This window comes from Squalius cephalus (genome assembly GCF_949319135.1).
Source record: "Squalius cephalus genome assembly, chromosome: 24".
Lineage (NCBI taxonomy): Eukaryota > Metazoa > Chordata > Actinopteri > Cypriniformes > Leuciscidae > Squalius > Squalius cephalus.
Window position 1 is genome coordinate 19,498,783 of NC_137145.1, and position 72,089 is coordinate 19,570,871.

Sequence of the window (72,089 nt, forward strand, 5' to 3'; positions counted from 1 at the left end):
TGCATTTACATTTACCAATGTTCAGCAAATTTCCACAGGTGAAATCCAATCATTTCAATAGTGAATGATAGTGAATTTCGCGTGAGGGCGAACGATTTCCCCACGCGTTTCACACGACGATTTCGCTGCAGATTTTTGCTGAACTTCGAACCCGTGAATTCACTGCATTGGCCAATGCAATTCTATAATTAAACTATGAAAGCTTGTTTCTGCCACTGAATAAAAAATAAAAAAAGGCAATTGCAACTTTTTATCTCGCAGTTCTGAGAAACATAATACACAATTCCGACTTTATATCACACAATACTGAGAAATAAAGTTTGAATTGTGAGATAAAAAGTCGCAATTACCCTTTTTATTTTTTATTCAGTGGCGGAAACAAGCTTCCATAATTATTAAACCATAGATGAAGTTGTGTAAATAAATATTTTCTTTTGGAAAAACAAACAAACAAACAAACATGCACGCATTTTGGCACATGACTTGATAAATGAAGTGAGGGAAATATTATGTATGTGTGATACAATGTTATGTATGAAGTCAAAAAAAAAAAAAAAAAAAAAAAAAAAAATTCACAAAACAAAACAATACACAACACAAAACCAGTCACCGAAATTCAGATTATTCTTTAAATTTTAATTTTAAAACTTTGTCATTATCCAACAGGGAAGAAAAAAGGGTCTATTAAACCAATAAACTTCATTTTATCATCACATCGCAGTCTGAAAAAAGCATCTCCACAAAGGAGAGTAACTCACTTCTTTCCAACCACAATTTGAATGCAAATATAAACAAAAGAACTAAAAACCCTTTAACTATCCTGTACCTTCTCTTCTACTTTGCCTTTGTAGGTAAAGACTTACAAAAAAAAAAATCCAAACAAACAAAGCATATGAGAAACCTTCCAAAAGTCACGTTCACAAATAAGATGGTGCAAAACAACAAAAAGGAAAAGCTTGTGGCACAGAACACGCACATGATAACAGGAAATGATGACAGGATTCTGTATCAAACATGATTAAGGAGACGAGGCACAAAGTTCATAAGAGTTGAGCTCTCAGTTGGTTTTGGCAGCTGTGTTCGAGGAGAAGTAATTCCTTAGACAGATATTGAAGACAAAAAGAATTCGCACATCCAAAATACACTTAAAAAGAGACAAAAACACAACTAGACTTGAGAATAATTTCACTTCAGGATTGAAAACATAAATGATGAGGACTGGGGTTTTCATGTCCAGGATAACACAGTCACCTGTGGCGCTGGAGTGTTAGTGTTCACTAAATGTGTGCGACTATGACTCTGTAAGTGTGCGAGGTCAATAACTCATGTGAGAATTAAAATTCCGTCATCATTATTCAACCTTATGTAAGTCCAAGTACATAGATATTTTAAAGAAATCAAAGCTGCTCTCTTCCAGTTTATCTCCATTAACTTTCATTGTACGGAAAAGAGCAGCACGAACATTGCTCAAAGCTGCTTCTTTTGTGCTCTACAGAAAAAAAAAAAGAAAATCATGCAGGTTTGGGTTGAGTAAGTAATGACAGAATATTGTTTTTTGGATGAACCATCCCTATAATTGAAGAAAGGTTTCTCTTGCACTGTTGCCTTTAAGTTAAGTGTATGAAAGTGTATGAAAATTCTAGAAAGTTTGACACAGCTATGACAACATGGCAAAATACCAAAGCCGTTGTCCTTGTTAGCAAGATCCTCTTAGCTTTGAATGCAAATTCAGCTCAATGCTAATGGTAGATTGTGAGGTATTGAAAAATAGGCTGTGTTGTAGAAGCCTAGTTATGAATCACTAGGTCATGATATGTACTTTATGTGAAGAAACTACAGGCAAACAAATGACAGAACAAACATAGAGAAACAATAAAATAACAATAGCGTTTTTGTTTCCATACAGGGATCCGTTAGCCCCATCCGACCGGTTTTTATCTATGTTTATGAGATGAAATATTAAAAAATATATGTATCAGACATTTCAATGTAACAGGTGCTGTCTCTATCAGGGTTGTGTAAAAGATTATGCAAAACTTGGTATAAAATGTCATGCCATACAGTCATAAACATGTATTGCGTCTGAGCTATTAATTTTCAGTCTTCACCAGACGAGTTTGGGGTCTACGGAGAGCCCTATCCTTCCCAAAACACTTCCAAGTCCATCATCCTGGCATTCCGCCCATGAATTAAATAAAAAGAACTAAATGGATAGCATTTCTAGTAAGAAATCATATCTTAGCTATCACTCAGGCATGCTTCAATAAGTCACTATATTTTGGTTGATCCCATTTGAGGATCCTTTATGACTCGTGAGTGGCTCACTCTTGAAAAGGGGTGCTAAACAGACACATCGCTGCCTCCTAGCCGAGCTAGTGCAGAGCTAGCGTGTGCGCGTTTGGGTTCACGCGATGCCCCAAATACTTCCAAAATGAACTAAGATGCTTTTACTAATGGGGGTGTTAAAAAGGGATACAGAAAGTGATAAACAAGAAAGGGCCTGAAATGAAGAATTTATCACTAATACTTCTAGGCATGGCCAGGCTGAATTAAAGGAAATACTGAAAAAAGGGAAAGAAAGGTGGCTGAGGGAGTAAAAGTGGAAGAAAGGGACAGCAGGGGGCTTCTTCGTACAAACTGCTACCTTCTCCCTAATCCACCTGGGCCATGCCTGAGGCACTTGATCGGATTTGTGTTCAAATGGAGCTTGCGGTGGGAGTTGTCAGTCTTTTCCCGATATAGACCCTGTATTAGAGATAGAGTGTGAGATACAAGACAAAAGAAAGAGAAATTGAAAAAGTCAGACACTTTACATGTAGAATCTTACACTGTTGTCAAGCTACATACTCATCAGGGGTGTGTGAATTAAACACTAGGTGTGGTCTCATTTACAGGTTTTTCTGCAAGGTCAAAATTGAGCAATTTCAATAGGAATCCGTGTTAGTCACATAAAATTGCCACGTTAACCTACAGAAAGCTTGAAAGTGACTTCAAGCAACAGTCTTCAAACAGGTGGTTGCCAGACCGCTCAAGGACCGTCTGATTCTTATCGCAAACGAAACTGCGAAAGTTTTCCAAAATCGGCAAGCCTCAATCTGATAGGCTGGTTATGTGCAACTTCCAGAAGTCAGGGTGCTTAGGTTTATTATTGGTTCACTGGGAAACAGAGTTGTATTTTCAAGCTACTGGGCTATTTGAAAAAAAAAAAAAAAAAAAAAAAGTTGCGAGATGAGATGACAAAATTTCATGGTATAATGCATTTCTGAGTTCCGAGAACATAAATGACTGAGCCAAGTCGCATTTACGAAGTTGAAATTCAAGGTGATAAATTGGAAGGGGTGTGTTGATTTGAAACACTGTGGAAAAACACTGATCTATATCATATAATATATTTGTAATCTATAGAGATGAGTGAGCGAAAAGCAAAAGGATTTTGCAAGTTATTTTAATTTTACAAGCCATATTTCAGTAATTTTAAAGGACAAGTTCGGTATTTTACACTTAAAGCCCTGTTTACAGATCGTTTCTGATGAAATAGAACGGTTAAGATTAAAATTTGGTCCCGAGAATTTTAGGTTTCTTTCGCTTCTCCCCCCCCCCTACAGAATGGCTGCATATGGGCACTGGAACAATCCTTCCAAAAAAAGCATTACACTTTCGTTTACAAAGACGTGAAACTCACCGAGTGGTCAGGGGTGTTCACTGATATGCTCACACAAAAACCGCTACAAAAGATGCTTTCCAACAGGAGAATCTTAATCTTAACCGTTCTATTTCATCAGAAACGATCTGTAAACAGGGCTTTAAGTCTAAAATACCGAACTTGTCCTTTAAATATGTGATGTAGGGAACAGCTAAAAGACAACAAGTGTTACGTTAATTACCTTCACGGTTTGCTTTATGTTTTGGAAAGATGTGTAATCTTTATAATTTAGTTTTTTCAAATGTAGTTATTTGGGTTTGTTGTTGTTTGTTGGAATAATTGTTATAAACTTCCATGTTATGAATGCGTAACATGTTGTAGTAACAAATGCCGTACATGTTTTCTAGGTGCACTTGAAGGCAGCTTATACTTGGCGTGAAGTGTGATTGCGTTTTAAGGTTTATCTACCCGAGACCCAGGACCAGGATGTGGGACAGAAGCAGCGAGGGGATAAACACTTTGAGGAACTCAGCAGAGAAGATGCCTCCTTTCTTCATGGCTCCTGTCTTCCTCATGCTGAGAGTCACTGAACGCCGCGGGTGCCGGAAATGAAACTCCCTGTCAGAAAGATAAACCCAACACATCATGAACAAAACAGCATCACACTGCTTCACCTCAGGATTACAACAGCGCACGACGTAATTGGCAATGGCCATAACTGAAATGACTATATTTGGGTCTTTGAGGGTTAAGAAGTTTTGTTTGGACCAGAATGATGTCTATTTGAGCATAAAAATGTGACTAGCTCACTAGGTTTTGACTGAAACCTTTGATTGTGACCTGTGAAAATATCTGTATGCCACCAGGATTATTATAGTGAACTAAAACTAAAGCTAAAACCATTAAAAAAAGAGTTTATTTTCATTACTTGAATTAAAATAATCATTAACTGAAATAAAAGGATAAAAAAAACTTGCCAAGCAAACATTTCTCAATTTAATTTAGTTTAAGATGCTGCACAACTAAAACTTGATGTGAAGCTAAAACTGAGATAAAAATTAATAAAACTATACTATAAAATATTAATAAAAACTAGTATATCAATGACACTAAAATAATACTAGTCTTACTTGGGCGGAACATTCTCTGGTCTACTTGACCAGTCTGCCACCCGATCTGAATCCTTCATTAAGATGTCATCATCTCTGATCTTCTCCATGACGAATTCCTGAGGGACACGAACACACACACACACACACACACAAATAAAAAGACAAGACAGGTAATAAATGTAAGCCAGAATACGTTCCATAAATTAGATGATCCACAATGTTCTCGAGAGGAAGTACCTGACTGTCTCTCCTCATGTCCACGTCGAAAATGATCTGCCCTTCATCCTGAGGACTGGGGGGTCGAGGAGGGCTGTGGGAGCGAGTATGTTAACACAGAATTTCATTCTGTTCCTTAAACAAAGTTTTAGTATGACTTCAGAAGACGACTTTTATGATAATTTGTTGCAATTTCTGTCCTTTTATGGCAATATGAATCGGTTTCATTGTACGGAAAAGAGCAGCTTGGACATTTTGCTAAACATCTTTTGTGTTTCACAGAACAAAGATGGTCATACAGGTTTGGGAATGACAATTAATGTTGTTGTTTTGTGTGTGTGTGTGTATGTGTGTGTGAGAGAGAACCATTACTGTAGTGTGTAAGAGGAGTTAAGCCTTTGTACATATGAGAAAGAAACACTGTAGTCCTAGAGTAAACATCCTGGATCATATGATTCACAGAGTCTGAATGAGATAAGGGTTATTATGACCGTATCCTATCAGTGTCAGGTCAGTGTGACCAAGTGTAATTTCGTATGGATGTTTATAGCACTACTTTTTATCTATGAGGTCATTAAACTCAAGCTGTGAACTTTTGACATTTGCAGATGATATATGTGCACGTGGACTGTGTAAACAACATCTTAAAGGGATAGTTCACCCCAAAAAGGACATTTTATAAAAAAAATGGCTATAAATGACATCAGTATGTTGTCTACCTGCCGCATGAGGAGTTACTGCGGCTGGATTCGTGCTGGGCATCCAGCAGGATTTTTTCCATGTCTCCATTGTGGATGGAAGACGATGAGGGAACGTGTTCCAGCCCCCCGACCATCCCATCATCCTCCTCGACTACCTGGTCTAGAGGGGGCGGCACTGAGGCGCTGGAGGAAGAGAGAGATGCAGCGTTTCTGTTCATCTCCAGCTCTACCCATGACCCTAAAAAAAGACAAAACAAAAATTATCACAACAATAAATATTTTTAATAAAATGTTTTCAGCTATGAGAATATATGTATGCACCAAATATCACAAAGCTTCATATTTTGGTTCATAATTAATTCCCCAAAATCATTCTTTGCTCAAAGAAAATGAAACCTGTTTTAGGACCAATGTTTTTTTTTTGTTTTTTTTCATTGAAATATTGTGGAAATTTTTCATTGGTATAGTGTTCATGCATTAGTAGTACATTAGTAGTTTTTCAAAGTTGAAATGTCTTTAACATGATCTTAAAAATGTGGCGCTCAAGGCAAAAGATACAGAATAAACAGAATAAAGTCGTGACGTAACAACCAAATGACGAAATATGTATAGATAAACTATTTTTTTAAAAAGTGCTGTAGAAATACAAGGAAATGTCCTGAGGGATAGGGCTTTAATTTTTTTGATCAGTAAAAGTTATTTTTTCCTCAGCTATAGGAAAGATTTCACTGTGTTTACAGCACTGATTATTTGAATATTTGCAACTAAAATTATAATCAAACTCTGAAAAATCATGTAGTTGATCCCATTAAAAATGTTTTATTACTTCTAGTAATTTTCCTTAGATGTAAATTCTAAAGGCATAAACATAGTAAGACTTTCATTCAGCAAGGACCCATTAAACTGACCAAAAGAGAGTACATACATATATAATGTTAGAAAATATTAAAATTTTAAGTTTTTTTTTTGAGCATCAAATCAGCATATTAGATATTAGATTTCTAAAGGATCATGTGACACTGAAGACTGGAGTAATGATGCTGAAAGTTCAGCTTTGGAACTAATTGAATTTTAAAATATATTCAAATAGAAAACAGTTTTTTTTTTTTTAAGTTTAAAAACATTATACTGTATTTTTAGTAAAATAAATGCAGAATTGTTAAGCATTAGAGACTTCAAAAAAAATCTTACCAACCCAAACAATAGTACATCTGCTTAAAGGCACAGTATGCAAGTTTCACCGCTAGAGGTCGCTTATTCAAAACAATAACAAAGGCGTAGCTTGATGATGCCATGAATGAGCGTGGAATCATGTGTTGCAAAATGGCATGCAATTTATTTTAAAACATTGCATGTGGAGAAAATGCTGTTTTACTGTTACAACAAATAAAGCGCTTTCTGATTACGCTGTCAGCCACTTGACAAAATAGTGTTGTCCGATTTACTTTTTGTGTACAAACATGTTACTCGTGGTAAATCAAGTAAACAAAGGATTCAAACAATAAGACTAACTGTGTTGAGCTATATAACAATGACAGTTGCTCACCTGTCTAATAAAACATACCGGTAATATATTCAAGAGTCTTTGGAAATCAAGGGTAACGTGGATATGACATCATTGACAGGCGAAGCAATGACACGGGGTGTTACACTGGTTAAAATAGCTGATTTCTCTGGATTTAAACATTATTGGAAACATTTAGGACAAGTCACCAAAATATATAACATTGTTCTAGTGATATTTGGATATTTGAATCCACAAATATTACATATTGTGCCTTTAAAAACAATTTTGTTAGTATGTAGATGTCCTCAAAGCTTGGACTACCAGATAAAAACTCAAAATTATTGACCTACATTGATTTCATCAACTACAAAAGCAAAACGTCTGGTAAAGACAATTTGATAGGCAAATGTACTTAATTAAATAAAGTAATGTTGCAATGCAAAAAACAAATAAATAGATTTAAAAAAAATAGTTTTTACTCCTTAATTTTGGGGAGAAGTGACCTAGAAATGACACTATCCACCATTCAATGAGGCACTGAGACAGTGGGATCTCACTGTAAGTCGATGGTGGTATGACTTAACTTCTATTTACTGTGTGGTGAAAGGGCAGTAAATGCCTCCCTCTCCGGCTCATTACGAGCCCACTGATATATATTTCACACCTGACCTCACCGCCACATACTGTACATGAGTCTGAGCAGGAACTCACTTCTCAGAAGACCTGATAAACACAAACACACAGACTCCTTTCATGCATGAGACAGGGATGAGGACGGGAAGTTTTCCATGTTCCCCTTTCCCCCACATCTGCTGTGCTGTCTCATCAGAAACCTCTGTGTTACCGCACAGTGAATCCTCTGTTTACCACTGGCTTAACACACCACTCCTGTTCACTGCTGACCAACCAGGATGAGCTAAGTATAAACTGAATGCCTAGCAAGCCAAAGCCATACTTCCAGGGAAACAAAAAGAGGAAGACAAAGAAGGTCTACATGATTTCCCTGGGTTGAGCAAACATGGATCATGTGACATGGTTCCTGCATTGACTTAACTCAACTCCATCTTCCCATCGATGGTGAAACTCGACCGACCTTTGTCTCAATCCACTGACACAAACAGTGTTGCTATGGCAGCAGGCGAGCTGAACATTCTGGCCAGTGGTGGAACATGTTGCTTTGGCTGTCATCGGGAAACAGACATAGATCAAAAGATCAGATCTATGATAGTATTACAGAGGCTTATGCTCGCTCATTATATGAAATGCTAAAGCATCAGGGCTGCAAAGTGATAGATGTGTGGCCATGTTACACAAAAATCTGTGGTAAGATGACTAAATCTTACAAAACATACAAAATAAATTATAGCTATTTTGCAAAAAGAAAAGTAATTTTTGTATTATGTGATTAGAATTAAGCACATTTTACCCCAAATACTCATTGTTATAATTTATATTTTTTTGCATTATTGTAATAATGTTGTTGTTGTTAATTCTTGTTATTCTTAATGATGATTCATATTAGATTTTCATTAAAATATTACATTATTATTGTATATGTTTATGCTTACCAAAGCTGCATTTATTTAAAGGAGAACTCCGGTCAATTTTAACATTGAGCTCATTTTTTTGTACATTTGGAGTGCTGTCAGTACAGAGATCAACGACAAAAATCGGTGTTGCCCACACCGTGTTATCCTCTTTTTAAAATTTGCACCCTGTTGACTTCAATGGGGCAAGTTTTAAACCTGCTTTTAGCCTCTTAACATCCTTGATGTGTCATTACAAGTGCCCAGCCAAGTGAGTGATTCCTTCGGAGTGAACACGGTGAATCTGACTGCAGTAGATGTGAAAGATATTAATAAAAATGATGTTATTTCAGCCAGCGCACATACCTGTATTTACATCCTGTTTTCGGTTGAAGTCCACAGTAGTTGATTGTCGAGTTCGCGCGCATAGGTTTAGTACGTACGATCATTTTTACACCAAAATCAAAAATCAGTGTCACATGATCCTTCAGAAATTATTCTAATATGCTGATTTGCTGCTTAAGTAATATTTCTTATTATTATCAATGTTGAAAACAGTTGTGCTGCTTAATATTTTTTTTGGGCAAACCATGATACATGTTTTTCAGAATTATTTTCTGAATAGAAAGTTTGAAAGAACAGCATTCATTTGAAATAGAAATCTTTTGATATTATAAATGTCTTTACTGTCACTTTTGATCAATCCAATGCATCCTTGCTGAATAAAAGTATTAATTTCTTTAAAAAAATCGTACTGACTCGAACTTATACATGAACTTTATGTATAAAATGTATTCATTAATCACAGTTACATTGTCACCAGTGTTGGGGAAATTTACTTTTAAAAGTAATGCGTTACAATATTGCGTTACTCCCTAAAAAGGTGACTAATTGTGTTACTTCCTTACTTTTTATGGAAAGTAATGCGTTACTTTTGCATTACTCTTTCTCACCTGGGCAGGGCCTGCTTGTTTGTTTTTTAATAAGAAAATAGTTATATTTTTGGTAGATGTAAAGGCCCTCTCACCAAAAGTGAAATGCAAGGAAATGCAAATTCACGCCTGTACAGTAGAGGACGCAGCTGTGCGGACGCAGGAGAAATTCAACACGCTTACTTTAGCAATAATAATAATAATAATAATAATAATAATTATCTAAAGTCATTTTTGCTTATTCATAAGGATGAATTGGATCATCGAAGGTCAGCAAGAAAGACATTGGTTAATAATAAAGTGAGATTAAATACAAAGTATATTTGCATTATTTGAAATATTTAATCATTGCAGGTTTGCGCAATATTTTGAGTTTGCTTTCCACTGTTTTTATTCATTTTTATGAATAATGAATATGTTTTTGTGCCAGTGAGATGAGTAAATGACTGCTCACATTTAGTCTAGAACTCTTACTTCCAATTTCTCTCAACATGCAGACAGGAGAGCTGTCAGTCAATAAATGGGGAAAAAAAGTAACTTGCATTGCTTATTTGAAAAAATAACAGATTTTTTGTTGTAAATTTAAAAGTAATGCATTACTTTACTCATTACTTGAAAAAGTAATCTGATTACATAACTTGTTACTTCTGCATTACCACCAACACTGATTGTCCTCAATAATATCAATACCTCTATTAAATAGATTTTTTTCCAACTTATGAGGAGAAAATAAATTTTCCCCATTTAATATTTGACTAAACTGCAAATTACCAGACTACTTTTGTTTATTCAGAACAAACACAGAACATTATCAACAACTTATAATTTAAACAAGGTTAAAACACAATTTATACATAAAAAGATGTAATATTATTATTGTCTCCGTTCTTTTGACTTTATGGAAGAAATATGACCCGTACATGTTCTTGACAGGGTTTAAGAGATTAATTTATTACTCTTTACACCTCCTCCAGCTAGCAGTCATCAAGTCTAGTACACAGCCAGACTGATCCAAATTATCAAACCAACACTGTTTGCAAAACGCTGAGCCATCTGTTACACACCAAAAGAATCTGGCCAACACTAAGATGTCACTTCACTTTCCCAGAAGTATCTGCCCGATTCACCAGTTTTCAGCACTAGTGCATTTGAAAGCTGCGGTCATCACACAGAAGTAAGTCTGCCTCATTTGTGGAAAACCAAGCGTTTTATGATAATGGGACTGTGATGATGATAGTTTCAAAATGTAGTGAATGAAAAACTAAAAGGCCACAGAATGCATTGAGAGAATTGACCTTAACGCATGCAGGGTTTGAAAAGGAAGTGTGAAAAGCCTCTGTATGTATAAAAAAATTGCAAAATAAATATTTTTAAAATTCAATATGTGATGCTAGTGGATGTTGTTTTAGGCCAAAACAGCCACAATGTTAATTTCATTTCATTTCCACTATTTTCCACATTATCTTTTACATTAAGAAATAACTAAAATGTTAAATGATGATTATTTGTAGCCAACAGATCTCCATGCAGTAATGACACGATTACCTAGCCTACTTTACGTGCACTACTTCACGATCTCAAAATATCATGACTCATTCTCCTAAACTAACCCTCCCAATTCTATTTCTTGACTTTCTTTCTGCCACTTTCCACACATTGACACAGTCTGGACCACATTCTCTGCTGCTAGGAATAGAATTACGAATACTACTATGGTGAAAGCTTAGCTCATGAATATGAATTAAGTCCTGCTCACACTGCTTTGAAGCTTCCCTACACAGTTCGGTCACGTAGCTTAATCAATATTCATTTCCAGTAGTTTATTGGCCGGTTTACTAACGGTCACATTCTAATGTCTGACTCTAAGCCAATCAGTAAGGCTTACTGGACCGGTGCGTGGTTAATATTCATGACGCAAGCCTTCTCCATAGTAGAGTGTATTGTCGTCCTGAACTAGGGTCACACACAGCTGTGAGGAGGACTAGTGATTTGGTCATGACAGCGCGCACGTAGCCCACTCAACATTACATTTAGTATCAGTTGCCTACATTATTTGGCAGTTGAAGCATACTTACCAATATCCCAAAATGAATATTTAGACAGCGAGATTTAGCAGTCTGCTCTTTGCATTTCAGAAAGCATACCAGGAATTTCAACAAGATTGATTAGTCTCTTAGGAGTCTCTCTAATCTTTTAGGAATTTCCACTAATGTTGCGACCAAATTTTTATATATATATTTTGTCTCTCCATACGAATGAACTGATAGGGTCTTTAAATAGTAGCATGACAAATGTTTTTGGGGCAAATCCATACAGAGTGTATGATAATGAACTCTTTGTTTGTCTGGATCTAGAGACGTTAATGGCTATTTTATCGGCTTCAAGTTCTTTTTAACCCCATTTCACTTGTTTTTTTCGTCTACTAAGTGAATTAAATACTAGTTAAGTTAAATCAAAGTGGTCAGAGGCCAATTACTAGACCAGTGTTTGTTTGCAACCTCACATATTTCAAACAAAGACCTTATTCGCTGCCACATGTCAAGCGTTAGTTGTCAAACAAATATGAATAAAATACTAGAGCACTGTCTCATTATCACGCCAGAGAAACGCATATGTTACATATTGAATTAAACGAATAAAATGAGGTTTCAAGCATCCACAATCTCCATTTTCGAGTTGATCTAGTTCGCCTTGTTGACATCGGCTTTGGCCAGCCTACTGAAAACGTAATAGTCAAACTACTGGTTTAGACTAAAGTCAATCACGTTTTAAGGCCCGCCTCAACACACAAACTCAACGGCCATTGGACAGAACGCTTGTCAATTAACGTGACGCACTAGTTGCACAAATGGCACAAGAAATGTTGACTGGAACTAAAAAAAAGCAGGTTTTCCATTAAGCAAAATAAGTAAAAGTATAAAAAGAAACCAATACAGACACGCCAAAGGCTTCTTTAACAAAGTTTATAGATGTCAGAACAATACAGCGAGGTGCTCCGGCAGTACATACCGTTTAATCCAGGCTCCCCGTTGTTGTCTGCTGGAGCAGCAGCGTCGGACATCATCGTGCTGTGTGTGTGTAGGGCGGCTTGCATAAGACTGACAGCAGCACAGCACGAACACACTCTGCGCGCACACGCGTGACGGAGCCTGACAGCAGATCGGAAGATCTGCGGAGCGGATCCTTTTAGATTCGTTAATAACAGTTTTCTGTGGCTGATCCCAGAACAGTGCTGGGAGTGCAGATTTCCTGTAGCGCTAAAGTGACGCAAACGGGTGCATATCTAATAACAAAGACACTAACATTACGTAATGGAGTCAGGGGACTGCTTATTTATAAAACGCACGTGAATTATGGACACAGCTTGTCAATAAACTGAAATGCCTTATGGCAAGCCCATTTAACATTTTCTTAAAACCAGTAGGCCTATCTATTGTTGTTACTGGTAGTTTTTAATTAGCAAGTCACCCAATAGTATTCAATATCACTAGGCTACTAACTTTTTTTATTTAATTGTGATTTATTTTGGTCCATAGTGCATTTTCATTAGATACTCCCCACCCCTACCAATACAGTAACAAATTGCAACTTTTAGCCACTGAAATCTGATATCTGTGTATCAGATATGCCTGTGTATTCCAATTGTTGCTAATAAATATTTACTAGCTACCAGTATTAGTTAATAACTATTCAACTCTTCAAATTGCTATCTATTCCAGATTCACACTACCCATTTATAGACACTATATAGCAGCATTTAAGTGGACTAAATTCGTCACCAGAGAGAAGTCTGTCGTTTCACCAGAAGTTTGAGAACATTTTGAAGATAAAATTATGCCTATAAAAACCTACCTAGATCAAGTAACCTGCATTTACAAAATAGATGAGGGGATTTTTTCATCTCATCTCACACAATTTTTGTAAATTTTTAATTGAACTTTAAAGTTGCCGTTCTGACCATTCATTACTTATGACAATTACCAACAGTTTTAGTTTATCTAGAGATTTTAGAGAAATACTAGAGATAATTCTTATGTAGAGATACTAATACTTGTACCATAGCCTATGTAGTCGGTTCTACTCGACCCGCTCCGAGCAGGATTCAAACCCGGGATCTCCGGCGTAAGAGGTGGGCGCACTAACAAGGACCCTAAAGACCGCAGCCGCTAGAGTCAGCCTTGAGGCCAGGGGAGTAAGGTTTACACGCACAGGTCTTACTAGCTTACGTCCGTTACACTCACCCCCTAAACCTCACTCCCATCCGGTTCATGGCACCAAATGTAAACAGTCTTACTTGACCAGCTTCAAACGGGATTCAAACCAGGGTCTCTGGCATGGGAGGCTGGCATGCTAACAAGGACTCTAAAGGCCGCAGTCGTTAGCGCATATCAGGTGGTTTACACACACAGCTCTTACTGGCCTACATCCGTTACACTCACCCCCTAAACCTAACTCCCATCTGGGTCACAGTACCCAATGTAACTGGCTCTATTCAACCCGCTTCGAGCAGAATTCGAACCAGGGTTTCTGGCGTGGGAGGCGGGCATGAACAAGAATGCTAAAGGCTGCAGTTGCTTGCACATCTCTTGAGACCAGGTGAGTGAGGTTTACACACAGCTCTTACTGGCCTACGTCTGTTACATATACTTGTATTAAATAAAATGTAAATAGTAATAAGTAAAATACAAGCTACTAAATTAGTAAAACTGAAATTGGTAACAGCAACAATTGGAACTAGTCACAAGGAATAAATGATATAATAGTTTGCCATAAGTCTGACATGTGGATGAAAGGTCTCATTTTGGGGGCATATTTCTGCCTTCACTATGCCGTTTCCTTTTTTTTTTAAATGACGTATTTAAAAAGATCCGATCAATGTTGTTGATCTATAATCTTAATCATCTGAGAGGATATTTGCCTCCAAAGTGCTTAGAGCAATCATCATACATGCACATTTTCAAATGTAGAACTCCCTTATTGTTCTCAATAGCATTTAATATTCTATATTGGTTTGATGACACTCAAATACTTCTCAGTTTTGCACTAAACAAGCTTTGCATGTTTCAAAGAAGGACACAACTCTAGTTTAATTGTTTGTTCAGTTTATAAATACCATTTCATTATCATAATCTCTATAATCTTTCTCAACGTGTAACTCGAGATAGAGAGAGTGTAGACAGAAACCGGGCATGAGTCACAAAGGAAAATAAACCCTGTAAGGCTGAATGAGTGAGCAGTCCAACTGGAGTGTATGTGCTTAAACAAGTGTAGATGTAAGACCACTACAGCAAACACGGCAATGCCGTCAGTGCCACAGAAAAGAACAGGAAAAGCTCTTTGGGCCAATGTGATGAGATGGGTATGAGTGCGTGGATTTCTGAAAAGAAACAGGGCCAAAACCATTCGTAGCTGTATGGAGTGTAACGGGACATTATGAAATGTAAAAAGTAGTAAACTAAAAAAAAAAAATCCCTAAAAGAAAAAAGAAAAAAAAAATCAGAAAAACGTATTCTTGAAACAGAATTAAAACAAACTAAACAACTTGGCAGTTTCTCTGAGAAGATTAAAAAACGGTTACAATGGCACGAACAACATATCGAGGATTAAAGGACACAGGGACACATCCACATGAGTTCAAATTAGTTTTTATACAGACACCTTGAATAAACCAAAACCAAAACAAAAAAAAAAACCTATGGTTGAAATCTGATAGATTGCCGCCCATTTTGTCCCTGGGCTCGGACTTGTGGGTAAGGGGAAAAGGGATGGAGGGTACAGACACAGGTTGGCACATCACCAGAGCAGGGCGCGTGTCATGGTGCCACAGAGGCCAAAGCCAGGTTGCGCTCTTCTCCAGACCAGTCTGAACCAGTTAAAGTATTGGTAGCCGCAAGTTGGCTCGACTAGTTCATCCTGTCCTGGAGTAGGCCAAGGTTGGTAATGTGATGATGGTGGTTGTCACAGAAATGATTTTTGCTAGTTCATCTTTTTTGTTTCCACATAGAGAGAGGTTCGGAGGTTTTCTTTCCCCATGACGACAGTATTAGTTCACTTTTTCCTGGAAGATGTAGAGGTTGTTGGTGGTTGCCACGGCAATGATATTTTCCTGCGGGTGCCAGGCGGTGTGTAGGATCTTCTTGTTGAAGTCCAGGCTGTCCACGCTGATCTCGTCCTTCTTTCGCTTGCCGCCGGCGCAAACCCTGCGCGGCTTCAGGACCTGCCGGGGCTTGCAGCTCTCGCGCGAAGCCTCCAGGGTGACGTCCCGCCGCTGGGAGCGATCCAACATTCGGAAGAAGTTGTTGTAGGATCCAGTCATCACCACACTAAGACAAAAGAAGACAACCAGAAAGACAATGCTGTTAATAAACCTGAGGGTGAGTAAATGACAGAATTTGTGTCGTTCCAAACCCATAATGGTGCGTTCACACCGGACGCGAATAACGCGTCAGGCGCGAGTGATTTCAATGTTAAGTCAATGCTAGGGATGGCGAAAACTAAAAATGTTCTTGACCGACCACCGAGCCTCATTAGCCGGTTGAAACCGGTTAACCGATTAGTTTAAAATATAGGGCTGTGCGCATGAGCAATAGTCACATCGCCGGAACATGCGATGTGAAGGGTAGTAGCAGCACCCATGGTGTATTAAGAGAACGATATTTCGTACTAAAAAGAGAGTCAAAATCAGCTATTTGGGACTATTTCGTCTACAAAAAGGAGGATGTTGACTGGAGTGTTATAAAGTTGTGGATGGTTGTCTTTTTTAAAAAGTCTTTTGTCTTTTATTTTTCGTGTTCGCATTTATGAGGAAAAAACAATTTTACGTGACAGTTCTCCATTACGGACGAGACCGCTCAAAGCGGCACTAAAAGACTGCTTTAAAACTTTCACAGAGACCTCAAACAGAAAGCACAAAGCCTTTCTTTAAAACGAATTTCGTTTTGTATTAATTGTATCTTAATTTTAATCAGCGTTTCATTATCCAATTTTCTCGATTTAATAAAAAAAAGTAAATATAGCAGATAGATATCACGACACGGAGGCGCCAGCGCCTGAACTGGAGCTAACATTAAGCTATCATCCATAAACCGAAACTCAACGTATAAGGTAGCTTACTCGTCTCACACACCTAAAAAAAATAGAAATATATCTATTATCTACAGAAATCTCTACTTTTAAACAGAACCATTCAAAACAAAATAAAACGATTTAATCCGTGAAATGTGTATTTCTCTCCGGCGCGTTCACTACTGCGAAGATCGCGAGTCAGATTTAATCTTTGCAGCCGACACAGAAAACACTTGTTTATTAATAGATAATTAAAATGTCTCATCGCAATATTTTACATATTCATAATCATTACTTTTGCTGGTTCTTTGTGACAGCTTTTAGGTGCCGTTTACATGAACGCGTCACTGCACCAGCACCGAAAACAGAGAGAGAGAGAGAGAGAGAGAGAGAGAGAGAGAGAGAGAGAGAGAGAGAGAGAGAGAGAGAGAGAGAGAGAGAGAGAGAGAGAGAGAGAGAGAGAGAGAGAGAGAGAGAGAGAGAGAGAGAGAGAGAGAGAGAGATGAGAGAGAGAGAGAGAGAGAGAATAAGATTTTTTTGTACTTATTTTGAGGAATGAACAAACAAACATCTGTTAAGAGCGCCGCCACGTTGGACTGCGTAGAACGTTCACCGAATTCTGACAGAAATGTGTTCTAATTTTGGAATAAAATATTAAGTGACCTTTTTGTCACTTGTAATGAAGCTTGCTTATTAGTGAAATTATTAATATCATGGAATGGTAATTATTGACTTTAGCCTGGATTGATCATGACTCGCAATATATATCGTTGGGAAAAAACTAATCGAAATGTAGGCTAATTTTTTCCCAATATCTAATATTTTCCCAATATTGTACAATATCGTGCCTGCAATTTCGCAACTCTGTCGCATCTCTCTGCCGCTCTGCCTCCCGCTACCTTTCTCACCCGAAGAGGCTTGCGGGTGTCGCGTTTTAAGGTGATCATAGTTGATGTGTTACTACTGTATTTAAGCACTGTATCACACAAGTTGCAACTTACATCTGTGTCATTCTTTTTGGTGAAATGGTCCCACACACTTCTTTACACGCTTCATCCTGTCGCCTGCCCTGGCTCTAACCTCGAGTGTTTTAGCCTGTAGCCTTTACTTTTCGCAAACCCTGTGAGCGCGCGAACCCAAACGCTGTGACCTCGCGCCAAATGTTTTTATTGGTTTATTAAATACAAACAGGTGAGTTATGAAAAATTGAGTGTGAGGGATTTGTTCACTTCACACAAAAAACATCTTGGAATGAGATGGCTAACTGTAGTAGAGTAAAGTCCACTGTCTATAATAGCCTAATTTAGAGATCACTTTTTTTTTTTTTTTAACCGACTACCGACAACTTTGACCGGTCAACGTTGATACGGTCAACCATCGGTCAAACGGTCATCGCTTAACATCCCTAGTCAATGCAAAGACGCGTTACGCGCGTAAAAAATTCCTGCGGCGCGGGTAGACGCGAATACGCCTCGTTCGCGCGTCAAGTTCACGCGAATTGAGCGTCTGTGGCGCGTTAAGCGCGAATGATTTTATTAGTGCTTTTTGTGCATTCACGCGTTTGACGCGAATTCGCGTCTGCCGCCCGAGTTGAAAAATCTGAACTTCTGCGTCAATTCGCGCCGCGTTAACCAATCAGGAGCCTGCCTGCTTGCTGCTGTCACGTGGTGAAGTGACAGTTTATAATGTTATTTTATGTTTTGGCCTCAATAAATTATTTTGTAATATGACTAAAATGCACAACAAAGCAAATCTTTCACATAAAAGCTCGATTTCAATGCATGAGAGATACTCATTTTGTATTGAAAGCTATTTATTCCATATCTATTCTAGATTATATGAAACATTATTAATCTAATGTAAAGACAACAAACACAATTTAGTGTATAAAAACTAAAAATCACAGGACAGGTTTCACTTTTGGAGGTTGGCTCAATTTATTATCAAAACAAAATAAATGACAGATTAGGTGGGTGCGGGCGAGGGTGAACCTCGCGCCGGGCTGTACAGCGCGGGCTCGTCAGGCAGCGACCACTCGGGGCCGAGGCCTTATACGGCCTACGCTGTCCTCGTCAGCGTTCTCACCGTTAGGTCCACCAAACCTAACTCCTGGAGCAAATTGTGAAACTCCTGAAACCCTCCGGAGGGTCTGGTGGACCCGAGTACAGCGACGATGTCCCCTTCGCAGCTGTTTCTGCTTTCCAGAGCATATACGAGCGGTGACTCTCTCGATTAATGCTAATGCTAGATAAACATCTAAAAAAGATGGCCGCCAACGGGTTTCGAAACTTTCGCCTCCGGATTTCGCCTCTGACGCACGTGACGCGCGTAAATTTCGCTTCAAAATTTTGTTTTTACGCACGTCAATTTCACTCTTGACGCGCAAATTAACACAAAGTGGTCAAGCGTATAACTAGACGCGGCAGGCGCGAATTTGACGCGCTATTCGCGTCCGGTGTGAACGCACAGTAAGAATTGTTAATTCTGAGGTTTCTGTCCCTCCATTGAAAGTCCAGATAACCAAAAATTAAAAGTAAGGCGTAGTAAAATTATGTAAGCTTGTTTCCACCATTGACTTTTTTTTCTTCTCAGAATTGCGAGTTTATATCTAAATTGTGAGATAAAAAGTCACAACTACTTTAATTATTCAGTGGAAACAAGCAACAAATCTACATGAATACACGTAAAACAGATTTGATTTAGGCTTTTATTTACAAATAAACAATGATCGACACCTACATAAACATGCACACAAGAACTAGTGAGGTTTGTTTTCGCTTCTGTGTGATTCAGTTTACTTATGCGTGTTTATATCTGAATAAATAGAAACTAAAATCACAAAGCGATCAAATCACTTTAAAAGACATTGATTAAACCACTTGATTCATATGGATTTGTTTTTCAATGCATTTATGACCTTTTTTGTAAATTTTGAGTTTTGGTCACCTGAACTTTCAAATGGAGGGACAGAAACTTCTCAGGTTTCATTAAAAATATCTTAATTTGTGTTTCGAAGATGAACCAAAGTCATAAAGGTTTGGTACAACATGAGGGTGAGTAAATGGCCCATTTTTTTCATGAACTCTCTCTTTAAAGGTCTAGGTTGGAATTAATTTCAAGACTGTAGGTTTTAGGGATGCTTGATGCTAGACGGGAACCCTTTTCCAATGACGCAATTCGCGTTCCTGTCCGAAACCCAGTGTAGTGCCGAATTCTGTGACCCTACTAGCACTGACGTGTCTTCATGACATGCTAACCCAATCTTCCACTGACCTTGACCACCGTTGTTCAGTCTGTCTAAGAGTGATTAGAGGTTCCCCTGAGATAAGAGCCAGTCTGGGCCCCAACGGAGAGTCATGCAAGATCAGTGGTTGGACTATATGTTGACTGCTACCTTACTGACCTTCTTGGGTCCATGTTTTAAATCTCAAGAAAGCGTTTTAAATAGGAAATTAGGCTTATTACAGTCGTATATACAATAAGTCACAATTCATCTTGTAACTACATACTGCTGTTTAATGCTTGTTTCTACATTTTACCTTGCTGTATTCGCTCTGAACATGCTTATATAGTACTTTCCTAATCTCCATGTAATGCATAGTTTACTAGCTAAAAATACATTCCTATATTTTAATGTTAGTTTTATTAGTTTAATCAAGCTCTAACACTTTTTAGTTAGCTACACGATACATTTCTTAGAAAAAAATAGCTATTTACACTACCATTCAAATTTTTAATGTTTTTGAGAGAAGTCTCATGCTCACCAAGGCAGCATTTATTTGATAAAATATACAGTAAAAACAGTAAGAGAGAAATATTATTACAAATTAAAATAACTGGTTCCTATGTGAACAAAATATTAAATATATTTCTGTGATGTCAAAGCTGTATTTTCAGCATCATTACTCCTTTACGTCTTCAGTGTCACATGATCCTTCAGAAATTATTCTAATATGCTGTTTAATAGCATTGTGGGAAAAAGTTGTGCTGCTCAACTTTCTCCGCCAGCGTATACATATATACACACACAAAGAAAAAATTAATAAACCAACACTTTTGTTTTTGCCCCCATTTTCCATGCGCTGAACTGAAAGATCTAAGACTTTTTCTATGTACACAAAAGGCCTATTTCTCTCAAATATTGTTCACAAATCTGTCTAAATCTGTGTTAGTGAGCACTTCTCCTTTGCCGAGTTAATCCATCCACCTCACAGGTGTGGCATAGCCAGTGGTGGAAAGAATGCTAAAAAATTTTATTTAAGTAAAAGTATTGCTACTTAAGTAATAATTTACTTGAGTACAAGTAGAAGTACTGAAAAATAATATGACTCAAGTAAGAGTAAATAAGTAGTTTGCTTAAAAACTACTCAAGTAACTATGTTACAAAGTACTTTAGTATTATTTTTCTATTTTTACCCAAAATGGGGAGATGATAGCGATATGGAGTGCTAAACACTCATGTCATATCTGTTTCATTCATACTGGAAGCCCAGTACATACTGATTCATACCTTGCGCAGAAAGTCCACAAGTGAGATTCATAGAAGTATGACGTTTCAGGAAATGCCTTATATGGATATAATAACATGCAAATAGAATGAAACATGAAGACAAACGAAAATGAAACATGAAGACAAACACATGATAGCGATAATATATCTGTGTTTATCAAGCTATCTCAGGCATTTTCATAAGAATGATGCATGTCTTTAAAGGGATAGTTCACCCAAAAAGGAAAATTAGCCCATGATTTCCTTACCCTCAAGTCATTCTAGGTGTATATGACATTCTTCTTTCAAACGAATACAATATTAAAAAATGTCCTGGCTCTAAATCCATCCATGACAAAGGTGCTCCACTGTTACTCCATGGGGTTAATAAAGGCCTTCTACTGAGCGGTTTGCTGATGTCAACGTTGTGGATCGAGTGGCCCATGGTGGCGGTGGGGTTATGATATGGGCAGGTGTATGTTATGGACAACGAACACAGGTGCATTTTATTGATGGCATTTTGAATGCACAGGGATGCCGTGACGAGATCCTGAGGCCCATTGTTGTTCCATTCATCCACGACCATCACCTCATGTTGCAGCATGATAATTAGGGGTGGGGGAAAAACTGATTCTTAGATGCATCGCGATGCGGACGTGGAAGATTCTGAATCGATTCACAAATGTCAAAAATCGATTTTCAACTATTTTTTTTCTTTCTTTTTTCTTTCTTCTAATAACGTAATATTGACGGAACGCAAAAGGCGGAACTCTGACGTGCAGTGCGCGTGCAGTCTGTGGCGTTCACATAAAAGAGACGCATGATGGCTGAGCGCCAAATTCGAACGGCACCCTCTTCGTTAAAAGCTAATGTATGGAAAATTGGCAATTTCATTGTGACCTATTTTATTTAGTATTTTTTGTATGAGAGCTGCTTTCTGTATTGTTTGGTTTTCACATCAATATGCTGTAAACCGATCTGTTATACGTACGTTATACTGCCCTCCACAGTCACAGTATGTATCAGTGCAATGCCAGTCACAAAAAGTTACATTTTGACTGTGCTCTCTGCAGATGTTCATTCACTTTTTTGTATAAGCTGTTTTTGATTGTGGTATACAGCAAACATTTCAAGTCATAACTCTTTATTATTTAGTTGTGCATAAGAGCGGCTTTGTATGTTACTAATTATTCAGGATATGTGTAAGTCCACAAGCATTATGTTTGTATGAGAGCTGCTGGTACATAATTCTATATTTTTGAACAAAAACGGTTTGTGATTTTGCTACAGCAAAATGTTTGTTTTTTTGTCTGAAGGATTTTGCTCATTGGAAATAACAGGAGGATGTTGGTTAGAAGTCGATTATTAAATGCTAGAGATTCAGAATATGCTGAAGTTTGTAATCATTTACTACAAGTACGCTGCTAGTACAGGCACACATTTATTTTCCTGTTGGTTCTTTGCAATGTTGGACATATGCTGGCTAATGTAACCTTACAGTTGACTTGCCAAATCACTTCCATTTGTTTTATTAATATATTTAATATAGGAAGTATTGGAAGTAAATTCTTTATGGGTCATCATCATAAATACTTTGCTTTAAAAGTACCAAGTAGTCACACACAAAAAAAAAAAAAAAAAAAAAAAAAGATGCGTCGATAATCGTTACCCTCTGAATCGTGATCGAATCGAATCGTGAGGTGCCTAGAGATTCCCACCCCTAAAGATATTGCATGGCCCCATGTTGCAAGGATCTGTACACAATTCCTGGAAGCTGAAAACATCCCAGTTCTTGCATGGCCAGCATACTCACCGGACATGTCACCCATTGAGCATGTTTGGGATGCTCTGGATCGGCGTATACGACAGCGTGTTCCAGGTCCTGCCAATATCCAGCAACTTCGCACAGCCATTGAAGAGCCGTGGACTAACATTCCACAGGCCACAATCAACAACCTGATCAACTCTATGCGAAGGAGATGTGTTGCACTGCGTGAGGCAAATGGTGGTCACACCAGATACTGACTGGTTTTCGGACCCCCCCCCCCCATTTATAATTTTGTTCAGTATATATTTATTAGGGCTGTCAACCTTTAATGCAATTAAAGCAGCATCCGTTTATTTATATAAATATAATTATGTTAAAAAAAAAACATATATACTAATATAAACTTATAAAAATGTATGTTTTTAAGTGCGATTAATCACAGAAAAAAAGTGATTAATCGAGTTTCTTTTTTTTTTATATCGACTGACCACTAATAAATATATATTAATAATATCATATTTACACAAAGCCATGAAAATTCCGTGAATGGTGGGGAAAGAGTTAATATTTTTAAGGAAACTGTGATACGATTTATTCCAGGATTCTTTGATGAAAAAAGAGCAGTATTTATTTAAAACTGAAATACTTGGTAACATTGACAGTAAAGACATTTATACTTTTGACCATTTTAATGCATCCTTGCTGAATAAAAGTATTAAATTAAATTTTGAGCAGTAGTTATTACTGAAGCAATTCAAGGGAGCAATACTTGAATCTGAAAGAAGACAGTTTAATTATAACTTCATCCCACTGGAATTCAATATGACCAGGGTTTGAAATTAACTTTTTCACCCACCACTAAATGGCTACTAAATTTTTTATTTACCGGCCATTCAGAACTTCCACTAGCCAAAAAAAAGAGGAAATTTCACAGCTATATATATATATATATTAGTGCTGTCAAACGATTAAAATATTTAATCGCGATTAATCGCATTAATGTCATAGTTAACTCGCGATTAATCGCAATTAATCGCACATTTTTATCTATTCTAAATGTCTCTTGATTTCTTTTTGTCCCATTATTTTTTCTCATTTTAATGCTCTTATCAACATGGAAAAGTGGATCGGCTTGCTTTGAGCAAATGTTTCTTTTTGAAATCAACATTGGCATACTGTAGTGTTCAATTTCACACTAACATTCTCACTTGGAGCAAATAATCTCTCACACAATGTAACACTGTCCATCAATAAAAGGGTGAAAGAAATACTGACGAGGTCCTAATATTGACGAGGGGGTGGAGAATTCGCATCAGCGAATCAGTGTGCTTGGCCATCAAGTAGTAGGCTATTTCAGACTGGACGTGCTGCAATGATAGCTCAGTTCACAATGACAAAACACACAGATCACTTTGGTCTTGTCAACTGAAACATTTTGGCCACTTTTTTAAAATTAAACTTTCCATTCAGAATCTTATTGGCATCCATTTCGGCGTCTCGCGCTCATCATTCATCCACTCAAAACATAATGTTAAAGGGGGTCGCACACTGGACGAGAAGCGAAGCGCAGCGCCTCGTATTTAAAATTCGAACACATTATTCTCTATGAGTGTACACACACCTTTTATTGCTGGCCATAAACTGAGAAAGTACGCGTCCGATGTGCGATACAAGTTGTCCATAGACGCGGCTTCTCGTCCACTCTTTGGCCGGCTCGCAAGCCCAAACAAGTGTGTGCGGCGTGCCTGTTGTTTTGTTTCCGGTCTAGCTAGATCCGGTGGTGTTGTACTAACGTTACTAGTTGTTGCAAAAGCATGTCAAAAAAAAAAAAAAAAACTACAAAGTTTGCTAGGCGTTAATCGCGCGATAAAAAATGTGACGCCGTTAAAATGGGTTTGCGTTAACGCCGTTAATAACGCGTTTAACTGACAGCCCTAATATATATATATATATATATATATATATATATATATATATTTTACAAAAATGTGTTTTAGGTGGACAGATCAATACAGTACTAAGAACATGTAGGATGTTGGGAAATAGCAATGTCTTTTCTGTTAACCAAATGCTTTTTAATCTACGCTATTGCTTCAACGCAAGTGAACAAGCGCACCGTTATTTGTTGCGTAGTGACGGGTGTTTACATTTCAGGATACTCTACCATTATGAAAATGATATAATGCAGGTTTGTGAAGGGTCTAACCTGTCATTTCCGTTCCAGCAGCATTCAAATTTGTCAAAGATGCAGTCGTTCTCATAGAGTGAGCACAACTTACTCCTGAGGTACTCGTGAACCTATGGCAGAAAAAAAAAAAAAAAAAAAAAGGGGGAAAAGCAGGTCATGAACTCCGACATAGCAGTGTAAGTTATTACTGGAGATCAGAGGTAATAAATAAACATGACGCTCAAGTACAGTAAAATTACTCTGTCATCTACAATGACCTCATCTAAGCCATGAATGTTAATCAAATATCTGGGTGTGTTAAGACACTCCCAAATGATTGGGGCAATACTGCAGACTTTGTCAACCTTAAAGAAATAGTTCACTGAAAAAAAATTAAATTCTGTCATCATTTACTCACCCTCAAGTTGTTTCAACCCTGTATGAATTTCTTTCTTCTGCTGAACACAAAGGAAGATATTTTGGTAACCAAACAGTTAATGGACCCCATTGACTTCCATAGTAGGAAAAAAAAAATACTACAGAAGTCAAAGGGGTTCATTAACTGTTTAGTAACTGACATTCTTCAAAATATCTTCCCTTGTGTTTAGCAGAAGAAAGAAATTCATACAGGGTTGAAACAACTTGAGGGTGAGTAAATTATGACAATTTAAATTTTTAAGTGAACTTTTCCTTTAATCCTACCATTTTAAATAGTGAAGAAAGCGCCCCCTAATGTTGACAAAAATAGTATTTGCAAGTCTTTTCATGCACACACTGGAATTTTCTTTCTGATGGAATGTGACATTACAGTGCAATTGCCAACAAATATTTTTTCTTGCCATTACAATATGCTCAACATAGCTGACAAATTATTTTAAAATTGAACCAAGTAAGATTTAAGATTATTTAAATATATACACTACATTCTAATAAGCTGATTTGGCGTTCAAGAAAACTCTTACTGTCAAAGTTGAAAATATTTAATATTATTTTTTAACATTTATTGTATATTAATATACAATACTAATACAATACTTAATAATTATTGACAACGGATAATTTTTTCAGGTTTCTTTGAAGAATAGATATTCAAATTATTCAAAAAACCCTGAAAAAACTGTTTTCTACAAAATATTAAGCAACACAACTGTTTTCAATATCATCAATATAAAAAAATAAAAAAGTAGTATTGCTTAATATTTTTGAGTTAACATTCATTTTTCCAGATTTCTTGGTTCTGTAATGGTGTCATTTGCACCGCAGTTAATCTGACGACATCTATTATATGGTTTGGTGAAAACAACAGCGAATAAAACAGACGAGACAGAGCTCCACTAATGTATGTTTCTGTCAATGGATCCGTATGCATTTCACGTGAATAGGGCTGTCACCATATCAGATTTTTCATTTCGTGGTTATCATGGCAAAAGGAATTCACAATAACATTAAATATATAATGGTAAATAAATAATGCTATCAGTCAAATAGAAATGACAAAGAAAATATATTTTATAGTATTATATACAGGTATAAAGGCACAGATAAACTATATGCTGTTGCAATGGTGTGTTAATCCTCTACAATCTACATGTTTAATCAGTCAAAACTATCTGCATTTTATTCAGATCTCTGGAAGTCTGTCCATATTAGGAATTTCCTGGAACTAATTCATGAGTCTCACTTGTGGCCTTTCTGCACGAGGGCGCCCTCTGGCATAGAGTGTGAATGAAACAAATTACATGCGAATTTAGCGCTCCATAATATTTTAGGTTGAAATAGAAAAAAAATACAAATAATTTACTGCTCTCTAAAGATATTTGAAGTAAACATACGATAATCCATACATTTTTAATAATCCATAATTGTCCAAAATCCAAAATATTGGCAACTTACTCTTTGTACAGTGGTCAAGTCCGCAAGATAACGGAGCAGTGTTAATTTCGTAAACGAAATCTATGACGAAAAATGTACGTTGACAAGCTTTTTTTCCATGATTAAAGCACTATTTATGAACTCTCACCTGGTATGTCTCAACGGGTCGACTCTCCATGTTTAGGTCCCAGATTTTGACAGACAGGTAGTCTCGGGTCATCATGTAGCGGCCGTTGTGACTGAACTTCACGTCTGAGATGGAGGAGATGATTTCAGAGAAGAAAGAGCGGTTGCTGGGGTCTTCAGGCTCCTCAAACACTAGACAAAGTAGAGGAGAAAACAATTGTAGCACAATCACCTTTATACTACTAACCCATGACATCACAGCATATAGCATTTAGAAAACACTATAGCGTTTCATTGGATTGTCATATGAGGTAGTCGGCTCTTATAACTCACATTTAGAGTGCTTGTCACAAAGTGCTGATGCACGCATGTCACAGAGGCGGATGGTGCCTTTGCTGCTGCTGTAGACAAACGTGTTACATTGGTGAGGGTGGAATTCTGCGGCTGTGATCACCTCCGTCAGCTCCTCCATATTGGCTGGTTTTATGTCCACAATGTCTGACGCAGGGTTAAAGCCACATAACAGCTGAACCGACACAAATTTCATTTTCAGACATTTCAGCATGACATTCACAACCCAAATCAATGCTTTTAACCAAAGATATCACTTTCTAGGATACTAAAGCTGCGGTCTGTGATCTCTAAGTGCCACAGGTTGATGCGCAGGTCGTCTGCTGACAGATAGGTCTCATTGTCGCTGTTGACCGAGATGGAGTTGATGTGGTAGGTGTGGGCGTTGGCAAAGACCCTCCGCGGGCTGGCTTCCACCATGAGATCCATAGGCCTGAATACTGGAACCTGCACAAAGAGCTTAAACGTTTATTTGCCGTTTCAGTAAAGTTTTAAATCACAAGTGTTTTATGAATTTATAACTGTCATGGAGTGACATAAGATATATACAGTTGTGGCCAGAATTATTGGCACCCCTGGTAAATATGATCAAAGATGGCTGTTAAAATAAATCTGCATTGTTTATCCTTTTGATCTTTCATTCAAAACATTCACAAAACTGTGTGTGTGTGTGGGGGGGGGATGCTCTAAAATCTATCCAAGTTTCATTTCTATAGTATTGTCCCTTGAGAAGATATACTAAAATGTGAGGGGTGTACTCATTTTCGTGAGATACTGTATAGTATACATATATAAAAAATACTATTTTACAGTACCGTTCAAAAGTATGTTTGTAAAACAAACAAAGTAAAACTTTTATTCAGTAAGGATGCATTAAATTGATCAAAAGTGACAGTTAAGACATTTATAATGTTACAAAAGATTTCTATTTCAAATAACCTTCTGTTTATCAAAAAAATCCTGAAAAGAACGATCACGAATCCTTCATATTAGAAGGATTTCTGAAAGATCATGTGATGTAATTTATTTTTTATTTATCTGTTGTTGCAGCATTTTGTTTGCCAACAAATAAAAGGAATTGTTTACTTTTCATTTGATTACATTTTAAAAGAAAAAATACATTCATGTATTATTGTCTTCATTGATTACCACATTTTTTGATAATACATTTGTATTAAGTCATGAATCATTAAAAAGATAAATCAAATTCATGGTGCCCTATTGATGCAAAAAATTAAAATGGAAAAAAACTGAAACAGATTTCATAAGCCCCATTTACTGCAGTGTTGATCAAATAAATGCAGCCTTGGTGAGCATAAGACAAATATTACCAACCCCAAACTTCGGAATGGTAATGTAAATACATAAAATTTGCAAACCTAAGAATAATGGAAATGATCAGATTTGGGCAGTTTTTTTGTCGATATAGTGTTCTTGAGTGTAGACAAGCGTGCGTGACTCACCCGTAGAGCTGTGATGGTAGCAGCATCTCTGTAGCGCCCATCCTCCTCTTTAAGATTGTATCCCTCTGGTCTCTTGTCACGTTCACTGATCTTCCACAACTTTATAGTTTTATCTGCAGTCAAAGGTACAGAACAACGTCACCTCCTGATGCGCCAGATGACTCTTACAACTCATGCTAAACTAATTATGTGAACTGGGAAAAAAACAAGCCAATTTTCATGTATATAAAAAGAGGTAGTTTGACTGGCATAACGAATCAAGTTGACAGTTCACCAAATTTTGAAAACATCTGGTCATTTTTCCCACATCTAATATGAACTCTATCCCATAAATATCTTTCTCCAGTATGTGGGTGAACAGAAGATCGGCATTCGATCCATTCAAGAGAGTTTTAAATACACACTGGTTGCATAACACAGCAGAGAGTTCATATTTTTAGACAACACGGAGACGCTTCAGTGAGTCAGAGAAAAATCTGGAGAATTTGCAGAGCTTAACTCAACTCAACTCACAGAAGTGATCCAATGCATCTCCAGTTGAATATATGGAGGATTCTGTATTGGCAGTATTATAAGTATCATAAATCAGTCTGTATAAAGTGCTGAACTTTTAAACCCATATGACCAATTCAAGTACACTCAGAGATTAAGTGATCGTTTAGCATTTTAATTTAACTGTGATTAATAAAAAAAAAAATAAAAAAAAATACAGAATGAACTGCCGTATGAATAAATGATGTGTTAGTTAGTTACTTGATATTAAGGGTCATGTAAAACCATATAAGAACTGAAAGATAATGTTAATACAAAAAAGAATATGTAGTTGCCCTGACAATAAATTTTTTTATGATATATATATATATATATATATATATATATATATATATATATATATATATATATATATACACACACACACACACACATATACACTCACCTAAAGGATTATTAGGAACACCATACAGGGCTCTACGCTAACTTTTTTCCCAAGGAGCACATGTGCTCCTAAATGAAAAAATTTAGGAGCACACAAAGAAATATAGGAGCACAGTGAAAAAAGTTGATTAAACTGCTCAGTTCATATGGATTAGTTTTATGATCTTTTTATGAACTTTTTTTCGAAGCATTAAAGTGGTAGTCGTGTAGGCTGTCAATGGAGGGAAAGAAATCTCTCAATTTCATCAAAAAGCTCTTCATTTGTGTTCTGAAGATGAGTGAAAGTCTTACGGGTTTGGAACGACATGATGGAGAGTAATAAATGACAGAATTTTCTCTTTTGGGTGAACTACCTGTTTAATAATTAGCTATGCAATTATTAGTTTTAGCCTACTTCAAAATATATAAAAGAATGAACACCTCAATAAAGTATAAAGTGCTAAAAACAAAACAAATGCCTTTTTTCCTTTGCAGTACTTGCAGTAGGCTACATTAAGTTGTCTTCAAAAATGAGTTTTTGTCATCTTCCTGTCCTCAGTGTCGACTGTTTTGGTCGTAACTTAAGTTTCTGCACTTGGTCTTTTTTGAGACCTAAACGTTGCTAATACAATTTTGATACTCATTTGCAAGTATTGATATTGTGCGGGAGTTCCTTGTTTTTTTGTTTTTTGTTTTTTTGCACTTGGTCTTTTGAGATAATGACTATAGGCATCATACTGTGTTGCGTATCTAGCTCACTTAGTGTTTACTGCTTTTATGGTGTAGGGGCCTGTTTACACCTGGTCACTTCATGCGTTTTAGCCTAACTGATCAAAAGCAAAACGATTCCATTGTGTATTTTCGCAAAACTGATAAATAAATAAATCAGATCTTATATTCCCGCGCAATATGCAGATTTAATGTAGGCCTATGCATAGTTCACATCACCAAAAGCAACAGATATGAGCTGCATTTTATTGATCATAAGCTCATTTCAAAATCAGCGATAGGAGAGCGCGACAGCAGCACTGGTAGCCTAATATCATTTCGTTTCTTTACTATTAATGAATATGATTGTGTGTTGAGCGTCTACGACTTACTTTCACTTTCATTTGCGCCAGTTTGCCCGTTGGCTTGATCAATAGATCGCTCATCTGTCGTGATGCGTGTTGCAGTAGCGTCAACATATCTGGCTATAACATGACATATATAGCCAATTATTGGGCCAATAACACGCTCTCACACGTTTATTTTTAGCACTGTTGGGAGGAGTCACTTGACTCTCTCACTTAAAATCCAGCAGTTCCCGCACATTCCCACACTATTTCAGTGATTGGCTCATTGGTTGCGAATCGTCGCTCTCATTTGAATAAAGTTAAGCGTGTCATGTTCACATCGCGCAGTCGTGCCCCGTCCTCGTCCTCTTGCTTGCTTTCCATATGAAATCAGTGGTATGTTTCGCTTCATCGCGTTCAGTGTATTGAGAACAGCCCGTCACTCGTGCACTGTGCTCGTAAATAATTTTTCAAGTTCGCACATAACTATTTTTAGGCGCAAATGCGAGTGAATTACTCGCACTGTAGAGCCCTGCCATACTAATACTGTGTTTGACCCCCTTTCGCCTTCAGAACTGCCTTAATTCTACGTGGCATTGATTCAACAAGGTGCTGAAAGCATTCTTTAGAAATGTTGGCCCATATTGATAGGATAGCATCTTGCAGTTGATGGAGATTTGTGGGATGCACATCCAGGGCACGAAGCTCCCGTTCCACCACATCCCAAAGATGCTCTATTGGGTTGAGATCTGGTGACTGTGGGGGCCATTTTAGTACAGTGAACTCATTGTCATGTTCAAGAAACCAATTTGAAATGATTCGAGCTTTGTGACATGGTGCATTATCCTGCAGGAAGTAGCCATCAGAGGATGGGTACATGGTGGTCATAAAGGGATGGACATGGTCAGAAACAATGCTCAGGTAGGCCGTGGCATTTAAACGATGCCAAATTGGCACTATGGGGCCTAAAGTGTGCCAAGAAAACATCCCCCACACCATTACACCACCACCACCAGCCTGCACAGTGGTAACAAGGCATGATGGATCCATGTTCTCATTCTGTTTACGCCAAATTCTGACTCTACCATCTGAATGTCTCAACAGAAATTGAGACTCATCAGACCAGGCAACATTTTTCCAGTCTTCAACTGTCCAATTTTGGTGAGCTCGTGCAAATTTTGCCTCTTTTTCCTATTTGTAGTGGAGATGAGTGGTACCCGGTGGGGTCTTCTGCTGTTGTAGCCCATCCGCTTCAAGGTTGTGCGTGTTGTGGCTTCACAAATGCTTTGCTGCATACCTCGGTTGTAACGAGTGGTTATTTCAGTCAAAGTTGCTCTTCTATCAGCTTGAATCAGTCGGCCCATTCCCCTCTGACCTCTAGCATCAACAAGGCATTTTCGCCCACAGGACTGCCGCATACTGGATGTTTTTCCCTTTTTACACCATTCTTTGTAAACCCTAGAAATGGTTGTGCGTGAAAATCCCAGTAACTGAGCAGATTGTGAAATACTCAGACCGGCCCGTCTGGCACCAACAATCATGCCACGCTCAAAATTGCTTAAATCACCTTTCTTTCCCATTCTGACATTCAGTTTGGAGTTCAGGAGATTGTCTTGACCAGGACCACACCCCTAAATGCATTGAAGCAACTGCCATGTGATTGGTTGATTAGATAATTGCATTAATGAGAAATTGAACAGGTGTTCCTAATAATCCTTTAGGTGAGTGTGTGTATATATATATATATATATATATATATATATATATATATATATATATATATATTTCATTAAAAAAAATTAAATGATTAAATAATTAAATGCTAGATTAAATAAAAATATCTTAATCTAATGAATGCTTTTGTGAGCCACAATAATGTACCGTCTTGGAATTATCTTCATTTGGCAGCTATTTTCAGCAAATACTGAAATGCAATTAATTTTTAATAATTTTAAATAATTTAACATGCACTGACAACCCTAATAATGAAAAATAAATGATTTTTTAAATGGTTTTCATTTTATTACCGGTATTATAAATGACATAATCAGGCATTTTTAAAGCACATAAATCCCTAGCATTTCTCGAATCTTGAACTCCTAGGGCTCAGGGTTAACGTTAACAACAAACCTACAAAATGCCCCATTGCTCTACTAACCATTTGTGGACAACAAAAATTGTGCAGCGTTCTTTTGTGGTAGCCAGCGGATCTTGTTAATCTTTTCCTCGATTTCCAAGCTCTTCAGGTAGTCAAATTCAGGCTCGTGGCTCTGAAATGTGCTGTAAACATTGTATTCACTACGGCACTGTGGCTGACTCTTGTTCTGGAAAAAGAAATACACATTTTTGTGAGAAAGACATGTGGGAATGAAATCAGATTTAATGTGGGATCGGTTGATCCTTTACCTCGGTCTCTTGCTGGAAGATGACAACTCGACCGCCTTTGTCCCCTGTGGCTAGCAGCTCCCCTGAGTGGTTGAACTCCACAGTAGAGATGATGTCGGCTATATAAGGGGATGTGCATACGACATTTGTTAGATTTCCTCCACCCTCACCCCCCCCAAAAGATACAGACATTTGATTCATCTTAACAGTAGGGTACAAATTTCACGATTCGATTTCAATTCACAAGCTTGCTATTAGTGTTGTCAAAAAGTACCGACTTCGGTACCAAGTCGGTACTGAAATTGAAAAAAAGTGACGCTTTGAGCAGAATGGTAAACACCTCTGACACCTCAGAGATATCTGATACACCTCAAATATGTCTGATTGGCTACCATGATTAGCTCTTCAACAACATGATGTAAATATACATTAGTGCTGGGCGCATACATAAAGAATACCGGTGTTTATTTTTGTTATGATATGAATTTTTAATCTACCGCAATGTCGGAACGTTTGGAACGCAGCACGACACTGTTTGAGAGGCTCCCTTTTCACTGTTGAACTGTAGAGTGAGGCACATCTGTGTGTGTTACTAAGCATGACGGTGAAGATGGATAGGTTAAACTTTAACTGATAACTGTCAAATTATATTATTTCCCATACATTGGTTCACAATATCAACACTGCCCGCCACAAATAGATTTTCCAAAAGGCTTTGACATCGTTGACATCAGCACTTCATGTTTCAAATTCAAAATGAGGCGCGGGTGTTTTTATATGAATGTATCTTTGAAGGGAACTGACTGTCTTTAGACAAGTTTCGATGTTATTTTCATTTAATCTTTCTTTATCTTCCCTGATAAAGCTGCTGCTTTGTGTACAGCCGTAACCCGGGAAACCGCAGTTTCTGCCGCTCCTATAGCGCCTCCTGCTGGCACCTCTTTATAAACAGCATCATTTTGTGGGGCCTTGCAAACCTGTATTAAAGGGCACCTATTTTCACTTTTACATGGTGTTTGAACATAAATGTGTGTTGGCAGTGTGTACACAACCACCCTATAATGATAAAAATCCACCCAATGCCAGAACAAGCCGTTCTCAGATTCAGGACAATGTGACGTACTTTTGCACAAGCCCCTCCCACGACTGTTGACTGACACTGCAGTTTTAGCGTAGACCCGCCCTGAGTGAGCTAAACACAGTCCAACATTGTTTCAACGCTAGAGCAGCTGTAGACAAGAATGTAGTGTTTGTAGAAGTGTTTTGTTGTTGGATGTAAGAATGAACATAGCTATCTTCATTTACTCTCGTTGTTACTCGAGGATAGATCATTACAACTGTTCGTGATCCAGCTTACAGTTTCTGGAGTGATAGGCCTAACGTTACTGATCACGGCAGAAATGAAAGTGAGAGTGTGCACTTTATTACAGAGTCGTTTTATGGATATAAAGTTTACCAGTTTATTAAGCACCCACTGAAAAGGTGTGTATATATTTGTTTACTGTTAGTTGTAATGAGTGTTTTGTGTAATTCACTGTGAATGTTGATAATGAAAGGGAGAGAGAGAGAGAGAGTTTATGGATAAGACTTTAATGTGCACTTCTTATACTGTGTTTATTCAGCTTTTACGGTGATTTTCTGGAGTAAAACTGATGCTTCATCTTTTGTGTGATGTACAAAAAACTTCATTAAACTCATCAGTATATTTTTGGCCATCATTCGGACGGGGTCCGCAGGCTTGTATTAATAGTGGATAAAAGCAGATGACAAATAAGTTATAACCGTAATTAAACTAAACTATACCTGTTCTATTTCCATACAGCATATATTCTCTGGCTCTGCAGGCATTATTGTCCGACTCCGGGTCGAAATGAACACCACTACTGAGAGTTTGTGTTTTGATATTTTAAGATGAGATTGTCCCGTCTCTGAAGAACGAGCTTGTGAGGCTACGCGCTCTGTGCCGGCAGCAGCAGCTCATTTGCATTTAAAGGGATACACACTAAAACGGTGCGTTCTCTCAGCCCTAAAAAGTGACAATTTAAACATGCTGTAAAAAAATGTATTTTGAGCTAAAACTTCACAAACACACTCTGGGTACATCAGAGACTTATTTTACATGTTGTGAAAAGGTGCATAATAGGTGCCCTTTAATACTAGTGTGGAGTTGTTCCTCCACAATATTTCCTCTCTCAATCAGTAGAAAATGTGGTTAACACTCAGTCATGCTTGGAAAAAAAAAAAAAAAAAACCATCATATACCGTGAAACCCGTATAATATTGAAAAATACTGTGATAAATTTTTGGTCATACCGCCCAGCACTAATATAGCTTGCCACAGCGCAGCTGCAAAAGTAATCATAAGTGTGTTGTGAAAAGACATTTAAACATTTTAATAATTTATTGATAATGTTTTCGGCTGCAGAGATTAAAGGGGTCATGAACTGGATTGTTTTATTATTTTATAATGTTGCCTGGGGTGCCCTTATAATGTTAGTATGATTTTTACATCAAAAATTGTCATAATTTATAAATAAAAGCCATTTTTCCAAGCCTGATTTCAGCCTCAGATTTGAACGCTCCGTTTTAAGGGGCGTGTCTGCTGTGAGACTTCAGTGCAAACGCCCACTGCTGTGATTGGCTGACATGCTTGCATATGAAATAGCTAGTATTACATGAACTCTCTCGAAAACTTTTACTACGTTTTTACTATTACAGCTATCGAGATTAACAAATCGTGAAAAGTATAGTTTAAAGCATTATATTTAAATCTATTCCATCACATGAAAGGTTGCAGCATGATGAGCACTGAGCAGATGACAGACAGTCTGTTGATCGCGTGAATAAAGATCTTATCATTGCAACGCAATTTTTGCACTCTCACAAATGCTTACACCAAATCACAATGCAAACACGATGTGAGTACACAGTAAGAGCTTCGTTGTGTAGTGTAACAGTGTCATTATTTCATCACGAGTTTGGTAAGTGTCCAGATAAGCTCTCGCGGCTCGCGCTGTGCTGTTTGATTGACAGCTTGGGCGAATGGAAAGGGATCGTTCTTTGATTGCTTTCTGTATATAATTTAATAACAGTTTAAAAAAGATAATTTTCATAATACTACGAGAAATTATGTGAAGTTGATCGTTTAGTCACTGATGCATAAACAGTATTGAACGATTTTAAGAGAAAGATATCTGAACTTGAATAATTACACAGAAATAACTGATCGCAGATCAGGCATTAGAATACACATGGTTACTTACATGTTGCTGACAGATCCGTGTCGGGAAATTGTGATTGACTGATTTAATAAAGTTTAACCATGCTGGAATCCGAAGGAAGCTTATGCAGACTGTCTTCTTCCACAAACAGGCACGCACAATATTTAGTAAACAGCATGTTTATTGCTTGGAAGTAGCTCGATCCGGTTTTGCAATCATCATGTCGTCCTATGTTATTTAGCATGTTTGGGCGAATCGGTGGGCGGGGCTAAACAGGCCGTGTTGAAGTAGGCGTTGATCTTCTTTTGTGGAGGCGGTGTTTTATCCTCTTTGACGTCATAGTTCCCCACTTTGAAAAACGAGTCGTTTGCTGAGCCTGATGTCTATAAAAGCTTTTATTGGACTAACAAGGTAGTTTTCAGCTCTGAAACTTACAGGATATTATTATAGTATTATGATCTCTTATATGTCAAAAGCTCAAAGAAAATTTGATTTCTCAGTTCATCACCCCTTTAAGTCAATGATGCTGACTCATCTCCGCAGTAGATGACGCACCTAATTTGCACGTTTTATGTGGATAACAATTTGAGAATATTTGTTTTCCATTTAAATTGGTTCATTTAAAAGTAGACATTTCAATTAAGAATCAATTCAGAAATCGGTATTTTCAACAAAGCCCTGCTTCACAGCCACTCGGCTTCTGCCAAACAAAAACCTACAGGAGTTATAATAACTTAATGTGCGGTTTGCTTCAAACATAATTAGCATCAGAGGTAAGAGAGTCACTGACTGACACAATGAAATGATTCTGATGATAAAACGGCACAGTGACACGCAAATCTGTAACCTAGATTCCTGCCACACACTTTTGAGACCGCTGCATCACTCAAGGATGGGCTGTAGACTGACTCATACCAATTTAACCCTTTTTAAACCAGTAGAGCAGAAGAACGCAGGAGAAAAGAATAAAGTAAGTCCTTTGTGTAAGTCTGACCCCCCTCCCCCTTTAGTGTGTGCAAAACTCAAAAGAAAGTCACTGAATCAGGCCGGAAGACATTTTGATAAGAGGACATCCCATTGGAAACTAGCACAAGAGTCTGTAACAATGTGTGGTGGAGACTTCAGGCAAAGATCTGCTGGGACTTTAGGTTTGCACAAGAACCTTCTGATTATCCATATGGCATCATGACATTACAAGTCTACAGCTATGGATGAGAGGCAGTAAGGCTGGGTGATATATTGAATATCTAAGACATATCCTATACTTTGTGAGATAATTAACCAGCATCATGAATAATATGATGTTGTTGGGTCATGAAGTTTACTGAAAATAGACTAGTGTCAGTAGACTAGTTTCTCGTCTAGACGGAATCTGCAGACTTTTTCTGCAATGAATTTGAGGAAAGATATTTTCAATGTATTTAAACATGGAAAAAATATGTTAAGTGGAGCTGAAAGTACTACATTTTTACTGTCAGTGCAAAGCATGATCAAATTATACAAAATAGTTATGAGGCTGCTTATGAGTATCAGAAGTGGGGCTGGGCGGTATGACGATATATATTGTGGTGACTATACAATTTAGGAGATTTTGCTATATTGTGTTAGCCTGGTAATACCAGACTCTGCTACTTCACTTTGCTTCGTAGAGAGAGTCTGGAATAGCATAATAGAGAAGTGTTTTCTCTCTTGCTAGGGGGCGCTTGTCTGAAGTTTAAAATCATTGGTTACCCGTAAGCCAATCACATAACGTTTGGTTATGGCGTGTGTTATGCGCATGCTCAGCCGCATCTAACTTCCAATGTAAACACATGTATGATGCAAAAACTAAACCATCGAGCGAAATACCGGAGTGAACATGGCTGTGAACGACTTTTGCAGATTATGTGAAGTAAATCTATGCAAGTACGCATCCACCACGGTACAATCAGCGTCTACGTCACGGCTCTCAGCCCGCCCTCTGTTCGTTGATTGGCCCGGCTGTTTTCAGGCCGGTGGAAAACTGAAAGATACGCTGCTATCTCAGACTGACTACAGGAGCGAAATGAAATTAGCGGAAGTAGGAAGTCTGACGTAGTCAGGCTAATATTGTGTAGGCTAGGGCTGAATGATACGTCGAATTTTCATCGTCATCGCGATATGAACTCGCGCGATGAACACATCGCAACCGACAGCCTGACACGATGAATAATGCCTGGTTCAGATTACAAGATTTTTGTGTCTGTTATGATAGTCACGGTGTCAGATTACACGATTTTGACCCCTAAAATCTTGTTGAGGACAAGAAACATGTCAGACTACACGTTGCTTTCCGACCAGTCATCGCGTGCCGTCACACTCACACATTCACTCGCACGCACACACGCACTGTCCCTCGCTCACTCACTCACTTTCACTCATTCACTCTCTCACACACACACACACACACACACACACACAGGCGCACACACACTCTTGCTCACATACTCACTCACTCTTGACGGAACCCGTCATGGAGGACCGTTAAAAAATTAAACATGCTAGTCTTTCTGTCGTGAAGCATCGCAGACGCGACGTAGGTTGTCGCCCACTATGACACACTATACGAGATGAAGCGATCGAATCTTGCGTCCCGACGCCCGTTGTCATTTACGAATCCCCACGACACCCTACATCAAACAGATCGTGCCAATATCGCGCTAAAATCGTGTAATCTGAACCAGGCGGGTAATAAACGTTTGACCTATCACGCAAAGAACCTATTAAAGCACTAAGACATGGGAACAGTATAGCTAACATTCACATTTGAATATTTATCGCAAGTCATACCGTCATCGCAATATTAAACAATGTTATCGCACATCGCAGCTTTTCCTCATATCGTGCAGCCCTAGTGTAGGCCTATATCGCAGTATGTAAATATATATTTGTTGCACAACACTATTGACACTTTAGAGCAGTGGTTCTTTTCTCAGTGGTTCTTTTCGCAGTGGATTTTGTGCATTTTTATGCATAATTACATTCTATTTTTAGTTTACAAATTTGTTTGACTGTTTGGTTCAAATTGTGGTTTTGATTGAGCAGCAAAAAAAAAAAAAACTTTAAAATAATGCAATGCTAGACATAAATCTACAAAATCACTGTAAAACCATCACCCTTAATAGAATTCAAGATTCACAATCAGCTTTAGCATAAACATGGACCGTTATAACTTAGTAAAAAAGATCCAGACCTATGTAATTGAGACATAAGAACCTTTCACAGTGAAGCTGCTAATAGAGGCACAACTGGAAAGTGCAAACTGTAGCTTCTTAAGCAGCTAACACAAAAATGCACTGCACTGCGGAGAACTTAACATGCATCCAAGCTTAATGTCTGAAATTAGCCGACTGGCTGCTAGAGACACAATGGGCGGCAGGACTCTTGGAGAGTGAGGTCTGAAGAATTACAGGTCAAACAATCTACCACACACAGTCTCTCACTTGACATCCTGCTGTTAAAGGGATAGTTCAGGATTTTAGACATGAATCTCTATAGCTTCCCCATAAGCAGTGTGGTGCATTGACCATGACTTACCCCCGACAGCGTCCTGTGAGCCGAGCTCCGGTCCAGTTTTGGTCAAGATGAAATTAGTCCGGCAAGTTTGCTGGGGTCACGGCAATAAAGCTTTTTTCTTCTCAAATCAATATGTGTTCAAAAGAGTGATATATTTGCAGCACAAAACCGCTGTCTATGGAGAGGTCAGACCTCGTAATGGCTTGGCACTATTTTCTTCCCCGTCATATCACTGCGCGCTGCCGCTACCTACAGCCAGCTGGGAGCCGCGCACGTGTCACTTTGTTTACAGCTCGTAAAGAGAACGATAACATGTCTGACTACAGCAGCGACGATGACAACATTGACTTCGACACACAGCCAAAAGGATATCTTTACGAACCTGAATACACAGATGACGAGTTACGCCAGATGGAGTTAGAAAGGACAGAAAGAGAGAGGATGGACAGAGAAGTTGAACAAGTTGAAGCTGGAGCTTGTACAAACTGATCGCTCTTGGTGAGTAGCTATGTTAGCTCGTTCGTGTAGCTGTTCTGAGCACGTAAACACTGCTGTAAACACTGCCGAACAACTGAAAAAGTGGTGTGCGCCTGTGCAGCTCGCAGCTGGCTGTAGGTAGCGGCAGCGCGCAGTGATATGACAGGGGAGAAAATAGTGCCAAGCCATTACGAGGTCTGACCTCTCCATAGACAACGTTTTAGTGACGCAAATATATCACTCTTTTGAACACATATTGATTTGAGAAGAAAAAAGCTTTATTGCCGTGACCCCAGCAAACTTGCCGGACTAATTTCATCTTGACCAAAACTGGACCGGAGCTCGGCTCACAGGACGCTGTCAGGGGTAAGCCATGGTCAATGCACCACACTGCTTATGGGGAAGCTATAGAGATTCATGTCTAAAATCCTGAACTATCCCTTTAAGAGGAAGCTAGTCCGATATGCAAGCTGTTCCCTTCACCATTGTCTAGCACTGTTAATAAGCATAACAACTGTCTCAATTTGTGTATATATATATACACTGTTCATTTTGTAGTGTTCACACTGACAATTCCTCCTAGAAGTAGTGCACATTAAATACCTGGATGATGCACTAAGCGAAAAAAGTTGGACACTTAATGTACTCAAAGCAGCAGTTTTCCTTGCATATCGGAATGGTAAGGTTTCCAAATTCCAAACAATTCCATTGTTTTAGCTGTGGTATCAAAATTGGAATAGAGGATTGTGATTTTCACTAGTATCAAAAATTTTGGTGTCATTACTGCTTTTACTGCCATTTCATGGCCGGTGAAAATTATTTATGGCCAGTACATTTTCATTGGCAAGTGTGGCAAAAAAAGTTAGTATTAGGCCCGATACATATATTTAGGAATTATGTCAGATTTCGAAAAAAATTGGGTCATGGCCTAATGACCATGGGAAAATGGGTCCCATGGACAAACCAGTTTAGAACCACTAGTGTAGAACACATTATTTGGGACACAACTATTGTCTTTCTGATTGTACTTTGATTATAGGCATAAAGTCTTGTCCATGAATCCCCCGCTTAGATAGGAAGATACTATTCAGACAGGTACTCACCTTCGGCTACGTCATCATCGATCGCCCCTTTCACTTGTGAAAAGCACCACTGCACATCGTTTCCCCCGCCTCCGGCTCCTGAAATCAGAAAAGCAGGTTAAAACAATATCAGGAACCTATAAGGAACATTTATATTGGATTTGATATAAAAAAAACAATCCTTCCATAGCACAAAACAAGAAACAAATCAGTAATACTACAATGACGATGGCACTACTGATGCACAGTAGTCAGCGTGAAAATGAGGCAGAGAGCTCTTGTCTGAGTAACCAAATTTACCCTTCCTTCACCCAAAAATGTTAGGAAACAATACTATAATAGGGTCTACACTCGCAATAATTCATATAAATTTTAAATGATAGCTCTTGCATCATTTTTTAATGAGGGGGAGAATTGGGCTGAGGCAAATCCCGAGTGACTGTTTGAGGCAGAGCAAAACTGGTTGGGTTTGTTCACGGGGCAAGTGGCTACAGGAGACCGAATGACAGGATCAACAAACGCCCTAAGTATTTGAGTAATAGTACTTCAGTATTTTTTGGTAAATTCCGTTAAAACCGAATACTTGTATGCACGTGTGTGTGGGTGTAAATATATATATATATATATATATATATGTGTGTGTGTGTGTGTGTGTGTGTGTATATAAATTCTTAAAATATGAAAACATCTTATACCATAAAACCTGAATCCTCCCACCCCTTTAGCGTCACGACTAATCTTTAAGATTTCTGTCTTTTGAATAAGACTAATGCACTAAAATGTTAGACAGAGGAAAACATTTAGGTTTGTCATTCGTGCGGATCTCGGTGATTTTAACGGTTTAAAGACACAGAGGGAAGCGCGCGGCGGTTTGACTCCACATGACTCTGCAGATGCCGGTTAAACTTCGCTAGTTTAATGGAGGTGACGATATAAAGAGGCCGAGATGTCGAGCAGATTTATACATCAGGCCAGGTGATAACGTTACATACATATATACAGAAGAAGAAGAAGAAGCAGGACATGTTACCCAACGCCGATTCATTTGTATAACCGACATATTAAAAATCACGTAGCCTGACCGCGCATCCCCGTTAACAATTGATGAGTGGGTTAGCCAGACAGATTCCCACGCAAATGCAGCTCATCAGTAAAACACCAAGCACGATCACAGAGAAGCCTCAGTACTGCTGAACACAAGCCCAAACGCTCGTTACATTATGAGTAAAACCGACTGAAATATGTTTTGTCGATTTGCTGGCTAACTGGAGGGAAACGAGGCAGCTAAATGGCTAGGCTACTGTCAGTGAATCAGAGATTCCGATGATGGATTCCGTACAACCGCTGCGCTCACTCTAACAGATAGAAGAAATGGCTATAATCACATTGGTTTCATGCAATCTCTGCTTGAGCAGCTCATAAACTTGTCAAGTTACCTGCCATGGCGAGAGTGGCGATGTCGGACCCTAGTCTTGATAAGCAGTGTGAAGGCAGCGACCAGGGCAAGATTTCCAAGAGAGCCGCCGGAAATGCAGTTTTTCAAAATAAGAGTGCTTGGACTTCTGAAAAATTTAGCAATCTGGAAAAAAAGGAACAAAAAGCAAATCAAATTACTAGATTTAGTGATAAAAGTGAATGAATATCTGATTGGTAACGAGATTTACTGCATTCTCAAAGTTATTAATGCAAGTCAGGGGTTTAAACTGCAGTCCAGGACCATGAGCATGATCATATTTAGGGGTCCGTGGCATCAGAAAGATCGAAAAACCCTGATTCAAGTAACACAGAATTATTTTCTGTGTTACAGTTTTCCTTTTTGCAAGGAAAACAAACTGACAGCAAAGTCCTCCTGTACTGTATGCAAGGAACCTATTCCATGAGTTATTCTGCAAATCTTGGAATACCAAGAGTCACCTGTTTTTCCATTACAGTTTTTCAAGAGGCACTTCTGGGTTTTGTTTGCCTACATGGATTCATAAATTACATATTTGCACAATGCAATGTTTCTGGAAATCTGTAACGTCTACTGTAACATGTATTCATGCGTATTATTTATTTTATTATTTTCTTCATCCATTGGGGCTGATACATTCTTCCTTGAACCTATCTATCAATCTGTACATTATTTTTCAATCAGCTCATTTAAAAGTAAATTATACTGAAATATTTAATACTGAAGGGAAGGTAAATGATGCCAAAGAGCTTTATATAGCAGGCATCTCTGGTGTTTGCCACCGTGCAGTGGAGCAATGCCCATTTTATTCTGTCTAAAGATGCTTAGGCTACATGATGTGCCAACATTGAATGTTCTTTTTGATTTTCATTAAACACACACACACACACACACACACACACACACACACACACACACACACATTAAAAAGATACAATAACTTCCATAATTTGATTCACAGTATAAAATTGCATTAACATTTTTGAAAATAAAAACTTAATTAAATTTATATTAATCTGCCTTAAATTGATAAATTATTTACAAATCTATTAATATATCATACTGAGACCATGATGCTTAAGTGAATGCAAAATATACCAAATAACTTCATTTCAGAGTGCAGTTTATTTAGATTATTAGTGATTATTTGATGTGCCATATAAAATAAATATCATTACACCATTTTGAAAATAAAATATTTACAGTGTAATTATATATATATAACAAAAAGCTTTATTTCACATTATTCCATTTTATCACATAATGTTTATTAAACTTTAATAAAAGTTCAGATTATTCTAGTTGTATTTTGAAGGAAAATCACTCTTCTGGGCCCGCTATTTCGTCACTTCCGGCTCTTACCTTCGCTTGCTGCTGCTAATTTTTGGTCTCAGAACTATCCAGATAACTTTGCCGGGTTTATTTTATTGCAAACAGTTCGTCTGGGAATGGATGAAGACGAACCTCGGAAAGAAGCTCTTCTCGGTAGTCCTTTAGTTCACTCTTAAATCTTAAGCTTTCTCTGGCTTTCTTCCTGCAACCCACCCTCCTCCTCAGCTCTATCCTCCTCCAGCTCCTGCACTTCTCTCAACATTCAAAATGGCGCAACCCCGCCCTGTGGTGACGTCATCAGCACTGGCCATTCATTGCTGGATGCTGTGGGATGATGATGTAACTACTACGGTGATCATCTTGCCTGGCTCACTGGCTGTGTGGGCAGATGTGGATATGAAATTATATACTCCAAAAACGAATAGAGAAGTAAGCGAACACAAACATTCAACCACAACCAGTATGGAAATCATAGACACGTAAATGGTCTTAAAGTGGTTTTAAAACATCTTATTTCTTTTTCCATATTTCTTTAAACATTTACTTATATATTTTCTACTGTATGCTGCTCTGATATGTTTGATTATTTATAAATGTAAGGTCTTTGGTGTCTCTTCTGTGCTGTAAGAGCAATTGGGTGCATTTTCCATAAGAATTGATTATGTGATGTACCGTTGTATCAAAATATGTCTGCTTCCATCTCTGCAGACATGAAATAATGCAAGATCTTTTTTTAAGGTCTTAAAGGTGTCAAAACAATATCTCGTATCTATTTTCATTTATCTGACATTGACCAGTCACTAGTTGGTGCACCAGGGCTGGACTGGGACAAAAAATTAGCCCTGGACTTCATCCAGACCGGCCCACTACGCATGTAAACACACACACACACACACACACACACACACACACACACACACACACACACACACACACACACACACACACACTACATGTCTATACGTGCATTAATCTGCATGTAAAATGACTGATTCGAATTTATTTACTATCAAAACCAAGAAAAACAAGATAAACAAGAAATGCAAATGATTTTATCAGGCTTTATTATAAATAACTAAAGGTCTTCATTTAAGTGCTGCTTATTATTCTAATAAAAAAAATATTAATGCTTAGGGTACACAATTTCTGCTGTAACTATATTTCATGAGGTGCAACATCACTGCCAGGGCCTACAGAAGAAGCTTAGTCTCTCTGCAACTTTGTCAATGATCACATCAGAGTCAAGAGAGAAAAGGATGTCCCTCTCTGTTGCCATCAACATAAAAGCTTCCAAGTGCTCCTTGGTTTTGTCTGGTTTTGATGAACTTAGGTGTTGAAAATGTACGTTCACAGGCAACATTAGTGATGGACAGGGTGAGCAGGAACTTGTATGCCAGACCTTGGAGGTGGTAGGCATTTGACATCAGATTGAACCTCCAGAGAATCTGGTAGCAACACAGTGGGCATTCTACACGAGGAACACTCCTTGCATCGGATTTCAACCCCCTCATCTTCGGTCTTGTCTTCCAATGTTTTGACCTCGTACTCATCTAGTGGATACATTTAAAAATGTTCCCACTGAAGAACAACATTTCTAAATTCACATTGTAAATTCTCCGCAGTTTCTTCACTGTCAAACCTCAAAAGACATTTGCTGAGCTCTTGGAACATCAATGGTGGAAGATAGGACGTCTTTAACTGAGTGAAGTTCCTGGGGTCTAGAAATTCAAGGTCCGCATAGAGTGTTCCATGACCCAGAAACCTCCTGTGCAACGTCTCAGTAGTTGTGTCCATGATCTGATTATGGACTGTGACTTCATAAACCTTTTCAGGACTTGTGACAGTTTCAGCATGAGGAATCTTGCCCACAGAACAAATTTCCCTGCAGCTGCATTGACTGAGGCAAAGTCTCTTGACATGCTTTTCAGGCTTTCATGTGTTGCCATAACCATTCTGTGGGCAGACAAAATATCCATCCCTTGTGTTTGGAGGTATTTGGACATTGGTGATGTCTGCTCAGATATCCTGAGGAAGGTTTGTGCTGTCAGTATCTTCTCATACTTAAGCAGAGCCTCAACAAATCCTTGTGCTTGCCTTGAACGCAAGCAGTTGTTTTCATGGTCATGTCCTCTTGTATTGCTGTCAATACACATAGAGACAATTATCTGGATTTGCAAATGATCCAAACACTTTCCTGAGAGCATTATCTTTGACCCACCACCTTGTCTCGCCAATTGGTGAGAGTCGCCTCTGGTGCTTGCCCTGGCTCTCACTTTCCCACACATTCATTATTTTGTATGACTCGCGAAAGAACAGAGCAATATCATTGAGAACTGCAAACAGTGAACCACTTTCTATTACTGTTTGGGTTGTGTCAGCCAGAACTAGGTTGATTACATGCACACCAAACATGCACTTGATTTGGTGCCACTTTGGACATCTGAGTAGAAAAGCCTTTGTATTGGCCTTGCATATTAGAAGCACCATCTGTAGCATGTCAGATGCACTTGCTCAGGTCTAAATTGAGCTTCTCAGCAAGCTCTTAAACAAGACTGACAAAATATTGTCCAGTAGATTCCTTACACTTGACAGACAATGCTGATAAGCCTTTCGTAAATTTTGTCTGTGACATATCATACAACAACAGAACACTGGTCTTGTGAGGTGATGTATTGTGTGGTGTCAATCTGAAGTGAGAACATTTCAGCATTCTTTATGTCTCTCACAATGGTCTCCTGGATAAGCTGCTGAATGGTGTTAATGACAGAATTAACGGTTCTTGCGGACAGTAACGAAACCAGGGAACCTTTGCCTTTTGCCCCAGATTGATGAATCTTCTTGGATGTTTTAATGCATTCCTTTAAATGCTCTTTTAGACAGATGTCATACTTGCTTAACAGGACTATAACCTCCAAGAAGTTACCATGGTCAATATTGAAGTCATCAAGCATGTATGCAGCCTCATGCTCTGACCTAAGGCCTCTTTCATCTTTACAACATCAACTACATGCTCCAGTACTTGTCGTTTCTTTCAGATTTGTTTCCTGTGTGAGGACAAATGACTTCCACTAAGTAAGTCTTTCACATCAGATTTAGAGGCATATAAAAAGTATGTTTCTGCACAAGTTTTGTGAGCCATACTCTTTTCATGTTCCTCAAAGAGGTTCTTCTTTCATGTTCATGCGCTGATGCACATGTTTCCAGTCTGTCATACCGCTTATGAAGGGAGGTTTGTCAGCTGACTTTACTCTGTCTGCATAGCATTTGCCATGATGCATGACGTTCTTGGCGGTAAGTAAGCCACCTTCTATTAGTGCCATCCTTGCACCAGAACATTTTTTTGCACTACTGGATTACTTGATGTTTGTTGAGGATGATACTGAAAAAAGGTATTTAAGCTTTCATGGTGGGGACGAATGTAGTAATCAATTTGTTGATTAGTGTTTTCACTTCCCTCTACTGTGTATGTTCTTACTTCTCCACTCTCTCCTATTCTTCCATGTACTCTATCCTCTCCATGTGTTCTTTCTTTTCCTCTGTCTTTTTTTCCTCTCTTCTCTCGCCTGTCTACTCTCATCTCCTCTCTCTTCTTCACATTCCTCTCCTGCCTCATGCCCTCTCTCTTCTCCACTCTCCTCTAATGTGGACCCACTGGCCCTAGCTTGAGAATAAACATAGATGAAAAGTAGACATAATATGTTCTAAATACTGTACCAAAAAGTTTATAATGACAAATAATTTAAGTATTGTATTGTTTCTTTAAATTAGAAGAGTATGCAGTAAAGAAAAAAGACCCATGCACCACTTCTCAGAATAATCACAAATATAACATTTTAGGAACTGAAAAAAACAACAACTTGCATCACAATAGGTGTAATTGTGATTGTCAAAACATTTGGTAACTAAACAGAATTGTCTTAAATTTAGTGACAACATGTTACAATGTGTACATGGTACAATGACTGGTAGGCTACTGTTTGTATTATTGCTTAACAAAATTTTCATGATTTCAATTCAATTCTTGGGATTTGATTTTAATCTTGATTCAATATTGACTCATTTGGATACATATTAGGCTACAGTAGATAGCCTACATGTTAATTTTTCTCAAGAAAAAAAAATATCTCACATAATGCTGTAAACATACAGAGAGCCCTATCAGCTGGTATTATTACTTTAGTATTATTAGACTACATAGCCTATAATAATTGTATTAATTTTATTTAATAATAAAAGAAAATGAATTTCAAACCTGAACTAAACATATTTTTATTCATATAAGATATATATGGAAGTAAAATAATGCCAAATGTTCTTGAAACAAAAAAGCCTGTTGAATTGCACTACTTGAAAAAAATATGCATTGCATTAACCATGCTTGCATTTTAATGCATTGTATTTTTAGGGCTTGCATTTTTATGGGCTGAAATTCAGCATGGTTGTATATTTAAGCTGTGTATATTTCAATTAAAAACATTTCAAACACATTTTCATTATTAAAAATTCAATAATCCATATTCACCTTTCATATTTCACTTCCAAAATATTCAAACTGTTTAAACATACAACCTATAATATTCAACAGGCATTTTTCGGTCCATTTTATTTCGCTTTGCAAATTCGCTTCCACAAATTCAGTGGTTCAAATTCGACAAAATACTACGTTGACATCCAGGAACTGCAGGAAAAGCAGTAGATTACCGAGCATAATCTCCATCTGCTGTTAGTCGACCTCACCAGCAGGTGGTGCAAAAGCGTGTGTTGTTGACGAAGACCAGCAACAGTTAGAGTAAGTAAGCCATTCATTCATAAAACTCATTTACAGCAATTTAAGTGTATTTGTGATAATTATGACGGCTGTTTTATGTTAAATTCAGTGTCTTCACGGTTACTTTCCCTGTGTAGCCTACAAGCATCTTTCTCTACCGTGAACGAGATTATAATGTTATTCCCCGATGCGGATATACAGATCCAATGTTACATTTTTGAGGTTGCCATATATTTCTCTTGGTTGTTTAGTTGCCTTAACTTTATATTGTGGCGATGTGCTGCATGCAGGCTATAAGGGTTTTCCTCAATACTTAAGGATTCCCCTGCTGGACATATAAAACGCTTAACGTAGCTAATGGACTAATTAGTGATTTAAAAGACCAAACTCGCAGGCAAGCAGATGAACTCAGAATAACCCGCAAAGCTTAATGCTGAGCGTTTCCCAGTGATAGACTGGCATAAAGTTGGCTTGACGTTGGACATGATTCGCACATTTAGGGACCGTCTCTAAAGTGTATACGACATTGGTGTACACGTTTCTAACTTTAATAGCATTTGAATAGAACGACTTACAGTCATAAAACCAACTGTAAAGTGTTCACGTAGTGTCAGGCATAATGCAAACTATTAATTGATCAAGTGTTGATTTTATGCCAGTACGAAATGCTCAGCATGAAACTTTGAAACTTTGGAGAGTATGCTCGGCAGTCTACTGCTTTTCCTGCAGTTCCTGGATGTCAATGTTGAATTTACTGTCAAATTTGAACCACTGAATTTGTGGAAGCGAATTTGCAAAGCGAAATAAAATAGACCGAAAAATGCCTGTTGAATATTATAGGTTGTATTTTTAAACTGTTTGAGTGTTTTGAAAGTGAAATATGAAAGGTGAATATGGATTATTGAATTTTTAATAATGAAAATGTGTTTGAAATGTTTTTAATTGAAATATTCACAGCTTAAATATTCAACCATTTTGAATTTCAGCCCATAAAAATGCAAGCCCTAAAAATACAATGCATTAAAATGCAAGCATGGTTAATGCAATGCCTTTTTTGTTCAAGCAGTGCAATTCAACAGGCTTTTTTGTTTCAAAAACATTTGGCATTATTTTACTTCCATAGTTATACACTTCAGCATATTTCGCGGAGGTTTTCACTGCTGCCAGCACTCCCGTCTTTCCCAGGATGTATTTATGGAACTCTGTACAATTCATCACTAAATTCATTTTTACTTTGATTTTGCTGCGGACCAGGTTAAATGAGCACCTGTTTCTCACATCGGTCCAGGCACCTTTCATAATTGAAAATACCCGTTCTGAGCTCACGGAGATGCTCAAAATGAAAGACAGTAGCTTGGCATACTGTGGGAACCCAGACCTGCTCCTGAGTGCTTGGGCCCAAAGCTCACCTACAGGGTGACTGTGTATCTTTAGATGAGGCAATATCTCTTTCAGAACACAGCTCTCATGGTAGAGCTCATCCAAGTCAAGCTCATCCTCCATCTGAAGAAGTAGCTCCGCACAGCTGGCCAGGTGTTGACAAGTCTGTCAATTGCAGGGAGCAGGCTCAACCAGCGTGTCGGGACGTGGCGCAACGGTGTATGGTACTCTATGTCAGCAAATTCAAACATTTCTTTGAGGGTGGAAACTCTCTTGGCAGAACAGCTGAAATGGTTGAATGATTTTATCACAATAGTCTCCACATCTGTTTGCAGTGCATTGCTGGCACGTTTTACTGCATCGTGTGTAATGTGAGCTGGGCAGTTTGCGGGCAGGATCTTGCTGTTGATTTTTTTTAGATTATGGTAAATGGAGTGTTTTCTACCGTAATCACTACCGCATTGTCAGCCGAGTTGGCCGAGATGTTATGGAAGCTGAGTTTGTGTTCCTTTAATTTATTCAGTAAGGTGTCAGTGACAGCATCTGCACTCTCGGCTGCCTGTTCAGAGAAATCAAGAACTCTGTTCTGGATACCCTGCTCAGGAGTCCAGAATCTCACAGAGATCGGGAATGTTTTCACATTGCCTTTATTAGAGGCATCTGTTGCAATGGAAAAGAATATGTCTTTTGTCTTCTCGAGGCTCTGGGAGAAGTCAGATGCGAGGGGTGCCAGGACGTTTGTAACCAGTGCTTCAGCTTTTGTGTGACCGCAGCTGATGAGTTTAGCTATAGCCGAATCAGAGTACAGTTTTGGTGTTAACTTCATCGCTTAGTCAATGATTGTTGGTGGGCCACACAGTGGAACACGGAGGTCAGCTCAGCAGCAGCTATTTTATAATCATCCTGCTTCTTAAAGAAGGACGAGACCAACGTGTTGGTCTGTTCTGTCGCAGTGTTGGTACAGTGTAGTTTACTGCTAGCATGCAGCCTAACATCTGCCTCCCCTCCGTGAGAAACACCAAACTCTTTCCTACACACTTTGCAGAATGCTTTACTTTCATCGATTAAGGCTGTGGCAATCCATGGATACTTCCCCACCTACTCCTTCCGGTACCTGCGGAGACGTTTTTGCTTTTTAGCAGCGTATTGTGGTTCCGGTACACCAGCCATGTCAATGAAACGATTGAATGAAAATTAGCTTATCAGTGCATATCTAAATTCGTACCTAATGTATCTTTGTAGAGCTTCAAAAAAATAAACAAAAAAGATGCTGCAGCCAATGAGTAGCGGGGGCTGGCTGCAGGACGACTCAACCGGCACGGACAGTTTTTCATGTTTTATCAGACAATAACTACTCAAGATTTTGCTTTAGTGTAATTTTCGGGACAATTAGGGCCGGATTCGGGATTCGGGACAACAGTTTAGATTTCGGGACTGTCCCGAATTTTTCAGGATGTCTGGTCACGCTATGTATGAGGCATATACCTTTCGGTAAGTTGTACTGTATCTTTAAAATAAAAAGTAAGAGATGATCGGTTTACTTGAACTGAGCGCTACAGCGATCTGTCAGGTCACATTTACAAGCGCCAAAACGGTATTTATTGCTCTATCTAGACTGTCGGTGTCAGTGTTCTCTTTGCTCCACGATTTTTCTCTGCGTGAGAAAATGGATGTGTGGCGTGAGAGCATGTGAAAAGTGTCAATTGCGTGAGTCTCACGCTGAATGCGTGAGAGTTGGCAGCACTGAATCTATATAAATGTCATTTATATAGAGTGGTGGCCTATTACAGCTGCAATTTCTTAACTTTTTGAAACAAAACAATGCAGTACGTGTATGTCCGTCTCACCTTAGCAGGGTGCACCAACTATGACACAATGGATAAGTCTGTTTGACCTTTTATTATTAGCCCAAAACATAAGTTTAAGAGGTTGTAGGTTTCCTGCATATAGGCTATTCGTTGCTCTTATTTTGCTCTTCACTTATGCTTTTCTTCTGCTTCATCTCTTCCACCTCTCCTTTCATTATGCAGATATCTTACTACTTTTGTCCTTGTTATACTCTCTGATCTTCATCTGTTTGGTACAATACTTTGTATAATAATAATAATAATTGTAATGGGCATTATATACAGTATTTAGGCTTAACTAAGCAAGCACAATTACACCTAACAAAATATGTATTACACATGCAGAACATGTATAGGCAACTGACAGCAGACTCAGCTATACAAAAACAACAGTTCTATTTTAGTATGAATGACACTGTAGGCTAAAGTGTATCACTGAGGAGTGTTAAGCACAATAATAAAGCTTTTCTCTCCTGTGGTTCTGAGAAGGATAGTCAAGGCCCAAAAGATCTAAAACCTAAAGGCCTGATTTCAGAGACAGGACTTGGATTAGTTCAAGTAGCTTAAGTTTTAGTAGCTTTTATAAATGTGCATAGAAAGAAAGAAAGAAAGAAAGAAAGAAAGAAAGAAAGAAAGAATGAATACTGGTGTGCATTTTGAGACAATGGCAGTGACAAATTTTATTATATATATAAGTGCATGTTGGTTTCAGTTAAAACAGCTCAAACAAGCATTTTAATCTGGGACTAGGCTAGAAAATTACCCTCTAGTCTAGCTGTTCCAAACCTGTATGAGTTTCTTTCTTTTAATTTTAAAGAATGTGGGTAACCAGTTGACGATAGCCAGTGGATGCCGTCAACTGTCTGGTTACATTACCAACATTCTTCAAAATATCTTATTTTGTGTTCAACAGTAGAAAGAAATCTATACAGGCTTGGAACAACTTGAGGGTAAGTTAATGACAACATTTTCATTTTGAACTATCCCTTTAAGCCTAGTCTGTGAAATCAGGGGATAATGTATAAACCTTTCAAGACAGACCTGTCTTTTTTCTTTCTTTCTGATTTTCATACATTTTGGTTTCAGATCAAATTTTGATATTTTCAAATAAAATATATAAAAAAAAAACTTTGACCTTGATGCATGAGAGCTTTACCACAGTTTTAAAAGGGTTGCAGTTCTCTAAAACAAGTGACAAATGGTGCGAAAAGCAAATAGTAATTTTATAACATACAAATTAATTCATAAGCAGTAGTTTGACGTGTCCGGCATATTTTTACTGCAATTACTGCGAGTTCTTCTCTAGTGTAAATATTTAGGGTGGCGTCAATTTCAATTTCAGACCCTGACAATGTTATCAAATAAGAGGATCACACAGAACGGATTTCACTGGATGTTTCAGAGTGGTATGTTTTTTGTAATTTTCCTATACATTATATGCAATGTTATCCACCATTTAATTGTGATTTTTTGTTAGAAAACTAAGGTTATACAAACAGTAATCGATCACAAAACCATGGTTAATTTTCCTAAGGAGCGGTGAACTGTCTCACAAACGTGAGAACTTACAAAAGCTACAGAAAACAAGCTGTTCTCCATAAAATGTGCAGCGCACAGATAAATGTTGGCGTAATAATGTTCAGGAACAGTGCTTAAAATAAAATAACCACCCTAAGTTCATCAGCCTTAGGAAGGTCAAACAAATTAGTTTTAGAAGCGTTGTGGGAAAGCGTCTCTTACCAGCGACAACACTTGTCTTCTCTAATGCCTCTAAGGCCTCGCACCATTTTTTGTGCTTATTCCGTGGGCGGGGATTATTTAAATGAGAAACATTGTGACTTCATAAGATCCGGAAAAATCGCATTGTAGTCCAAACAAGCTGTTTGTTGTAGTTCTTGAAAAGGGGATTCTGTTCAATAAAATATCTGCCTTTGGAGTGGACTTGAGCTTTGTAACCTTGCAGATATTTTTTTATGCTCAAACAGCAACATTACACAATAACTGAAGTTGAAAAAGTGGAAAAGCATAATAGGACCCCTTTAAATTACATGTTAAATAACATATGGATGCACGATTAAAAGAATAAAAGATTACAAAGTCTCACAACAGTGTGCCAAAGCAGTGATTAGGGGAAGGCACATTCTGAAGTACGCTCTGTTAAACATAACAAGGAATATGGTAACAGATGGTTGCTTTGCCCATCCAACAGACATATTGGCAGTGTTGCTCAAAAAACTCTGAACAAATGTGAACAGCACGGATGTAATGACGAAATTACCAGCAGGTGGCAGTCTTGCACCATTGAAATATTTCAGTATCGATCCATACTTGCTAAACAGTGAGCAGATTTCTTTGTCAGGCCATAAACTATTGCATTATTTCTTCAAAACTGATTTCGGATCAGTCTAAACAGATAACCGCTGCCAATACTGGCCTTATAAAAACAGAAATGCATTAGATGCAACCAGGATGAAGGGCATCATCATTTTGCCTTTCATGTGATGGCAGCTAAAATCTAATACACTTCACTATTGATATTTGCAATAGGATTAGCACTGAAGTTTAAAGATATAAGAAGAGAAATAGCTTGGGCACTATAATCAGACTATATAGAGGACAGTGCATTTGGCATTCAGTTCTTTCTTGGAACGGTCTCTCGTGTTGACAGACTTTTGAGGGACGGCAGTTTAATTACAGTGTGAAGAGGCCCGATCACACACGAGTGCCAGACCTCCAGGACACTCGGGCTGCCAGGGCTCCAAACTTGACCACTGCAGTCATTCGTTCCAGAGAGAACCTCGCTCCACAGAGGAACGTCTGCTCTGATTGCCCTTGCTGCAGTGTGCCAAAACCAGACTTTTTGTAAATAGCCCTGAAACATTTCATGTGGCGATTTTGAGAGAATAGAGACGAGCACCCGTGAGCTTTTTATATGAGCACCTTTTTTTACTCATAGCCTTTAAACTCGCAGTACAGTGCCAATCATGTTTTTGCATTTTTAACAGAAACCCGAAACAAGGTTGTCTTGATTGACAGCTGATTGTCATGACAGCATAACTCATGACTGTAACTCAGCTGAATGGCTGGTTGTGTTACATGACACACTGCATGTAATCTGGATTACGTAATTAGATTCCAAAAATTAAGTACTTGTAATTAGATTAAATTACTTTTTAAAATACTTAGACTAGTTACTTTTTTATTGATGACTTGATTACATCTTTTTTTACAAAATGGCAGTAAATCATTCATAATTTAATGATTCTCCCAATTTCTTTTTTTTTTTCATGTTCTTTTCTAAAAAAAAAAAAAAGCATATTGCTTATTCAGAAAGTCTTCTAGTTTTGTAAAATTGCACGCACACTGTAAACATTGTATGATTAATACGTTATGACAACATGTTTTTACATTGCTTTAACTCATCAAAATAAGTTGAGACATTTTTAACTTTTTTAAAGTTTTACAAGATTCAACTCATTTTTGTAAGTCAGTTGAATGTAATTTAAGTTCAAATTACTTAAACATCTAGGTTGGTTGTACTTAAAAAAAATTAAGGCAGCAACTTTTATTTTATTTTTTACAGAGAGACTATAACATGGAAAATTGAGAGGAAACAAAGCATTTGACCACTGGATTTACAGAATTTTTTTATTTTTTTTTATTTTTAAGATGTGTCTCAACACTCAAGCACATCCATTCAGCTCCTGACAAACATTTGATTATTATTTGAATTATCACTCAACAAGTCATTTAACCATGTATTGCTGTCTTTGGAAGGCTTTTGTCTTTAAAAACACATTTTTATTATTTTAAAATTATTTATTTTCATTTAAATATTTTATGATTTATTTAATTATTAGCTTTTCATTAAACTCACTACCCCCCTGCAGTTCCTTCACAAACCTCAGTCTGAGAAACCCTGACGTAATGTAATATTTAATTCACTTGTTGATGTGGATAACAAAGCTCTTTGTATTTTTATATCAATATGGCACAATATTACCCTATTCAATTCAATGTCATAGACGAGATAGGTCAAAAGTAATCTAAAAGTAATCAAAAAGTAATCAGATCATATTACCTTAAATGTGTAATGTAACGGATTATGTTACTAACTAACAATACTAACTAAAAAAAAAGTGTCATGGGTTCCTAAAAATAATAAGCCGCACACTGCTTTCAACATTGATAATAATAAGAACGTTTCTTGAGCAGCAAATCAGCATATTAGGATGATTTCTGAAGGATGATGTGACACTGAAGACTGGAGTAAATATGCTGAAAAATTATCTTTGCCATCACAAGAAAAAAATTACAATTTAAAATATATTCAAATAGAAAACTGTTATTTTAATTTGTAAAACTATTTAAATTCCCTTTTTACTGTGTTTTTAAACAGGTGCATGTGTGCATAAGAGACTTTTATTCTTGAAGAATAAAATGTCTTTCTTGAAAATATTTTTAATTAGCAAAAAACCTGTGTGGCACTCAGGAGGCATTTCATTTAAAGAACCAAAAAGAGGCATCAGTGTCTGACTTATTAAATACACAAAGCAGGAAGAAGCTGTTTAAAGGTCCACTCAATAATTAATTCCACATTAAAAGGTTTTCCCCTAAAGAAATTAGTAGCAGCAGTTTTGAAAAACATGTTCAAATAAAATTGTAGTGAAGGTGGACTGGTTCTGACTTGGTCATCACCATGGTGTGTCGTTAAGGACACGGAGACAGGAAACCCATTTAAATGACTTTAATGTCCATCAAGTCATACATTGGAATGGATGAATATCTTATGTGCGTGTGTATATGTGTGGGTTTTAGTCATTGACGCACACAACTCTGGTAGAAATTAGGAAGAAAAACAACACACGAACCATCTCTCAATGATGAAGCGAAACGAAACTAATAAGTTCTGCACATGGTCACCCACCAATGCTGTGGTTTGATTGGCTGTCCTTCAGCGTGATCGGGGCATGATCACTCTGTCGGCTTGTTGGTATATTTGTTGGATGGATAATAATGTTGTCCAGCAGATGGCGCTGCTGACCTCCTCTTCTACAGCCGCCCCAACATTTGCTTTGCAAATGTACTTTCCATCTTCTTTGTTAGTCTGTTGTAGGGTCATTATCTGGGATGGCAGGCAGTGTGATGAGACGAGACACTGGTCGATGGTAGAGCTTGTTTTTTACCTCAATCTTTGCGGAGCGGACCCGGCCATCCGATCCAGGGTATGTAGTTATTACCTTGCCGACAGGCCACAGAGCACGGTGAAGTTGGTGGTCTATTACCATAACAACAGTCCCGGGTGTGAGGTTGCTGCAGTCACTCATCCATTTTTGACATCGTTGCAGAGTGGGCAAGTAATTCTTAATAAAACTTGTCCAAAACTGATCTGCCAATACTTGTGAATGCCGCCATCTTTTCCAACTAAGAATTTCGGATTCTGGGTAAATCACTTGTGGTAGTGATGCATCTGGCCACCCCATCAACAGGTAGTTTGGGGTCTCTGGATCCGCTACATCGGAAGAGACATACCCCAGTGGTTTTGCATTGAGAATAGCCTCAACCTCTATAAGGAATGTTCAGAGGACTTCCTTTGTAAGGATCTGAGTCCCTACTATGGTACGTAGGGCAGTTTTAACTGAGCGGATTTCGTGCTTCCACATACCTCAGAAATGTGGGGCGTTTGGTGGGTTATACCGGAACTGTATCTTCTGTTTCGCTAATTGGGTTTGGAGATGTGGACTCATGGAAGTGAAAGCTGTCTGTAGCTCTTTATCACCTCCTTGAAAATTGGTGCCTTGATCCGCCAGGATTTCAGAAGGAGTTCCACGTCGAGCAACCATATGCCTAAGAGCCATCAGAAAGGAGTCTGTCTCCATGTTACTTTGTAGATCTAAGTGGACACAGCGGGTAGTCATGCACTTAAAAATTATTCCCCACCTCTTTTCATTGCTCCTCCCTCGTTTTAACTGGAATGGACCAAAGCAATCTACCCCTGTGGAAAAGAAGGCTGGTTTCACTAGCCGGACTCTGGCGGGAGGAAGTTCTGCCATCTTTGGTATGTTAGATTTGGTATTCGACACAGGAATGTTGATGGCGCCTTATTGCTTCTCTCCCTCTGAGGATCCAGTAATATCTTTGCATTTCTGCGAATACCATCTGAGTTCCTCAAAGGTTGAGAACTGTTTAAAGGGTCTGCCCTTTAAACCGAGGTGTTGTGCAGCTGTGGCGAGCAAAATGGTGCGCTCTGAGCCATCATCAAGTGCAGCAAATGTGTCTAATACTTTGCGCTGGTGATGGATGGTAACCTTTCAGAAACACTTTCCCGCCACATCGAGGTTGGTCCAAGTATAGAGTTTCTGTGGTGGAGTTGTATAGTCTTATGCTCTCACTGGTAACCAAATCCTTCCTTTGGTTGATATCGTGGAGTATGGAGAGGTGTTTGGCTTGGCAAAGGTGGCAAGGCCTCTTTAGGTCACAGTCTTTGGCCATGTGAGAGTGTGCACATTTCCAGCACCGTTTATTGTCTTTGATCCAGCCAACCATTTGCTCTTTGGTTAATGCTATGTATGTGGTGCACTGGCTAAGGTAATGTTCTGCACAGCAGTATGGACAGATGGCTTTGGGCTTGGTGGGTACTTTGGGATGAACTGCCTTGGGCTTGGTTATTGGTTCTATGACTTGTCTTTGTTCCACACCATGCAGTATGGTGGTGTGTTTGCTTTGTCCCCGAATTGCTACCCTTTGATCTCCTTTTGTGGCTCTTGTCTTGTCAGTTGGGTCAAATTTCATACAGTTAGCTTCTAGCTGCAACCAATCTGCAAACACGAGGAGGGAGAACTTAGTCTTATCTGGGTTTCTCTTGAGGTGATGCCTCCTGAATTGATTTTGTTGTGAACGAGGAAGACGATTCAGAAGACGTTTCACATTTGACCCACTCTGCAGTTCTTCAATCCCTTCCCCTTTAGGGCTTTGAGCATGCCGACTATTGCTTGGACTCTGAGAAAAAAAGTCGTTGAATGCCTGCTCGTTACCAGCACGGATAGGCGGAAGACTCTCCAAAGTCTCTGTCTCGTTCAGTACGAACTGGAAGGAACGACCATATCTTCTGTCAAGGGCTTTCAGGGCGTTAGTGTAAGGCATGACTGACTCTGCATGTGCTAACACCAGTCTGTGACCATTAGGCACCTTCACATGCTTAAGAAGGATGGAGTACTTATAATGCTCTGGTAATTGTGGGTGAAGCAGGTTGTCCAAAGCGATCCTATGTTCCATGTACTGGGCTCTGTCTTCTTTAATAAAATCTGGGAAGGTTGGGGCTTCTACTGTTGGAACCCAGTATGATGAGGGATGGGGAGTGTAGGGTACAGCCTCAGCCCTAAGCTGAGATGTTGTAACTGGGTAGACAGTTCTTGGCATTGGCTCAGACTCTGAAGCAAACTGACTGTGTACTGGAAAGGCCTCTGGGGCTGATACTTGATAGAAAGAAAGCTGGGTTGTCTGGCTCGATCTCTGTTCAGGGTGAGGAGGCAATGGTTTCATCCAGGGCTCTTCTCTGTTGTGCACTTGGGTTCTGGTTGGGTCTGACAGAGAACTGCCGCATGGTGAGGCGTACTGGTGCGCCGACAGGCTAGTCTCTCTGCTCACAGGAGGTGGTGACTGGAAATTAGTGTCTCTGATTTGGGTTTTCCTCAATATTTGTGAAAGCTCCTCAAAGAAAGGGGGTTGGGGTTTGGCAGGCTGTGGCCAAGGCCTGTGGCTTGTTGGTATATTTGTTGGATGGATGATATTGTTGTCCAGCAGATGGCACTGCTGACCTCCTTTTCTACAAAAATAATTGACACTCACATGAGATGAAGACTAATGAAAGCAGATTTGTCTTGTATAGAGTGGGTCCTCTCATGGGGGCAGACATGTTGAGATGAGATCATGTTAGAACAAAAGGTATTTTTACAAAGGAATCTGTAACTGAAAACTGCATTGCTTTTAGTTTAATTTCATTTCATTTTATGATCATATTTTAAAACCGATCATATAATACTTAATACATATATATAAGAATAATAACCCTGGTGCCAATGAGAGATGCTCATAATTTACAAGTGTCATGCATATAGAGCACAGAAAGACGTTCCACATCAGAATGTGTTGTTGTCGGCTGTGTATTTGTGGAACTCATTTACTGATAAGAACATCAGATGCTATTTAGATCACAATTAACTCAAGTCACAGTTAACATTGGTCCTCCTAATTACCTAAAAACGATCCTATAATTGAGTAATGGTTTAACTGGTCTATCTCTCAAAGAAAAGTTGAGCATGACTTTCTTATGACATTGGACAGGTCAAGTATAAAAATCATCTGTCAGGATGTCAGTTTGTGATATATGAGCATAAAGATCACATAAAGGGACAGCTCATCCAAAAAATTAATATTCTGTCATCATTAGCCGCGTTTCCACTGTCGGGCCAGAGCCGGGCGTGCTAGTGCGGGGCTAGTCACTTCCGGGGCTTGATCTGGGCTTACTTGGGGCCAAAGGCCAGGATTTTCTGGCCCGTCAAATACCTTGGTCCAAAGCAGGGCAGCTCGGGCTAGAGTAGTGGTTACGAACAGAGGCGAAGTTTACCTGAATCTGGAGACGGCAGCGCCGGATGATTCTGTCAGCATAAAATACTTTTAAAATCATTTACCTCAAAACTCACTTTCATGTTTGAATGCCTTCTGTTTGTGATCCGATGTGGATTCTGATCACCATATAAGGTAGAAATATGTATACGCGATGCAAAAGACTCTAAACGCTAACTAGTAAACATGGTAAATATGAACGCTTGAAGAAATCAGACAAATCATAAAGGCTATCACAATCGTGTTTTTACTGTCAGTAGCCTATACGTCTCGTCTCTTTATACCGGACTATCATTAAATAAAGCAATTTTCTTTTTGGGAGTTTCCTCTGTTTCTCTGACTGAAAATATAACTAGCCTATTGGGAAAGAGTGCTAAAGCTCAGGTCGTATTTTTGGTAGCATATTTGTAGAAATGATCATTCTTTCTAAATGTGATGTAAATATGTCATGTAACTACCAAATAAACAGAAACAGCCTCGACTGAATAAGTGTGTCCTCTTTTTTGTGTGAAATAGACCTAACGGTAAACTACTTTATTTCTGTGTGACTAATGTGCAATTTTCACACAAATTAATTCCTTATGGTCAATGTATCACTTTTTATTGTAAATATGTGGTAAAATATCGATTCTTGGGTTTCAAATATTCAGGTAGCCTAAACAACGAAAATGCCAGTAAACGGTTGCTTTTATCATGTTTGTTTTGCGATCATGCTGTTTCCAGTGATTTCTTTCTGATTAGTTTTCTGATAAAATTTCCATTTGTTGGTGAAAAGATGGGTTTGTGTGATGTTGTTCCAGAGAGTCGTGTTACGGGTGTGTTTTAGTGAAGCGATGTAGCTTCTGGCCCAACAGTGGAAATGCAGCAGATTTTGGGCCCGGTGCTACAGGACCGAGGCTTTTAGCCTGGCACGCCCGTTCACTGGCCCGACAGTGGAAACGCAGCTATTTACTCGCCCTCATGTCGTTCCAAACCTGTGTTCATTTCATTTTTAGGTGAACTGTCCCTTTAAATTTCAGATTTCAAATTTTCAGGACAGTACAGATTGAAAATTATGATTAATAAACAGTGAAAAATGTAACAAAGACGACAGCCATGTGAAACGTATCCGATAGGCTATCCTTATGAGACTCCTGTGAGGATTTGGAGATGTGGGGTCTTATGGCCCTTCGTTATTTCTCATTAAGGCCTGTCTATGAGGACCATTAAGCAGACAGAAAGATAATCACCTCCCTGGAGGACTGACCTCTTTATGCCTCTGTTTAGGGTTAAACAGAACAGCACACCTCGGTTGTAGTGTGGTCCACTTCCACAAAAACCATCTACTATTGTAAGTCTGGACTCTTGACACATCATTAATTTTGTTTATGAGAAAAACTGCACTTCCTCCAGAGCTCTGAGCCTGTGTGAAAACAGATAAATTGGCCTTTACATGAAACAATGAAGATCACAAAGGTGAGTTTCCCAATTAAACGATCAGAACGGATCTGGAAGTATTATATATGGTTTGTTTCAAGCAGATGTTAAATTAGATCGCTACAACTTGGCATCTGGTATGCTATTGCGACATGTTAACATACATTCATTATAATGGCGCTATATTGGTACATAACAAGCACCACCATGTGTATTTTTGTCATTCTAATTAGCGAGCACCTGCGAATACTGCATATTTTATTCAGTACGATTCATTTCATGACATATGGAAGTGTTTCCTCATAATTTGTTGTAGATATATAAGGATGTTTTGGGGGAAACAGATGCACACTTTTTGAAGTATCCTATCCAAATAACCCTAAGTATTCATGTTAGAACACTGAAAAAATAGATGTCAGGTATGTACTACTCTGATGTGCGTCACTTCATATTTTAAGATGTGATTCATCGCCTCCACCTCCTCACCTCATCTCCTCCCTTTTCATTTCGGCTCCTCTGTGTCGGTTTGGCCTCAGGGCTCGGTGGGAGAGCAGCCCTTGATCGTTTTACCTTCACAGGATTTTCCTTCTTTAACATCAGTTTTCTGCTGCTCATTACAAGGACTGTATTTTGCCCTCTCGAGGGGCTGAGTGGAGCTTCCAGAAGGCCTATTAGCGCAAGCCTTCCTCCTCAGTTTTTAAGCTCATTCACTGTTATATTTCACCCGCTAGTGAGCAAGTGTTTCGGCTGAACTACTTCATTACAAAGCACCGCTCATTTCCGTACTCTGGAGTGCAACGCATCCTGATGCTGAGATTTTTTTTTGGTGGGACAGCAGCACTCTGGAGATCTGTAATCAGATGGAATAGTCTTCCTTAAATGTGATGTTCTGTATTATGGCGTGGCGTGGATAATAATCTCACTGTTTGAAAACCACACTCTATTCATAGCTACCTTGGATTACCTTGGATTTGACACACATAAAAAAACTCATATCAACCTGCACAGATACTTGAATAATAATCACATGGCAATGATGCATAGCTGTTATTTGCAGTCAGACATAATAGGATTAAGTGTTATTTAGGCAAGGCAAGTTTATTTATATAGCACATTTAATACACTATGGTAATTCAAAGTGCTTTACATAGAAAGAAATAAAAATAAAAGCAAGGAAAATTAAAACAGTTATTCAAAATGCTTTACATAGAAAGGAATTCAAATATCACACTATGGTAATTCAAAGTGCTTTGCATAAATAAGCACAAAATAAAAGCAAGAGAAATTAAAAATGAAGATGAATTAAAAGAGATAAATTATAAAGTTATAAAATTAATTAGAGTAAAATTAATTAAAGTAGTAAAAATATGATACATAGAATAAACTTCTCATCTGGCAAAACAGTGTATCTTATTTTGCATATAGTTTTACTCTTACACTGTGTCTGTGGTGTTTATTTGACGCGCCTAAGAATTCCGTTGGATGTCTCCGATGGACCCGAGCTCTAGGACTGACTCACAGGGTAACCTCAGGTTCACTGCCCCATCAGTCCGCACCCCAAAAACCCATTTGTTTGGAAGCTCTAGGAATGGAGTCGATCCAGTCCGCACCTCACAGAACCTCGAGTTTAATTACACATCAAACTCACTACTCCACCACAGACCCAGGTCATCAGCATGGTTTTATCTCTCAAGTTCCCCAATTAAGTGGTTTATGTTTCTCTCTTACTTAATTCTCAGTGCCATTTGAGTTCAGTTTAGAATCAAAAGGAATAATACAGTGCAGTCAGTCGGACATCCAGTGGATACAGTTATACAAATAATTAAAAGAGATAAACTGGCAAAACACTGGTGTATCATATTTTGTGCAGCTGCTTTTTATACTGTGAGATTATCCAGATTGTACTGTTTCTGTGGTGATCTTTCGACACGCCTAAACAAATCTCCAATAGACCCGATTTTTCCCTAAAATCGGACAGGGCCTCTAGGACTGACTCCTTGGGTTCACTGCCCCATCAGTCCGCACCCCAAAAAACCCATTTGTTCGGAAGAGTTAATCGAGTCCGCACCCCACAGAACCTCAAGTTTAATTACACATCAAACTCACTACTCCACCACAGACCCAGGTCATCAGCATGGTTTCATCTCTCAATTTCTCCAATTAAGTAATTTATGTTTCTCTCTTATCCAATTTTCAGTGCCATTTGAGTTTAGAATCAAAAGGAGGATGCAGAAATAAAATACAGTGTAATCAGTCACGCACAGTGGCACAGTTCTCATTCAGTAAATGCACAGCTAAACAGATGTGTTTTGAGTCTGGATTTGAATGTGACCACTGTATCATCTGATCTCTTCTGGAAGCTGGTTCCAGCTGCGGCTGGCATAACAGCTAAAAGCGGACTTGCCATGCTTAGAGTGAAACTTTGGTATTTCTAGTTGATGTGATCCTAATGGTCTGAGTGATCTGTTAGGTTTGTATTCATTGAGCATATCTGCAATTTATTGAGGTCCTAGGCCATTGAGTGATTTATACCAGTAATAATACTTTAAAATCAATCCTAAATGTAACTGGGAGCCAATGTAAAGACCTGAGGACTGGTGTGATGTGTTCATATTTTCTGGTTCTGCTCAGAATCCTGGCGGCAGCGTTCTGTATGAGCTGCAACTGTCTTATGGTCTTTTTGGGAAGGCCAGTGAGGAGTCCATTACAATAATCCACCCTGCTGGTGATGAAAGCATGAACAAGTTTCTCTAAGTCTTGACTGGAAACAAAGCATCTAATTCTTGCAATATTTTTGATGATAGTATGCTGATTTGGTTATTGCTTTGACATGACTACTGAAGCTAAGGTCTGACTCCAGAATCACACCGAGATTCCTGACTTGATTTTTAGTTGTTTGACCCCTAGCGTGAAGGTATGCGTTCACCTTGAGAACTTCATCTTTGTTTCCAAACACAATGACTTCAGTTTTGTCTTTGTTTAACTGAAGAAAGTTTTGGCACATCCAACTGTTCACTTCATCAATGCATTGGCACAGGGAGTCAATGGGGCTGTAATCATTAGGCGATAGGGCTAAGTAGATCTGTGTATCGTCTGCACAGCTGTGGTAAGCAATTTGGTTCTTTTTCATTATTTGGCTCAGTGGGAGCATATACAGGTTGAACAGGAGTGGCGCAAGAATTGAGCCTTGAGGGACTCCGCATGTCATGGATGTCCATTCAGACTTATGGTCTCTATACTCACATAATAACCTCTCCCTTCTAAGTATGACCTGAATTTAGGACTATCCCAGAAAGCCTGACCCAGTTTTCCAGCCTGTCAAGAAGTATGTTGTGATCGACAGTGTCAAATGCAGCACTGAGGTCGAGTAGTACCAGAATTTATGTTTTACCTGTATCAGCATTTAAACGAATATCGTTTATTACCTTTATGAGCGCTGTCTATGTGCTGTAATGTGGTCGGAAACCAGATTGAAAATTGTCAAAGTATCCATTTGAGATTAAGAATTTGTTCAGCTGATTGAAGACAACTTTTTCAATGATCTTGCCTATGAAAGGAAGATTTGAGATTGGTCTGTAATTGCTCAATATGTTGCTATCCAGATTGCTCTTTTTCAGGAGGGGCTTGAATTTACCACTTCTAGGAGATCTGCTTCTAAGCAGTTTAACACACTTTTGAAAAAGTATAGTTAGAAAGGATACAAACAAAAAGCATATGGCTGCATGTCAGAGAGACAGGTGTGATATGTGTCAGGCAGGGACATTTTCTGCATGCTTCTCTGTAAAAAAGAAAGGGGGAAAAAAACAAACACTTACTGTGCAAATACATCTACCAATGCTACTGGACACATCTTCAGTGATGTTCCTGGAATCATTGGGTGTTTCGGGTCTTTCAACATCATACACCCTCATCCAGGCGACCCAGCTGTGGCTGATCAGACCCCAGCTTGTGTCTAGTTGGCAAATCTAGCCACCCTGCCCCCATGGATCTCCTCTCTTGAGCCATAGCCGTCTTGAGGCTTTCTCTGCCACTTCAGTGGTATTGCGCATGGCTCTTCTCCTCACTCCATCAATGCCTAACAGACTGAAGGCTCTGGACAGGGATCTGGCTACAAAAAGCCCCTGCATCCTACCTCTATTGGGAGACACCTTGCTCTCCATCCGGCTTGTCGACACTCGCTGAATAGTCCCTCGTACTTTGCGAGCTTCCACTCAAAGGCCTCTTCCAGGCGGTCTTCCCAAGGTACTGTAAGCTCCAACAGAACCACTTGTTTGGTGGACTCAGACAAGAGAACGACATCTGGTCTTAAAGTGGTGGTCACAACGTGGTTGGGGAACTTGAGTTTCCGCTACAAGTCCACCAACAGCTGCCAGTCCCACACAGTGGCCAGGATGCCTGCAGATGTTTTTGCAGCTGGTCTTGGCTGCTCTCCAGCTCTGACGAAGGCGATGGCTTGTTTGGAGGGGCGGGAGCACTTGGCCCACTCGACTCCTGTAGCAATGGCTTCATACCTTTAAAGGCTTTTTGTGCCTCCAAATTCTTTGTGAAGTTGCAATGTCGCATAAAAGCCATACTGAAATATGCTGACTATATGACGTTTTCAAAGCTCTTGCTTTGAAAAAGGATATTTGGGTGGGATAGTTCTGGGAAAAACTTTTTTTCTTCTTCTCCCAAATACTTTGGCACTAAAAGGATTTGAACAGCTCAGAGGTGATCTGAAGAGGCATATGTAGCTAAAAAAAGGTGCATTTTTGCTAGGCTTGTGCACCAGTCAGAATTTATTTGAGAATGCCTTTAAAATTCTGGTTCAGTTCCTGAACTGCAATTCATATTTGAATGTGAAAATATAGGAAAAAAAGATAGACAGACAGACAAACCGACATTAGATCAGATCAGAAACATTGTATCAAAGTTGATTGATGATTATCTTGCACACACTAACTGACAAAGTCAACTTGGATGCACTTAGTTTAATGCCTTTGGCAGACGTTTTTATCCAAAGGATAAAGGTATAGATTTAATCCATTCATATATTCCCTCATAGGCTTCAAACCCATGTTTTTGGAGCTGTTAGCCGCAGGCTGTTTGAGCTACAGGAATGCTAGCATCTGATGCTGCATTTCTGAACAGAACCCAAGCCATAAAAGAGCAAAAGAATGAAATATAGTCAGCATATTTCTGTATGGCTTTTATGCGACATTGCAACTTCACACAGAATTTGGAGGCACAAAAAGCCTTTAAAGGTCTGTAAGTGTTTTTTTTTCCTTTCTTTTTTACGGAACAGCATGCAGAAAATGTCCCTACTACCTGACACATATCACACCTGTCTCTCTGACATGCAGCCATAGGCTTTTTGTTGTTAAAAAAAAAAAAATTCTGACTGCTGCATGCTATTGTTTTGGCCAGTCAGAGGAATTTGAGCTGCTCTCTTCCTGACATTTTGAATTTAAAGCTATAGTTCACCCTAAAATCTGAATTATGTCGTAATGTACTCACTCTCACGTCATTCCAAACTCCTTGTTCTGAGGGACAAAGAAAATAAGTCATCTGTTCAGTTTTGGTGAAAAACGACTATATTTATGAAGTTTTAAACACAATTGCTGCGGCTGCCATTGCTCTCCTGTTCGCCTTCCTGCACTTCACACTCCAGCCCAGTAGGTGTGCAGAAACGTAATTTTCCAGAGTTTCGTTAACTTCTATGAAAAAGCCAGAAGCAGGTGAACATTTGCATAGATCACCCAGAAATTGGTTTCACAAATACATCTGATCCTGTTTAATATGTATACAGATCCAGCGATCAGATCCGGTCACATCCAAAGAAATTGTTATGAATGGCAGTCCGAAGTGAAAGACCCGAGTCTGTTGTAATCTCCTCAGAGCTAATAGAAAAACTCAAAGGCTCAGATATGAAAAGGTCAGGTCCTGTGGGACAGAGAGAATGTATTTCTGGAGCCCATTGAAGTGTGGAGAGTGATAGCAGACTTATCACAGTGAGGGCTTTGGATGGCCTTTGTTTCTGAGGGTCTTGGGTATAACACAGGCCTGTTCTCTGGCTCTGGAAATTATGAATATCATCAGAGGAGAAGCGACGTTCGCACGCCTTTGAACCTGTGCTCCGAAACGAGATCTTTCGCTGACTACACATTTCTATGGTGTCATTGCAGGTGCATCTGTTGTTTCTGTTTTGTTTTTTTAATTATCAGTATCAAGGATAATTATCATCAATTATATGGCTTTAGTTGATTTAAAGGGATATTTCACCCAAACAATTTTGTCTTCATTATGTTCATGCTGCTCTTTTCCATAGACCTGTCATGCTGCAAAAGGGATGAAAACGCCATAAAAATATAATAAATGTACTCCGTATGATTCCAGATTCAGATGCAAATACTTGGAAATGTTGTTTACAGGAACTCTCCATAGGTGTAATGGTTTTTATACTATACAAACTGTATATTCTATCCCCCTACACTTACCCCTAAACCTACCATCACAGAACACTTTTTACATTTTTTGTATTTTAAAAAACGCCATTTAGTATGTTTTTAAGCCATTTATTTTACAAGGACATGGGAAGTGTTCTTATAAACCATGTTTACGTTGTAATACTCATGTCATTATATTATCTTCATAAACCATATATACAAGAACACACGCACACACACGCGTGCCCACACACACTGAATGGATTGAATTTAGGCTTTTATTCACATATAAATGCGAGAACCAGTGAGGTTCATTCTCGTGTTACGTATCATGTTTGAGCTTCAGCAAGAATCAATGAGGTTTGTTCTCATGCGTCAAGAAGGTTCGGTTGAGCTTCTGTTTATGTTCGCTGATCAATGTTTTTATGTGAATAAAAGCCTAAATTCAATCTGTTCATCATATTAAGCAATCGTGTCTCTTCAGAAAATTTGGACTAAACCGCTCAATTCATATGGACTATTTTACGATCTCTTTATGACCTTTTTGAAGCTTCAAAGTGGTAGTTGCGTAGCTGTCAATGGAGGAACCGAAATAGCTCAGTTTTCTTTCGAAATATCTTCATTTGTGTTCAGAAGATGAATGAAAGTCTTACTGGTTTGGGTGAGTAAATAATGACAGAGTTTTCGTTTTTGGGTGAACTATCCGTTTAAGGCATCCTGTCTCTCTGTAACACTGTCTTATAGGAATCTTTCATTAAGGACATTACAGTTTATTGCTCTGCCCACATCTGCAGTCCTCATGCCTCCTGCAACAGATCTATGGCATGTTCATGCAGGTGATCAGGGACCCTGGCCATCTTTCTTCTGGTGTTTTTCTGAGTCAGTAGAAAGCTCTCTTTAGCATCCTAAGTTATTGTAACTGTGACCTTAATTATCTACCGCCTAAACTGTTAGTGTCTTAAAGGGATAGTTTACCCAAAAAATGAAAATTCTGTAATCCTTTACTCACCCTCAAGTTGTTCCAAACCTGTTTGAGTTTCTTTCTTCTGTTGAACACAAAAGAAGATATTTTAAAGAATGTTGGTAATTAAACAGTTGATGGTAGCAATTGACCTCCATAGTTCTAAAATATCTTCTTTTGTGTTCAACAGAAGAAAGAAACTCAAACAGGTTTGGAACAACTTAAGAGTGAGTAAAGGATGACAGAATTTTCATTTTTGGGTGAACTATCCCTTTAAGGACAAGTGCTCCACAGGCGATTGTGCAATAATTGTTCTGGTTCATTGAAAAAGCATGAAAAACATTGTTTAAACCCTTTACAATAAAGATCTGTAAAACTTATTTGGAATTTACAATATTATATTTAAAATTCAGTATCCTGAGAACAAAATGTTGCAGGATCATCCAAAACAAGCAAGTTTTAACAAATCTCTGTTGAAATGTGCATATTCATTTGAGAATGGGAATAAGTGTCCATAAGAAACTCACACCTTAGTGTTGTTTGAGCCACAGATGCAGTGAAGCAGTGATTTGGCAGGCAGTGGATCATCATCTCATTAAAATCAACAGAAGCATCAGGGACATCACTCGCTGTCCAGACCACAAATAACTCTGGCAGGGCAATCTTTTCACTATGATCCAGACTGCCATAAACAGGTTTTGTCAACAGTGCGTGTATAGGCACAGTTAGAGGAGAAACACACACATATGTTTCACATGGCTGGCTGTCTTACAAATATGAGAAATGAGGGAAGAACACAGCCGTATAAAATTTCACAAATGTACGTTTTATCTGTATACAGTAAAAAGAAGAATTGGAATAAATGAAATCATTCCTGAATCTATCTTGAACCATATTTTTTTCTGAGTCAACAAAAGCCAAAGCATGTATTATGGAAATTGTGTTGAATGCATTTTTGGAATAACTTTGCTATATGTCTTGCTCAGGCTAATTTCACAGTTAGCATTTTATGCATGTACATTTTACACTTTACAATTTTACCCACAATTAAATAAGATTTTCCTTTCTTTTTTGGCATAAATTGACAAAATTAGTTTGAATGGAAATGGCAGACAAATATTTGGTTACAATGTTTACCTTGATTTTCCTATGGTACACTAAGACTAAAACTTTATACACTAAGTATAAAAATGTACAATAAATGTTGAACTTGTTTGTCATGATTTCAATCTTTCTTTACTTATCATAATAAAGGATTAAAATAAAAGGCATTTGAAAATTAGCAAAATGACTGAGGCACAGTAAAAAGTAAGTTTTAAAGGTCCCATGGCATGGATTATTTGATTATTTTATAATGTTTCCTGGGGTGCCCTTATAATGTTAGAATGTTTTTTAGATCAAAAATGGTCATAATTTTGAAATAAAAGGCATTTTTACTAGCCTGATTTTAGCCTCTGGTTTGAACGCTCTGTTTGAAGGGGCGTGTCTGCTGTGAGACTTCAGTGTAAACGCCCACCGCTGTGATTGGCTGACATGCTTGCATATGAAATATCTAGCATTACATGTGGAGCTCTCTCGAAAACTTTTACTATTACAGCTATTATATGTTTTTACGATTAACGAATCGTAGGAAGTTTTTAAAGTATTTAGATCTATTCCTATCACATAAAAGGTTGCAGTGATGAGCATTGAGATGACAGTCTGTTGATTGCGTGAATGAAGATCTTATCATTGCAACGCAGTTTCTGCACTCTCACTAATGCTTTCACCAATGCAAACATGAGGCAAATACAGTAAGAGCTTTGTTGTGCAGTGTAAGAGGGTCGTTGATTTCATAACGAGTTTTGGCAAGTGTCCAGATAAACTCACGCTGTGTGATTGACAGCTTGGGCAATTGGAAAGGGATTGTTCTTTGATCGCTTTCTGTATATATTTTAAGCACAGTTTAAATAAGATTATTTTTATCCTACTAAGAGAAACGATGTGGAAGTTGATATTTTAGTCACTGGCTTGATTTACTGATGCATAAACAGTATTGAACGATTTTGAGAGAAAGAATATCTGTCTGAACTTTTTTACACATCAGAAATTCACATAACCCACTGGTTCTTCAGAGGCTCGGATGAAGGAACTAAAAAAAATCCTTTTGTGTTCATTTGTACATCCAAACACTGAGCAACTGCCATGCTTTGCTCGTTTGCAAGCCATGATGTCTCTCGAGGAAAAAACAATATCGTGCTCATTTTCTCATGGGCGGGCCAAATTCTCTTTGCGG

At 38.4% G+C, this 72,089-nt stretch overlaps 2 protein-coding genes across 3 annotated transcripts; both read right to left on the minus strand.

Annotated features, from left to right (window-relative positions):
• Window positions 1-615: 615 nt before the first annotated feature.
• bnip3lb (BCL2 interacting protein 3 like b) lies at window positions 616-13,029 on the minus strand. Its single transcript, XM_079861169.1, has 6 exons — window positions 12,647-13,029; window positions 5,691-5,910; window positions 4,993-5,065; window positions 4,774-4,871; window positions 4,112-4,261; window positions 616-2,745 (listed from the first exon to the last, which is right to left on the minus strand). Exons 1-6 carry the CDS (start codon window positions 12,729-12,731, stop codon window positions 2,697-2,699), a joined length of 675 nt encoding a protein of 224 aa, XP_079717295.1. The 5' UTR covers window positions 12,732-13,029; the 3' UTR covers window positions 616-2,696.
• A 2,482-nt stretch (window positions 13,030-15,511) lies between these two features.
• ppp2r2ab (protein phosphatase 2, regulatory subunit B, alpha b) lies at window positions 15,512-44,682 on the minus strand. Of its 2 annotated transcripts, none has more exons than XM_079861066.1 (11): window positions 44,525-44,682; window positions 43,044-43,186; window positions 41,629-41,706; window positions 33,315-33,412; window positions 33,067-33,232; window positions 28,939-29,051; window positions 27,745-27,922; window positions 27,458-27,622; window positions 27,147-27,316; window positions 25,166-25,257; window positions 15,512-15,960 (listed from the first exon to the last, which is right to left on the minus strand). In XM_079861066.1, the coding sequence occupies exons 2-11, from the start codon at window positions 43,048-43,050 to the stop codon at window positions 15,681-15,683; spliced, it is 1,347 nt and encodes a 448-aa protein (XP_079717192.1). In that variant the 5' UTR covers window positions 43,051-43,186; window positions 44,525-44,682; the 3' UTR covers window positions 15,512-15,680. The 2 variants fall into 2 exon arrangements, with proteins under 2 accessions (XP_079717192.1, XP_079717191.1); XM_079861065.1 differs by having other exon boundaries at window positions 44,423-44,661.
• Window positions 44,683-72,089: the final 27,407 nt, after the last annotated feature.

Bases quoted from the DNA above. Each gene is read 5' to 3' on its own strand.
- bnip3lb (XM_079861169.1), bottom strand. From the start codon at position 12,731: ATGCAAGCCGCCCTACACACACACAGCACGATGATGTCCGACGCTGCT. The intron at 5,911-12,646 runs GTATGTACTGCC...GTCTTTTTTTAG, and splicing joins CGGGGAGCCTGGATTAAACG to GGTCATGGGTAGAGCTGGAG. The intron at 2,746-4,111 runs GTAGATAAACCT...TCTCTAATACAG, and splicing joins ATCCTGGTCCTGGGTCTCGG to GGTCTATATCGGGAAAAGAC.
- ppp2r2ab (XM_079861066.1), bottom strand. The intron at 33,413-41,628 runs GTGAGTACCTGT...CCCCTTATATAG, and splicing joins CGATGATGACGTAGCCGAAG to CCGACATCATCTCTACTGTG. The intron at 15,961-25,165 runs GTTAGACCCTTC...CTTTTGTCTTAG, and splicing joins TGCTGGAACGGAAATGACAG to TGTGGTGATGACTGGATCCT.